The sequence below is a fragment of the Anser cygnoides genome, chromosome 30, assembly GCF_040182565.1.
Source record: "Anser cygnoides isolate HZ-2024a breed goose chromosome 30, Taihu_goose_T2T_genome, whole genome shotgun sequence".
NCBI classification, from domain to species: domain Eukaryota; kingdom Metazoa; phylum Chordata; class Aves; order Anseriformes; family Anatidae; genus Anser; species Anser cygnoides.
The window spans coordinates 2,189,979-2,260,216 of NC_089902.1; the positions used below are offsets into that span (position 1 = coordinate 2,189,979).

A 70,238-nucleotide genomic window follows, 5' to 3' on the forward strand; every position below is an offset into this window, starting at 1 on the left:
AGCTGATCAGATCCATGGCCCCTCACATCCATCTCTGAATGCCATGTGGCTGCAGAGAAGTCTCACAATTCCTGCCTTGCCCCAAGGGGCCAAGCACCTTAAGTTTAGGGTTAGGAGAGGGGCTGAAGGTAAGGAGGTTAATGCACAGGGACAGGGTCTTTATGTGTTAGATTTTCATGAATGCGATTAGGGACTAGGTCTCATATTTCTGGGTTAGAGTTTAAACGAAGATTTAGTGGGAGGGTTTGGTGTTCTGCTTGGTATGTCAGGTGTGTCGTTAGGGTATGGACAAGCCTTGTGATTTAGGGTTTTGTTTAGTTCTTCCAAGAAGTCTATGCTTAAATAGGGCATTTATATCTTGTTTTAAGGGTAGGGATCAAGGTAAGCAAGAGAGTAAGGGTAAGGGAAAGAGGCTATGGGCTGAGTTTTGGCTTCAGTGCATACTTTGAGGTCAGGCATAAGAGTAGTGGATTCCTGTCAGGGTGTGGAGTATCATTTAAATTTAGGAATTAAGTTTACTGGTTGAAGCCGGTGAAGGGCTTCGTGTGACTGTTTTAAGTCACAGTTATGGCAGCATCAGCATAACCTGAACCTTCTGACCTCTACAAAATCCTTAATTTCTGCTGGCCAAGCCCCTGTTCCCTCCTCCAAATCTCACATCTCTCCTGCCCTGGGTTTCTCCTGACCTCCCCATATCAGTCATCTTCTTAGGGGCATGTTAATGATGGCTTTCATGATCTCAGAGTATCCATCACACCTCTGCTGGCTCCTCTATTTTTGAGAAAAGTGGCACTTAAGACCCGATGGAAAAGGACACAAAAGTCCATCAGAGCACCCTGTACAATGTGCCCAGCAGCTCTGCACCTCCAGAAATGTGCTGTTCCTGCCTACAAGTTTTCTTTCCAGAATGGCTCCTATGGATCCAGGGTAACTTTTCCCAGGCCCTCACTTCCCCAGGCCACACCACTCTTGCCCACAGGCCCCACGTGTCTCTCCAACCCTCCCCTCTTCCCCTGCAGTAGTGGCACCTCGCCGCAGCAGGTTGGTGCATCTCCAGGCTCAGGGGTGTTTCCTGAGGGCCTGCTCCGTGTGGGGAGTGGCGGGGAGGAAGAGAGCAAGGTCAGCTCCTGGGGCATGGCTGAGCACAGCCCAGCCATCCCGCACCGCGGGCAGGCCCCTTCTCCCAGTCTGAGGCACACTCGCAAGGTGGACACTTCTCCATCAGCCCAGCTTCGCGCAGGGCCCTTTCAGCCCTGCCCCTGTCCCAGGACTCACCAATTCCTCCTCCTCCACCCACAGACATACATTGCTTTCCATCTGGGGACTCAGGCAGCACTTTAAGGATCTGCTAAAGCCCTGAATTTCCTCGTTTGTCACAGCCTTCACACAAGTTGTTCTCCTGGCCCTCACCACTGCCCAGCACTGCCTCTCAGGTGGCACTCAGTGACCCTTCAGAAGGGCCTTAGGGCTTCCTCAATTGTCCTGGTGTTTATGAGGACTTCCTGGCTCCTTCCAAATCTCAGAAGGAGCCTTCTTGTCCAGTGTGGGGCCCTCTATTTTCTCTGGCTGGGACAGAGTTACTCTTTGCAGAGCAGCTCCTGTGGTGCTGTGTTTTCTATAGGTGACCAGAGCAGTGTTGGTTAGCCATGGCTGTGGTCGCTGTTCCTGAGCAGTGCTTGCACAGCATCAAGGCTTTCTCTGCTTCTCACTCTGCCCCAGGGGTGAGTTGGCTGCAGGTGGGCAAGAGGCCGGGAGTGGAACCTGCTGTGACAGCTGACCCAGCCTGACCAATCTGAGCAGCCCATGCACTCCTCAGATTCACCTTGTTTGTTACCAGACACTACCTTGCACGGTCATTTTATGAAGTTCTAGTCACTACCCACTGAGCTCCTTGTCCCCAGAGATCCCCTGACATCTCCTGCCAGCTCCAGATTCCTCTCCAGGCTGGAATCTGCCATCAGCCCCACTGAGGGGGCACAGTCCCATGCAGATGAGTTTAGGATCAGTTGTCATCTCCTTAAGCAAGTACTGCCACAAAGGGAGCTCTTAGTCCTGCCCTTGGTCCCTCACAGACCGCCCTGGGACTTTCAGCCTGTGTCCTTCCCTCCATGAAGAAGCCCAGAAAACAGAAGAGCAGGGAGCAACCCCTTGGCTCTATTCCTGATAGCACAGTTGGAAGAGGTGCCCAGGCTTCTGGGTTTGCCCTGAGCAGCCCCTCTTGTTACTGTGGTGCTAGCAGGGAGGCCAGTTGTGACCCAGGGCTGCACAGTGCCTGCTGCTGCCTGCAGCCACAGGGATGTCACTGCAGAGACAACAGGACTGTCACCAAGGTACATGAGACCTCAAGACTAACACAGATACAAGAGCACAAGAAAACAATGAGGAACCAAAAAGAGAGCAGCAGTGGAAAGGCCACGTCCTGCTGCTGGCCATGGCCATGGCTCCAGGGAAGCAGCAGCCCCGACCCGAAGGCAGCAGAGAGGCAGAGCCCAGCGGGCAGTGAGGGGCAGCCGCGAGGGCCGGCGGGGCTGCTCCTCCCTGTGGCAGCTGGGCTCTGGGCCTTGAGCCCTTCCTGCGTGCTGGGGCTGCTCCCCCACCTCCAGAAGAAGAAAAGAGATAGGACTTGGAAACAGTGAAATTCTTTTGGATTCTTTTATTGTATTTAAGTACCCATGATGCCCGGTTACACAGCTACGTGATAGTATTGGATCAAAGTAAATGTAATAATCAATAGATTAGAGGATACCTATAAAATATTTAAATAAATATATTTTCATACTTGTAAGAAAGTAATAATACAGAAGAAAAACAAAAGATTGTCATAATATTTTTTGAGAGTTCTCTTAAGGTAATTGTCCCTTTATCAACATTGGATAACCATGTATCCAAAGACACAGTCACATTCCTCCTTCTTGGGCAGGAGATCCTGAGGCTGAGCTGACCTCTCTCTAGCCCCCTCAGTACCTGTTTTTCACTTTCTGTGTTAAAGATTAAGCAAAGTTTTAGTGGGAGTGTTTGGTGTTCTGCTTGTGGTGTCAGGTCTGTGGTTAAGGTATGGACAAGCTCTGTAGTTTAGGGGTGTTTTAGGTCTGCCAAGAAGTCTAGTTTTAAGTAGAGCATTTTAATGCTAGTGTTAAGAAAAGGGATCAGGGCGAACAAGAGAGAAAATGGATTCCTTTCAGAGTGTTGGAGTAGCATTTAGGTTTAGGGATTAAAATTCCTGGTTCAAGTAAGGTAAGGGCCATACGTGACTGCTTTAAGTCAACGTTACTGCAGCATCAACATTACATGACCACTCTTACCTCTACGAAATCATTAATTCCTGCTGGCCAAGGTCTTCTTCCCACCCCAAAATCTCACATCTCTCTGGTCCAGGCTGATCCTGACCTCCCCATATCTTATTGGGATCAGCTTTCTGATGACATTCATGATCCCAGAATATCTGTCTCACCTCTGCTGGCTACTCTAGTCTTGAGAAGGAAGTGGCATTGTAGTCAGGAGGGAAAAGGGCACAAGGTCTTTAGGAGCATCCCTCACAATGTGCCCATCAGCTCTGCACCTCCACAAAACTGCGCTTCCTACCTACAAGTTTTGTTTCTCGAATGGCTTCTCTGGTGCAGGGTTCCTTTTTCCAGGCCCTCACACATGGTTTTGTTTTGGATGTGCACGGAGGGGTAAGGAAAGCCAAGGCACGGATGGAACTGAGCTTATCAAGTGAAGCAAAGAATAACAGGAAGAGATTCTACAGATACATTGCTCAGAAAAGGAAGGCCAAGGAGAGTGTACCCCCTCTGATGGATGAGAAGGGTGAACTGGTAATGACAGACATGGAAAAGGCTGAGGAACCCAACAACGTCTTCTCCTCAGTCTTCCCTGCCAGTCAGGCTTCCCAAGTCTTTCATTTCCCTGAACCCAGAGAAGGAGGCTGGGGTCAAAGTCCCACCTGCTGGAAGTGAAGAGCAGGTTCCAGACCACCTGATGAAACTAAACATGCACAGGTCTATGGGACCTGATGACTTGCACCACAGGTCCTGAGGGAACTGGCTGATGTAGTCGCCAAGCCTCTCTCCATCATATTTGAAGAGTCCTGGTAGTCAGGTGAAGTCCCTGGTGACTGGGAAAAGGGAAACATTACTCCACTTTTGATGAAGGGTAGAAATTAAGACCCAGGGAACTACAGAACGGTGAGCCTCACCTCTGTGCCTGGCAAGATCATGGAAAAGATCCTCTGGAATCAATGTCAAGGCACATGGAAGACAAAAAAGTGATCCGAAACAGCCAGCATGGCTTCAGCAAAGGGTAAATTGTTTTGGGCCAATTGGATGGCTTTCTACAATGGAGTGACCACATCAGACAACAAGGGAAGACCGACTGATGTCATCTACTTGGAATTGTGTTGTCACAGTCAGCCATGATAATCTGGTCACCAAATTGTAGAGATACACATTTGATGGGTGGACCATTGAGTGGATAAGGAGTGGGCTTGAAGGTCACACCCAGAGAGCGATGGTCAACGGCTCTATGTCCAAGTGGAGGCTGGTGGTGAGTGGTGTCCCTCAGGGTCTATCCTGAGATCGGTACTGTTTTATATCTTTATCAATGACAGGGACAGTGGGGTAGAGTGCACCCTCAGCAAGTGTGCAGATGACACCAAGCTGAGGGGTGTAGTGGATGCAACAGAGGAAGGGATGCCATCCAAAGGGTCCTGGACAAGCTTGAAATTTGGGTCCATGTTAACTTAAGGAGGGTCAACAAGTGCAAGTGCAAGGTGCTGCACGTGGGCCGGGGAAATCCCAGACATGGGGATAGGCTGGGAGAAGAACTCATTGAGAGCAGCCCTGCAGAGAAGGACTTGGGGGTTCTGCTGCATGAAACGCTTGACATGAACCAGCAGTGTGTGCTTGTAGCCCAGAAGGCCAACTGCATCCTGGGCTGCATCAAGAGAGGGGTGGGCAGCAGTTAGAGGCAGGTGATTGTCCCTCTCTGCTCTGCCCTTGTGAGGCCCCACTTGGAATCCTGCATCCAGGTCTGGGGCCCCCAGCACAAGAAGGATCTGGGCTGTTAGAGTGGGTCCAGAGGGAGGCCACAAAGATGATCAAGGGGCTGGAGCACCTCTCCTATGAAGAAAGGCTGAGAATGTTGGGGCTGTTCAGCCTGGAGAAGAGAAGGCTCTGGGGTGATGTCATCGCAGACTTTGAATACTTAAAGGGGCCTTATAAAAGGGACGGAGAAGGACTCCTTACTCAGGTAGATAATTACAGGACAAGGGGAAGTTGTTTTAAATTAAAAGAAGGGAGATTGCGATTAGAGGTTAGAAGGAAATTTTTCACTCAGAGGATAGTGAGGCACTGGAACAGGTTTTTCCACAGAGGTATTGGATGCCCCATCCCTGCAGGTCTTCAAGAGCAAGTTAGATGAAGTCCTGAGCAGCCATGATCTCCTGGGGGGTGTCACTGCCTTTGGTAGGGGAGTTGGAACTAGATGATCTTTGAGGTCCTTTCCAGCCCAGGCCATTCTGTGATTCCATGACTCTATGACTGGTTAAAAATATTTTTAAAACTTGTTACGCAGAAGGATAAGAATAACATTATTTCTATCAATATAAAATGTTGTTAAAATATTAATAAAAATACTTGAGGAAATCATTCTCTCAGTTTCCCAAATAACCAGGTAGTCCTGTTAGGATTATTTCTAATATTACATTTTGATAATAAGTATAATGACAAAAATGGTATGATAATAATTACAATAATGCAGTCATTATTGATGATGAAGAAGCATGTATAGAAATATTTTCCTCACTGCATCTTTGATCTCCTGGTTCCTCATGCTGTAGATGAGGGGGTTCAGTGCTGGTGGCACCACTGAGTACAGAAAAGAGAGCACCAGGTCCAGGGATTGGGAGGTGATGGAGGGAGGCTTCAGGTAGGCAAACAAGCCAGTGCTAACAGCCATAGAGACCACGGCCAGGTGAGGGAGGCACGTGGAAAAGGCTTTGTGCCGGCCCTGCTCAGAGGGGATCCTTAGCACAGCCCTGAAGATGTGCACATAGGACAGCACAATGAAAAGAAAACAAAAAAATACTAAAGAAAGAGTAAAGACAAGTGCCCCAACTTCCCTGAGGTAGGTGTCTGAGCAGGAGAGCTTGAGGATCTGGGGGATTTCACAGAAGAACTGGTCCACAGCATTGCCTTGGCAGAGGGTCAGGGAAAATGTGGTGGCTGTGTGCAGGACAGCATTGAGAAAGCCACTGCCCCAGGCAGCTGCTGCCATCTGGGCACAAGCTCTGCTGCCCACGAGGCTCCTGTAGTGCAGGGGCTTGCAGATGGCAACGTAGCGGTCGTAGGCCATGACGGTGAGAAGGGAATACTCTGTTCCAATGAAGAAGACAAAAAAGAAGACCTGTGCGACACATCCTTGATAGGAGATGGCCCTGGTGTCCCAGAGGGCATTGGCCATGGCTTTGGGGAGAGTGGTGGAGATGCAGCCCAGGTCGAGGAGGGCGAGGTTGAGGAGGAAGAAGTACATGGGGGTGTGGAGGCGGTGGTCGCAGGCTACGGCGGTGAGGAAGAGGCCGTTGCCCAGGAGGGCAGCCAGGTAGATGCCCAGGAAGAGCCCGAAGTGCAGGAGCTGCAGCTCCCGCGTGTCTGCGAATGCCAGCAGGAGGAACTCGCTCACAGAGCTGCTGTTGGCCATTTACTGGCTTTGGTCATGGACACTGCCAAATGAGAAAGAAAAAAAAATATATATAGAGAGAGTGTTATGCGTAAAGTCTCTGAGAAAAGTTCAGTTAATTCCCAGTTTAAGCCTCATGTTCCCTTTTTCCAAGAGGACCTCTGTCTGTCTCCGTGTGTGGAGCCCTGCTCTGTGCTTGCTGAGTGTCCTGTACACTGCAGCTGCCTCTGCCCAGCTGCTCCCAATGAGCCTGCTCTGCTCCATTGGAGGTCCCAAGAGGGCAGGTTCCTGGGAAGGGGCTCCCTCGGTTGAGTGAGGGGTGTTTGGCTGTGTGACTCCGTGTGCATCTTCCCTGTCCAGTACCCAGGAGACAAAAGCAGCAGGTGGATCGTGCGTGCCTGGCCGGAGAGAGCAGGGAGCATCTCCTCCTGCCTCACCCTCCGTGCACAGCACTCCCTGTCAGAATCAGGCACCAGCAGCTGCCACGCTGGGCAAGGGAGAGAAGCAGGCATGGGCAGGCAGGGCGCACCCAACGCGGTGCCGAGGCTGCGGTGTCGGTGAGGTAGAGCCTGTCCTCACAGCCCTGTGCCATCTGCCCGGCACAGCCAGCAGAGGGAAAAGAGCTCTGGAGTGTAAGAAGCGTTTGGAATGTGCTCCTTGTCCTATGGTAGGAATTGGGGGGTAAGTTTAATTGTCTCGGTTCAGTGCAAGAGGAATTTCCATCATCTGTGCAATCCCTACAACTCTGTTAACACAGCCTGCCCAAGAATTAGAGCAGGAAAAGGCAGGCAGAGACTCCAGAAAGTGCCTTCTCTTTGCAGGCAGCCCCTGCCCTCCCCTTCCTCTGCCAAAGGCTGCCCTGCAGCACCTTCTCCTCCACACTGCACAAGCCACGAGAGACATCCTGGCAGCTCCTGGCCAGGCAGAGATGTCCCGGACCCAGGAGCCCCTTCCAGGAACCTCCCCTGCACTGTCCTGCAGCCAGAGACTTACCGTGTGCAGGGCTGTGAAGGTTTCTCCTGCACTCAGCTCTCCTCTGCCCGCACCCTGCAGGCTGCCTGGAATCCCTTTCTGCCTGGGTGCCTGCGGTCAGAGCCCCCAGCCCTGCTGCGCTGTGCACAGGAGCTGCTCCTGGGCAGAGCTGTCTCTCTGCACCACGGCCCTCTTGCCACGAGCTCTCTCTGTCCCAGGAGCCCGGCCCAGCTCAGCACCAGACGCCCAGCCCAAGGCATTGGAATCCCCCCTTGGGGGGCTTTGCTGAGGAGCCCATGAACCTCAGGCACTGAGAGACAATTGAAGACATCTCTCAACAAGTCCAAGTCAGAGGCAAGTTTCCTGCAGTGTCCCCCTGAGGGCCAGCACTGACACAGCCTCCCTTGGAGCTCGTTAGAGCAGAGCATTGGAGGCAATGAGGACAAGGAGACAAAGGCACTGTGAAGGTGACACTGATGTGTAGAAAAGCTGGATGTGTGTCACAAAGACCAAGGGCCAGGCCTTGACCCCTGGCACCAAGGAAGGGAGATCCTTTCCCTTCACACACTGCTCAGGGCTCTTCGTGGGGCAGGAGGAGATGGGGATGTGCATGGGCAAGTGCAGGAGAATGGTACGAGCCCTGCCTGGTTCATGGGTGGGGGCGAGGAGGCAATGAGGCCCTGGTGCTTTACCGATAAGCTGTCTCCTCCTAGGCCTCAGTGACAGAGACAACAGCCAAAGCCATGGACACAAAGCCCTGGGTCCTGTTGGGACTCTCAGCCTTGTCACAGCCCTTGCTCCTCTCCACACCAGGCTGTCCTAGGGACTCCCAGGCCTGCACATCTTTCTCTGCTGGCTACACAGTCTTGTCCCTGTGGTGTCACACGGGATCTGAGCTGAGTCTGGTAACTCAGATATTCTTGGTGGCCATGCTCCTCATAAGGCAGCTCTGTAGGAAGCTGGCCTGGTTCCTGGGGAGCAGCACCACTGCTCGTATGGCATCCCTCGTGGTGCCCAGGCCCTCCTCCTCCTGGGCACTGCTCACTCAGCAGGGTCCCAGTCTGCCCTGATATATGGGGTTCCTCTTCCTCCATTGGACGACCTCACTCTTCCTGTGACTGTCAAGAGGTTTTTGAAGGCAAATTCATGCAGTTTCTCAATTTGCCCCTAGACAGATGCTCCATTCTGTCAGCTGTTAATGTCTGTATGCAGATGACTCACCGTAATTGTGCTATCTCTGACAAGACAGCGGCATCAGGAGCTGCAGGAAAGTTTGGATAACACAGGAGTAACCACCTGAATGGAACTGCAGCACAGAGTCACAGAAGGGTAGGGGACGGAAGGCTGCCAGGTTCCACCTCTTCTGTGCTTCCTTCTTGCGCGTGCTCTCATTTTGCCTGGAGCGGTGTCCTAAATGTTGTGAGGCTGTGCAAGGCAAAGTTAGAAGGGCTAAAGCTCTAGTCTAGCTCAGAAGGGCTAAAGCTCTAGTCTAGCTCAGTCTGGCTACTAGTTTCTAAGACAGTAAAAAAGTTTTTATTAATAAATAAGAAATTGAAAAGGAAGATTAAGAAGTGTCTTCAACCTTTATTGGACGTGGGAGGAAGCCTACTGAGAAGTGATGAGGAAAAGGCTGAGTTACTTAATGACTTCTTTGCCTCAGTCTTTATCAGCTGGACCATTTGTTCCCCTGGTACTCAGCCCCCAGAGCTGGTAGATAAGGACACCGAGAGGGCAATGGGGGGACACTTTTGCCCACTTCTTCACTCTCCCTTTCTCCTTCATCTCCTCCTTCTCCTCCAGGATACTTACACTAGTTCTTCAAAGCTTTGAACATCCTTGGGATGGTCAAACCAGCATGTTCCTATTGTGATGCCTCCTGAATGTGTTTCAGGCTTTGTTTAACATTAACCAACTTATTAATAATGCCCTCCAGAGATCTGACCCTAGGCAGGAGAGCTAAGAGTTGCAGGGATTGTGGGAGGATATGAGCAGGCACCTTGATCAGTGGGCAACTCCAGTGCTTTGGAACTTCACTCCTGAACAAGTGCAGAATTCTAGAAAAAATGGTGAAGTGCTTGAAAAAGGGTTGTCATCAGCCTGGCAATTCCAAAGAGACACAAATCACTGCAATGTGCAACTTGGCCTGTGCTTACTGAGCTGCAGTCAGCGCCACTCCAACCCTTGTGAGAGGCCCCACAGCCGCTGCAACTCCTCTTAATGGCCTTGCAGCCACAGCAACTCCTACAATGGGCCGTGCAACCACTCCAAACCCCTGCAACAGGCCATGCAGCCTGAACAAGTCCTGTGATGGGCCCTGCAGCCCCAGCAACTCCTGCAACAGGCCCTGCAGCCACTCCAACGGCTGTGATGGGCTTCAGGGCTGGGCCAGAGAACCAACCTGTGCCACTATTGATTGCTCCTATATGCGAGAGAAAACAATGTATGTGAAAGTCAGGGTTTTTAAAAAGGAAAGAAACTCCTACCCAGACAAGAAAGGAGGAAGAAGACGTGGAATGTTACAGTAAAGTTGGGCCATCGTGGAAGCAGGAGGGCAAAGAGGAAGAGATCATAACAACATCACTAACCACACCATCTCTATTCCAGGGTGAGCTAGGAGATTTATGGAAAGATTCAGCCACCATCTAAGTGAGCACATTGCCACCTGGCTGCTGGGAGAAAGGGGCCAATAGCCTGGAATTAGAGGGCAGGGATGCAAAGCAGCTGGGATCCCCCTGTAGGGAAGGGGTGACTGACAAACAATTGGAAAATGGGCAGAAGGAACATACTCCTGTCAGGTGTGAAGGAAAGGTAACCCCTGAAGGAAGATCTTGTATGTCAACCAGGCAAGCGGATGACAATGGAGTTGGGTATCTGGTGCCCGATGGAATTAGTCATGCTGGAGGTGATATATAAAAACCTAGCCAACGAACAACTATCCAAAGATCCTGATGAAGTAAAGTGTACATGACTCATGTGGTGGAAGTTTGTATAGAGTGCACCATCCTCATATGCCAACTCATTGACAGAAATGACTTGGAAAGGCCAAGAGAAACCCAGAGTGGATGAATCAGCTAGCCAACTCTGGCAGTATGAAGGAAGTCTCTCTTCTTCCTTATGGGCCTGCATTTTAGCTGTGGATAAACTTTTTCAAGAGGTCCAGGAAGAACAAGAGAATTCATCTTTCTCCCTACCTGTAGAAACCAATATGTAAGCTGCCAGGTGTACGTAAAAGAAAGTTGCTCAAGAAAGAGAAATGAGTGGGTACACACCATGTGCCAACATGTGGTTCTGCCATGGAGAGGACATGAGAAAATGGGATGGAAAATCTACCTCCATCCTAGAGGCACGGATCCATGAATTGCAAGGAAATGCAATCACAAAAAGGGGTTCTTCTGAGAAAATTGCTGCTCCAGTTTCTATCAGGCAGTCCTCCAGACAGAGTAGTCATAGAACCATAGAATGGTTTGTGTTGGAAGGGACCTCAAAGATCTTCTAATTTCAAACCCCCTGTCATAGGCAGGGTCACCACCCACTGGATCCAGTTGCTCAGGGCCTCATCTAACCTGATGAATGAATACTATGAGCAGGACTAGAGGCACCTGGCCTCCAGCCACGGGGAGGGTAGGGACAATCGGGTTTATTGGACTTTGAGGATTCCATGGCCTGGCACATGAGACCCAGCATCCTGGGCTGTATAAGAAGCAGTGTGGCCAGCAGGTCTAGGGAAGTGATTGTGCCCCTGTACTCGGCTCTGGTGAGGCCGCACCTCGAGTACTCTGTTCAGTTTTGGGCCCCTCGCTACAGGAAGGACATGGACGTGCTCGAGCGAGTCCAGAGAAGGGCGACCAAGCTGGTGAGGGGTCTGGAGAACAAGTCTTACGAGGAGCGGCTGAGGGAGCTGGGCTTGTTCAGCCTGGAGAAGAGGAGGCTCAGGGGCGACCTTATCGCTCTCTAAAGTTACCTTAAAGGAGGCTGTAGAGAGGTGGGGGTTGGTCTGTTCTCCTACGTGCCTGGTGACAGGACGAGGGGGAATGGGCGAAAGTTGCGACAGGGGAGTTTTAGGTTGGATGTTAGGAAGTACTTCTTTACCGAAAGGGTTATTAAGCATTGGAACGGGCTGCCCAGGGAGGTGGTGGAGTCACCATCCCTGGAGGTCTTTAAAAGACGTTTAGATGTAGAGCTTAGCGATATGGTTTAGTGGAGTACTTAGTGTTAGGTCGAAGGTTGGACTCGATGATCTTGAGGTCTCTTCCAACCTAGAAATCTGTGATACTGTGATACTGTGATACCCACAGAAGATATAAGGCTCCAGCGGACACCGGTGCACAGCATACCCTAAAAACCTGCTCCACTGTGGTACACCATAGGCTGTCGGCCTGCTTCACCATGGACCTCACCACGGGCTGCAGGGGACTTCTGCTCCAGCTCCTGGAGCACCTCTCCCCCCTCCTTCTTCACTGACCTTGGTGTCTGCAAGGCTCTTTCTCACTCCTCTCTCTCTCCCAGATGCTATTCCACAGCAGTTTTTCCCCTTTCTTAAATATGCTCTCACAGAGGCGCAAACAACATCACTTATTGGCTCAGGTCTGGCCAGCGTCGGGGCCCTTATCTGACATGGGGCAGCTTCTGGATTCTTCTCGTAGAAGCCACGCCTATGGCTCCCCCGCTACCAAAACCTTGCCACGTAAACCCACTACAGGCCCAGAACAATGACAATCCTTTGAACAAATTCAATGGAAGATAGTTCCTGCCGTAGCTCTGGGGCCAGTCGGAGCAGGACAGGATGTAAAACTTGTGCTCTACACGGCACCTCAGGAGAATCGCCCTGCCTGGAGCCTCTGGCAGAAAGTACCAGGGGAGATGCGAGGTTGACCCCTAGGGTTGTGGAGTCAGGGATAGTGAGGATGCAAGGCCCACTATACTTTGCCTGAAAAGTGATGTTGGCAGCATATGAAGGGGTTGGGGCTGCTATGGAATTGGTTCATACTGAAGCACAGCTCCTCTAGGCACCACAGTTCCTCTTGGCACCCTTTTGACGGCTGGCACTGGGTTGGAAGTTCCAAGGGAGGGTCCCTTCTACACATCATGCACCTTATGCTCCACAGAGTGAGCGGGTTGCACTGATTACACAGCAGGCTCCGACAGGAAACCCCAGTCTTGGAGTCTTGGAAGTGATCACGGACTGTCCAGAGGACAGGGACTTGGAAATGTCGCCAGAGGAGGAGGTGACTAATGTTGAAGAGGCCTCTCTGATAAACTCCCAGAAGATGAGAAGGACAATATCCTGCTCACTGATGGCTCTGCTCAAATAGTGGAAAAGCCATCCCTCTAAAATGTCTGTTGAGTTCAGTCAGTCCATGAATTTGGGCTCCATCTGTCATCACAGTCCTTCACAGCAACAGAGGTGGTGTGTGGTGTTGCATTGTTGTATGCTGAGGCCAGCTCTGGTTCCATCACTGCTGCGCTTCTCGGGTGCTGTCACCACTGCCACTTACCTGGTTTTCCTTATCTGGGCCCTTCTGCTTGGTGAAACACATCCGGTTTTCCTACACATAACTGTCACACTCACATTTCCTTTGTCTCCTTGTCCTCACTGCCTCCAGTGTTCTGCTCTAACGAGCTCCAACAAAGGCTATGTCAGTGCTGGCCCAGGAGGAGGAGGGCCTGGACACCATGGGGGATGCCATATGAGCAGTGGTGCCTGCTCACCAGGAACCAGGCCAGCTTCCTACAGAGCTGCCATACAAGGAGCATGGCCACCAAGACAATCTGAGTTATCAGACTCAGCTCAGATCCGGTGAGATACCACACGGACAAGGGTCTACAACCAGCAGGAAAAGAGGTACAGGTGTGGGAGTCCTTAGGACAGTCTGCTGTGGAGAGGATCAAGTCCTCTACCAAGGCTGCAAGTCCCAACAGGACCCAGGGCTTTGTGTCCATGGCTCTGGCTGTTGTCTCTGCCACTGAGGCCTACGAGGAGACAGCTTATCGGTAAAGCACCAGGGCCTCATTGCCTCCTCGCCCCCACCCATGAACCAGGCAGTGCTTGTACAATTCTCCTGCACTTGCCCATGCACATCCCCATCTCCTCCTGCCCCACGAAGAGCCCTGAGCAAGGTGAAGGGAAAGGATCTCCCTTTCCAGGGACGGGGGGTCAAGGCCTGGCCCTTCTGCTTGGTGAAACACATCCAGTTTGGAAAAGTGACATCAGCGTCACCTTCACATTGTCTTTCTGTAGTTGTCCTCACTGCCTCCAATGCTCTGTTCTAACGAGCTCCAAGGGAGGCTGTGTCAGGGCTGGCCCTCAGGGGGACACTGCAGGAAACTTGCCTCTGACTTGGACTTGTTGAGAGATGTCTTCAATTGTCTCTCAGTGCCTGAGGTTCGTGGGCTCCTCCCCAAAGCCCCCCGAGGGGGGATTCCAATGCCTTGGGCTGGGCGTCTGGTGCTGAGCTGGGCCGGGCTCGTGGGACAGAGAGAGCTCGTGGCAAGAGGGCCGTGGTGCAGAGAGATAGCTCTGCCCAGGAGCAGCTCCTGTGCACAGCACAGCAGGGCTGGGGGCTCTGACCGCAGGTGGCATGGGGAGAGGAGAGAAGGAGAGAGGGCTTGGAGGCAGTTGGCAGTGGGAGGATGCTGAGAGCTGCCTGCAGGAGAAATCTGCACAGCCCTTGACAAGGTACGTCTCTGGCTGCAGGGCCATGCAGCTGCACGTCCTGGAAGGGTCTCCTGCTGGGTCTTGTTTGTGGGAGGGCAGTGGGCAGTGCAGTAGGCTTTGGGAGTCCTGCTGTGTTGCACGGCGAGGTGAGGAAGTCTGGCAGAAGCCCCTTGGAATGTCATAACCCAGCTGCTCCTGGTGAACCAAGAGTGGGATGGCCAAGCCTCCTCCAGAAATTGCAGGGGATGGAAACTGGATATTGGTACACCCCAGCTTGCAAATATCTATCTCTGTCTGTGGGGCATCTTCCTGGTCTTCAGGCTTCTCTCCAGCAGGATGCAGCTCTCTCGTGGCATCCTTCTGTTATCCAGGTGCCCCAAGGAGGAGGCACCTCTGTGCTAAGGCCATGTCCGTGCTGCTGGATGGCTGCCTGTGGGCAGCTGGAGTGAGGCCTCTGCAGCCCTGTCTAGGAGGGAAAAGCTGAGATCCTGCTCAGGCACCAAGAGACAAGGTGAGGATTCTGTCCAGATGCACTTGGTCTGAGGCTCTGTTCTCAGCTGTCTGTAGTTTCTTCTAAGGGAAACACCGAGTAGATTGTTCCTCCTAAACATTACAGGCGTAGCTACCAGAAAATAAAGCAAATAAATGCCTCTTGTTCTACACAGTGGTTGGATACATTCTTTGAAGCAACACTGCAAAGCTCGTGGTCTGACCAGTGGACTGAACTTGAGTTTCCCCCATGTTCCTGCTTCCCTCCTGCTGCACTGCAGGAAGGACTCCTCTGGAGCACACAGCAGCCCCTGCTCCCAGTGCCACTCTCAGAGAGCACCAGCCGCAGCTCAAACAGGAGAGCTGCAGAAAGGTTCTCCTGCAAAGAGACAGGATTGGGCTGGAGGTGCTCTAAGGCTTGCAATAGTTTTTCTTCAGAGAAGCCTCTTCTAACATTGTTCTGCCTTCTTTCTTCAACAGAGAACTGTCTCAAAAGACAGCAAATGGCCAACAGCAGCTCTGTGAGCGAGTTCCTCCTGCTGGCATTCACAGACACGCGCGAGCTGCAGCTCCTGCACTTCGGGCTCTTCCTGGGCATCTACCTGGCTGCCCTCCTGGGCAACGGCCTCATCCTCACCGCCGTAGCCTGCGACCACCGCCTCCACACCCCCATGGACTTCTTCCTCCTCAACCTCGCCCTCCTCGACCTGGGCTGCATCTCCACCACTCTGCCCAAAGCCATGGCCAATGCCCTCTGGGACACCAGGGTCATCTCCTATGAAGGATGTGCTGCCCAAATCTTTTTCATTGCTTTCTTGCTTGGAGCAGAGTATTCCCTTCTCACTGTCATGTCCTACGACCGCTACGTTGCCATCTGCAAGCCCCTGCACTACAGGAGCCTCGTGGGCAGCAGAGCTTGTGCCCAGATGGCAGCAGCTGCCTGGGGCAGTGGCTTTCTCCATGCTGTCCTGCACACGGCCACTACATTTTCCCTGCCCCTCTGCCAAGGCAATGTTGTGGACCAGTTCTTCTGTGAAATCCCCCAGATCCTCAAGCTCTCCTGCTCAGATGCCTACCTCAGGGAACATGGGGCACTTGTGTGTAGTGTTTCTTTAGCTTTTGGCTGTTTTGTTTTCATTGTTTTCTCCTATATTCAGATCTTCATGGCTGTGCTGAGGATGCCCTCTGAGCAGGGCCAGCACAAAGCCTTTTCCATGTGCCTCCCTCACTTGGCTGTGGTCTCCCTCTTTCTCAGCACTGCCATGTTTGCCTACCTGAAGCCCCCCTCCATCTCCTCTCCGTCCCTGGACCTGGTGGTGGCAGTTCTGTACTCAGTGGTGCCTCCAGCCTTGAACCCCCTCATCTACAGCATGAGGAACCGGGAGCTCAAGCATGCGTTGTGGAAATTGATGACTAGATGTGTTTCGGAAGCAATGAATTTCCATTCTACCTCTGGAGATGACTAATAATGTCAATGACTACAAGAACAACTAATATTATATATATAATTATTTTTCTGTGTGTTTGTGTATTTAGGAGTGTTTTCATTACTGGACTTTCTTAGTTTTAATGCGGCTAAAATTGCCCATTAAAATGATACGATTCATCTCAGTTCTTCTACAGTATGTACCTTTCGAGTATAGCTCAGAGGTTCTGGATATGAGGAGCCAGGCCCTCTGTGAATTGAAATAAAAGAAAGGAGCCTGCACTGCCTTCCTTGTGTGACGTCCTTCATGTGAGAGCTGCTCTGGCTCTGCAGGGGCAGTGCCATGTGCAGGGCTGCAGAGGAAAAGAGTCCCATCCCAGCAGCACGGCCAGGGAGCACCAGCGCTTGGGGCATGCCGAGCTGCTCTCTTGCCACTGCCCCCCTCTGGTGCTGAGCCCTGCTGGTGGGGTCAGGCCCGGCTGCTCCTGTAGCTTGGTGCCAGTGCTGCTGTGGGGCTGTGCTGGGACTGCAGGCAGGGACAGGCAGTAGGCACGGCAGTGGCACAGCCGGCCTGCGCTGCAGCACTTCCCTCCTAAGGGGGGATCTCCTCCAAGGTGGACTCACCACAGCTCAAGGGCTCAATCTGCTGTGAGCAGGCAGAGGAGAGCTCTGCAGCCCCAGGGCACGCAGCAGCCCCAGCCAAGGAGTCTGGCGAGTGATTTGACTGCAAGGTCCCTCCTGCCCTAGCACCTCCCAGAACTGGCACAGCACTGGCTCCTGTGTGTCAGAGAGGCTGGGAGCCCAGGAGCTGTGCCATGGGCTGGAAGGATCACAACCAGATCTCTTCTACCTGGGCAGATTCTGGGCCAAAAAGGGGGTGTTTTGTAGGTGTGCTATTATGAGCTCAGTGGTGCCTCAGAAGCTCCAAGTCCAGGAGGAAGCTAATGGCTGTTAAGTGGCCTGTGAGGTGACTTCTTTCTGAAGCAGCTGACAGGTCATCCCTTGACTCCTGGCTGGGATCTGTGCCTTTAGGCTCACATCTGCTGGTCTCCATGACAGGCCACCAGATGCATCTGCTCTGCACACAGTTTGTGAGATCCTCTCTTCCTAAGTAGCTGGTAGACCCCATAGAGGAAGGGGTCTTGAATAGAGGTTGTCATGTCAAAGGTTTCAGCTTTTGCCTGAAATCATCCTTCAGGGCTGCTTTTGTGGTGGTGCAGAGCTGCTGGGCACATTGTGCAGGGTGCTCCTACAGCCTTTGTGTCCTTCTCCGTGCTGGCTTGGGAGCTGCTTCTTTCTCAGGAGCAGAGTAGCCAACCGAGGTGAGACAGATACTCTGAGTTCATGAAAGCCATCAGAAAGCTGCCCCTAAGAAGATGACTGATATGGGGAAGTCAGGAGAAGCCTGACCAGGAGAGATGTGAGATTTGGGGGAGGGAAGAAGAGCTTGGACAGCAGAAGCTAATGATTTTGGAGAGGTAAGAATGCTCAGGTAATGTCGATCCCACCATAACGCAGACTTAAAGCAGTCGTGTGAGGCCCTTGCCCTATTTTAACCTGTAACATTAATACCGAAATCTAAATGCCACTCCACACCCTGGCAGGAATCCACTGCTCTAATTTTTGACCACAATATCCCTTGAGGCCAAAATTAGTCCATAACACCATTTCCATTACCTTTACTCTATTGCTCACCCTGATCCCTGCCCTTAACTTTAGCATTAACATTCTCTATTTAACCCAACTCTTCTTGCAGACCTAAACAAAAGGCTAAACCAAAGAGCTTGCCCATACCCTAACCACAGACCTGACACCCCAAGCACAACACCAAACCCTCCCACTCAATAGTTGCTTAAGTTCTCACCCAGAAATATTCGCCATATTCCCTAATGCCATACATGAACAACTAACATCCAAACCCTGTCCTCTTGTGCATTAACCTCCTCAACTTCAGCCCCTCTCCTAACCCTTAATGTTAGGTTCTTGGCCCTTTGGGGGCAGGGCAGGAACCGTGAGGTGGTGGTGCAGTCACACGGCATTCAGAGATGGATGTGAGGGGCCATGGATCTGATCAGCTTGTGGGCCACAAGGAGGAGATGGGTGGGAATGCTCTGCTGAGCTCAGCTGTGCCTCAAGATCTCCTGCCCCAGCAGGAGGAATGTGACTGCGGCAGTGACTGCAGAGACGTCTCACAATTCCTGACTTGCCCCAAGGGAACAAGAACCTAACTTTAAGTTTTAGGAGAGGGGCTGAAGGTGAGGAGGTTAATGCACAAGAGGACAGGGTTTGGATGTTAGTTGTTCATATGTGGCATTAGGGACTATGGCGAACCTTTCTGGGTTTGAGATTAAGCAAAGGCTTAATGGGAAGGTTTTGGTATTCCTCTGTGGGTATCATGGCTGTGGTTAGGGAATGGACAAGCTTTGTGGTTTAGAGTTTTGTTTAGGTCTGTCAAGCAGTTGTGTAGGGTTAAATAGAGCCTTTTAATGCTAGTGTTAAGGGCCGGGATCAGAGTGATTAAGAGAGTAAGAGCAAAGGGAAGGGGCTATGGGCTGAGTTTTGGATTCAAAGGGTGCTTTGAGGTCAGGCATAAGAGTAGTGGATTCCTGTCTTGGTGTGGAGTAGCATTTAGGTTCAAGGATTAATGTCACTGGTAAAAATAGGGCAAGGGCTTCACATGACTCTTTTAAGTCAGTGTTGCAGCAGAATCAACATTTCCTGAACCTTCTAACCTCACAGAAATCAATAATTTCTGCTGGCCAAGCTCCTCTTCCCTCCCCCAAATCTCACATCTCTCCTGGCCAGGCTTCTCCTGACTTCCCCATATCAGTCATCTTCTTAGGGGCAGCTTTCTGATGGCTTTCATGAACTCAGAGTATCTGTCTCACGTCGGCTGGCTACTCTGCTCCTGAGAAAGAAGCAGCTCCCAAGCCAGCACGGAGAAGGACACAAAGGCTGTAGGAGCACCCTGCACAATGTGCCCAGCAGCTCTGCACCACCCGAAAATTGTGCTTCCTGCCTCCAGCTTTTGGATCTAGAATGGCTCCTATGGACCCAGGGTAACTTCTCCCAGGCCCTCATGCATGCTTCAGTTTGCCCCTGGCATCTTGGAGGCAGTGGCCACTTCTTTGTAGAGACCTGAAAGCAGTCCTGAAGGATGACTTTAGGCAAAAGCCAACACCTCTGACGTGACGATCCCTGTCCAAGACCTCTTCCTCTACGGGGCCTACCCAAGACTTAGGAAGAGAGGATCTCACAAACTGTGTGCAAAGCAGGTGCCTTCTGCTGGCCTATCATGGACCCTGGCAGATGTGAGCCTAAAGGCACTGATCCCAGCCAGAAGTCAAGGGATCACCTGTCGGCTGCTTCAGAAAGAGCTCAACTCACAATCCGCTTTACAGATACTCACATGGGACTAGATTAGGAATTTTTTGAGGCACCTCTGAGCTCCTAATACCACACCTACAAAACACACCCTTTTTGGCCCGGGACCTGCCCAGGGAGATGTGAGCAAGTTGTGATCGTTCAAGCCCATGGCACTGCTGCTGGACTCCCAGCCTCTCAGAGACACAGGAGCCAGTTACTTGCAGTCCTGGGAGGTGCTGTCAGCCATCAGCCCCATCGTGTGCCGTAGACCCCCAGTGTCTAGGAATTGGGAACATTCGTCAACTCAAGGGCACTGGCAACTAACAGGGAACCTCTGAACCAGCCCCAAATCCCTGAAAGTCCATGTTGGGTCTGTGCTCTCACCACACCGAGACCCCGTGGAAAGAAGCAAAGCATCGTGCCCCTTTGGAGCCTCTTCCTGGGACTCGATCTTGACAGCAGCTTTGCAGGAAGGCCTCAGACTTCAGGCATTGCCCGGAGGAGATCCCCCCTTAGGAGGGACCTGCAGAGCCAGACCAGGTCTCACAGGTGGGACATCAGACAAGGAAGGCAGTGCAGCCTCCTATATTTTGTATATGTTCACAGAGAGACGGGCTCCTTGTATACAGAATCTCTGAGCTGCAAACACAACACAAACAGACAGAAATAGAAAAGGGACAAATAAAGATATATCACCGGTCAACATGGGTTAATTAAGAAAATCCTGGAATATTAACTAACATCAACACCAACAAAAATTTACAGATTTCTTGTTTCTGTTACAGTTGATATTATGTGTTACATGCAAAAGGAGAGGGGCAATTTATTGATTCTTAAACACATCTAGTCATAAGTTTCACCAAGGCATCCTTGAGCTCCTGGTTCCTCATGCTGTAGATGAGGGGGTTCACTGCTGGAGGCACCACCGAGTACAGAAATGAAACCACCAGGTCCAGGGATGGAGAGGAGATGGAGGGGTGCTTCAGGTAGGCAAACACGGCAGCGCTGAGATAGAGTGAGACCATGGCCAGGTGAGGGAGGCACGTGGAAAAGGCTTTGTGCCGGCCCTGCTCAGAGGGCATCCTCAGCACGGCCCTCAAGATCTGCACATAGGACAGCACAATGAAAAGAAAACAACCAAAGACTAAAGAAACGCTAAACACATGTGTCCCAACTTCCCTGAGATAGGTATCTGAGCAGGAGAGCTTGAGGATCTGGGAAATTTCACAGAAGAACTGGTCCACAGCATTGCCTTGGCAGAGGGGCAGGGAAAAGGTAGTGGCCGTGTGCAGGACAGCATGGAGAAAGCCACTGCCCCAGGCAGCTGCTGCCATCTGGGCACAAGCTCTGCTGCCCACGAGGCTCCCGTAGTGCAGGGGCTTGCAGATGGCAGCGTAGTGGTCGTAGGACATGACAGTAAGAGTATAATATTCTGCTGATATGAAGAAGAGAAAGAAAAAGACCTGTGCAGCACACTCTTGATAGGAGATGACCCTGGTGTCCCAGAGGGCATTGGCCATGGCTTTGGGCAGAGTGGTGGAGATGCAGCCCAGGTCGAGGAGGGCGAGGTTGAGGAGGAAGAAGTCCATGGGGGTGTGGAGGCGGTGGTCGCAGGCTACGGCGGTGAGGATGAGGCCGTTGCCCAGGAGGGCAGCCAGGTAGATGCCCAGGAAGAGCCCGAAGTGCAGGAGCTGCAGCTCCCGCGTGTCTGCAAATGCCAGCACGAGGAACTCGCTCACAGAGCTGCTGTTGGGCATTTTCTGTCTTTACACATGCTTTTCTGTTAAAGAGGAAAAGACAGAAGAAAGTTGAAACAGATTTCTCTGAGGAAAACCTATTCTGTCTCTTAGAGGATCCCCCAGCCTGAGCCTCTCTCCTTGCAGGAGAACCTTTCTGCAGCTCTCCTCCTTGAGCTGCGGCTGGTGCTGGCTGAGAGTGGCACTGGGAGCAGGGGCTGCTGTGGGCTCCAGAGGAGTCCTTCCTGCTGTGCAGCAGGAGGGAGGCAGGAACATGGGGGAAACTCAAGTTCAGTCCACTGGTCATACCAGGAGATTTGCAGTGTTGCTTCAAGGAAAGTATCCAACGACTGTGTAGAACAAGGAACATTTATTTGCTTCATTTTCTGGTAGCTACGCCTGTAATGTTTAGGAAGAACCATCTATTCGGTGTTCCCAGGAGAAGAAACTACCGACAGCTGAGAGCAGAGAAGCCCCAGACCAAGTGCATCTGGACAGGATCCTCACCTTGTCTTGCATGAGCAGGATCTCAGCTTTTCCCTCTTCACCAGGGCTGCAGAGGCTTCACTGCAGAGGCCTCTGGTCCTCACTGCAGAGGCCCACAGACAGCCATCCAGCAGCATGGACATGGCCTTAGCACGGAGGTGTCTTGTCCTTGGGGCACCTGGATAACACAAGGATGGCACAAGAGAGCTGCATCGTACTGGAGAGCAGCCTCCAGCCCAGAAGAATGCCCCACAGACAGACATGAATATCTGCAAGCCGGGCTGTTCCACTATCCCATCTGCATCCCCTGCAGTGTCTGGAGGAGGATTGGCCACTCCAATCTTGGCTGACCAGGGGCAGCTGGTTTATGACACTCCAAGGGTCTTCTGCCAGACTGCCTCGGCTCGCAGTGCTATCCAGCAGGACTCTCAAAGCCTACTGCATTGCCCACTGCCCTCCCAGAAACAAGACCCAGCAGGAGACCCTTCCAGGACGTGCAGCTACATGGCCCTGCAGCCAGAGACGTACCTTGTCAAGGGCTGTGCAGATTTCTCCCGCAGGCAGCTCTCAGCATCCTCCCACTGCCAACTGCCTCCAAGCCCTCTCTCCTTCTCTCCTCTCCCCGTGCCACCTGCGGTCAGAGCCCCCAGCCCTGCTGCGCTGTGCAGAGGAGCTGCTCCTGGGCACAGCTGTCTCTCTGCACCAGGGCCCTCTTGCCACGAGCTCTCTCTGTCCCACGAGCCCGGCCCAGCTCAGCACCAGACGCCCAGCCCAAGGCATTGGAATCCCCCCTCGGGGGGCTTTGGGGAGGAGCCCACGAACCTCAGGCACTGAGAGACAATTGAAGACATCTCTCAACAAGTCCAAGTCAGAGGCAAGTTTCCTGCAGTGTCCCCCTGAGGGCCAGCACTGACACAGCCTCCCTTGGAGCTCGTTAGAGCAGAGCATTGGAGGAAGTGAGGACAAGGAGACAAAGGCAATGTGAAGGTGACACTGATGTGTAGGAAATCTGGATGTGTGTCACCAAGCACAAGGGCCAGGCCTTGACCCCCAGCCCCTGGGAAGGGAGATCCTTTCCCTTCACACACTGCTCAGGGCTCTTCCTGGGGCAGGAGGAGATGGGGATGTGCATGGGCAAGTGCAGGAGAATGGTACGAGCCCTGCCTGGTTCATGGGTGGGGGCGAGGAGGCAATGAGGCCCTGGTGCTTTACCGAGAAGCTGTCTCCTCCTAGGCCTCAGTGGCAGAGACAACAGCCAGAGCCATGGACACAAAGACCCGGGTTCTGTTGGGACTCTCAGCCTTGTCACAGCCCTTGCTGCTCTCCACAACAGGCTGTCCTAGGCACTCTCAAAGCTGCACATCTTTCCCTGATGGATGTAGGCATTTGTCCGTCTGGTGTCGCACCAGATCTGAGCTGAGTCTGATAACTCAGATCTTCTTGGTGGCCATGCTCCTCGTAAGGCAGCTCTGTAGGAAGCTGGCCAGGTTCCTGGGGAGCAGCACCACTGCTCGTATGGCATCCCTCGTGGTGCCCAGGCCCTCCTCCTCCTGGGCACTGCTCACTCAGCAGGGTCCCAGTCTGCCCTGATATGTGGGGTTCCTCTTCCTCCATTGCACAACCTCATTCTTCCTGCGACTCTCAAGAGGTTTCTCTAGGCAAATTCATGCAGTTTCTCAATTTGCCCCTAGACAGATGCTCCATTCTGTCAGCTGTTAATGTCTGTATGCAGATGACTCACCGTAATTGTGTTATCTCTGACAAGACAGCGGCATGAGGAGCTGCAGGGAAGTTTGGATAATACAGGAGTAACCACCTGAATGGAACTGCAGCACAGAGTCACAGAAGGGTAGGGGACGGAAGGCTGCCAGGTTCCACCTCTTCTGTGCTTCCTTCTCATGCATGCTCTCATTTTGCCTGGAGCGGTGTCGTAAATGTTGTGAGGCTGTGCAAGGCAAAGTTAGAAGGGCTATAGCTCTACTCTAGCTCAGTCTGGCTATTAGTTTCTAAGACAATAAAAAAGCTTTTATTAATAAATAAGAAATTGAAAAGGAAGATTAAGAAGTGTCTTCAACCTCTATTGGATGTGGGAGGAAGCCTAGTGAGAAGTGATGAGGAAAAGGCTGAGTTACTTAACGACTTCTTTGCCTCAGTCTTTATCAGCTGGACCATTTGTTCCCCTGGTACTCAGCCCCCAGAGCTGGTAGATAAGGACACCGAGAGGGCAATGGGGGGACACTTTTGCCCACTTCTTCACTCTCCCTTTCTCCTTCATCTCCTCCTTCTCCTCCAGGATACTTACACTAACTCTTCAAAGCTTTGAATACCTCTGTGGTGGTCAAACCAGCATGTTCCCATTGTGATGTCTCCTGAATGTGTTTCAGGCTTTGTTTAACATTAACCAACTTATTAATAATGCCCTCCAGAGATCTGCCCCAAGGCAGGAGAGCTAGGAGTGGCAGGGATTGTGGGAGGATATGAGCAGGCACCTTGATCAGTGGGCACCTCCAGTGCTTTGGAACTTCACTCCTGAACAAGTGCAGAATTCTAGAAAAAATGGTGAAATGCTTGAAAAAGGGTTGTCATCAGCCTGGCAATTCCAAAGAGACACAAATCACTGCAATGTGCAACTTGGCCTGTGCTTACTGAGCTGCAGTCAGCGCCACTCCAACCCTTGTGAGAGGCCCCACAGCCGCTGCAACTCCTCTTAATGGCCTTGCAGCCACAGCAACTCCTACAATGGGCCGTGCAACCACTCCAAACCCCTGCAACAGGCCATGCAGCCTGAACAAGTTCTGTGATGGGCCCTGCAGCCCCAGCAACTCCTGCAACAGGCCCTGCAGCCACTCCAACGGCTGTGATGGGCTTCAGGGCTGGGCCAGAGAACCAACCTGTGCCACTATTGATTGCTCCTATATGCAAGAGAAAACAATGAATGTGAAAGTCAGGGTTTTTAAAAAGGAAAGAAACTCCTACCCAGACAAGAAAGGAGGAAGAAGACGTGGAATGTTACAGTAAAGTTGGGCCATCGTGGAAGCAGGAGGGCAAAGAGGAAGAGATCATAACAACATCAGTAACCACACCATCTCTATTCCAGGGTGAGCTAGGAGATTTGTGGAAAGATTTCAGCCACCATCTAAGTGAGCACATTGCCACCTGGCTGCTGGGAGAAAGGGGCCAATAGCCTGGAATTAGAGGGCAGGGATACAAAGCAGCTGGGATCCCCCTGTAGGGAAGGGGTGACTGACAAACAATTGGAAAATGGGCAGAAGGAACATACTCCTGTCAGGTGTGAAGGAAAGGTAACCCCTGAAGGAAGATCTTGTATGTCAACCAGGCAAGCGGATGACAATGGAGTTGGGTATCTGGTGCCCGATGGAATTAGTCATGCTGGAGGTGATATATAAAAACCTAGCCAATGAACAACTATCCAAAGATCCTGATGAAGTAAAGTGTACATGACTCATGTGGTGGAAGTTTGTATAGAGTGCACCATCCTCATATGCCAACTCATTGGCAGAAATGACCTGGAAAGGCGAAGAGAAACCCAGAGTGGATGAATCAGCTAGCCAACTCTGGCAGTATGAAGGAAGTCTCTCTTCTTCCTTATGGGCCTGCATTTTAGCTGTGGATAAACTTTTTCAAGAGGTCCAGGAAGAACAAGAGAATTCATCTTTCTCCCTACCTGTAGAAACCAATATGTAAGCTGCCAGGTGTACGTAAAAGAAAGTTGCTCAAGAAAGAGAAATGAGTGGGTACACACCATGTGCCAACATGTGGTTCTGCCATGGAGAAGACATGAGAAAATGGGATGGAAAATCTACCTCCATCCTAGAGGCACGGATCCATGAATTGCAAGGAAATGCAATCACAAAAAGGGGTTCTTCTGAGAAAATTGCTGCTCCAGTTTCTATCAGGCAGTCCACCAGACAGAGTAGTCATAAAATCATAGAATGGTTTGTGTTGGAAGGGACCTCAAAGATCTTCAAGTTTCAAACCCCCTGTCATAGGCAGGGTCACCACCCACTAGATCCGGTTGCTCAGGGCCTCATCTAACCTAATGAATGAATACTATGAGCAGGACTAGAGGCACCTGGCCTCCAGCCACAGGGAGGGTAGGGACAATCGGGCTTATTGGACTTTGAGGATTCCATGGCCTGGCACATAAGACCCACAGAAGATATAAGGCTCTAGTGGACACCGGTGCACAGCATACCCGCTCCACTGTGGTACACCATAGGCTGTCGGCCTGCTTCATCATGGACCTCTCCACAGGCCGCAGGGAACTTCTGCTCTGGCTCCTGGAGCACCTCTCCCCCTCCTTCTTCACTGGCCTTGGTGTCTGCAAGGCTGTTTCTCACTCCTCTCTCTCTCCCAGATGCTATTCCCCAGCACTTTTTCCCCTTTCTTAAATATGCTCTCACAGAGGCGCAAACAACATCACTTATTGGCTCAGGTCTGGCCAGCGTCGGGGCCCTTATCTGACATGGGGCAGCTTCTGGATTCTTCTCGTAGAAGCCACGCCTATGGCTCCCCCGCTACCAAAACCTTGCCACGTAAACCCACTACAGGCCCAGAACAATGACAATCCTTTGAACAAATTCAATGGAAGATAGTTCCTGCCGTAGCTCTGGGGCCAGTCGGAGCAGGACAGGATGTAAAACTTGTGCTCTACACGGCACCTCAGGAGAATCGCCCTGCCTGGAGCCTCTGGCAGAAAGTACCAGGGGAGATGCGAGGTCGACCCCTAGGGTTGTGGAGTCAGGGACAGTGAGGATCCAAGGCTCACTATACTTTGCCTGAAAAGTGATGTTGGCAACATATGAAGGGGTTGGGGCTGCTATGGAATTGGTTCATACTGAAGCACAGCTCCTCTTGGCACCCTGACGGCTGGCACTGGGTTGGAAGTTCCAAGGGAGAGTCCCTTCTACACATCATGCACCTTATGCTCCACAGAGTGAGCGGGTTGCACTGATTACACAGCAGGCTCCGACAGGAAACCCCAGTCTTGGAGTCTTGGAAGTGATCATGGACTGTCCAGAGGACAGGGACTTGGAAATGTCGCCAGAGGAGGAGGTGACTAATGTTGAAGAGGCCTCTCTGTCTGACCCTCCCAGAAGATTAGAAGGACAATATCATGCTCAATGTTGGGTCTGCTCAAATAGTGGAAAAGCCATCCCTCTAAAATGTCTGTTGAGTTCAGTCAGTCCATGAATTTGGGCTCCATCTGTCATCACAGTCCTTCACAGCAACAGAGGTGGTGTGTGGTGTTGCATTGTTGTATGCTGAGGCCAGCTCTGGTTCCATCACTGCTGCGCTTCTCGGGTGCTGTCACCACTGCCCCTTACCTGGTTTTCCTTCTCTGGGCCCTTCTGCTTGGTGAAACACATCCGGTTTTCCTACACATGACTGTCACATTCACATTTCCTTTGTCTCCTTGTCTTCACTGCCTCCAGTGTTCTGCTCTAACGAGCTCCAACAAAGGTTATCTCAGTGCTAGCCCTAGTAGGGCCTGGGCACCATGAGGGATGCCATACGAGCAGTGGTGCTGCTCACTAGGAACCAGGCCAGCTTCCTACAGAGCTGCTTTATGAGGAGCATGGCCACCAAGAAGATCTGAGTTATCAGACTCAGATCAGATCTTGGCCTTTCCAGGTCATTTCACTTCAGACAGAAGTGACCTCCCAGTCACTGCCCCAGTCACATTCCTCCTGCTGGGGCAGGAGATCCTGAGGCAGAGCTGACCTCTCTCTAGCCCCCTCGGTACCTGTTTTTCACTTTCTGGCTTAGAGATTAAGCAAAGATATAGTGGGAGTGTTTGCTGTTCTGCTTGTGGTGTCAGGTCTGTGGTAAAGGTATGGACAAGCTCTGTGGTTTAGGATTTTTTAGGTCTGCCAAGAAGTCTAGGGTTGAATAGAGCATTTTAATTTTAGTGTTAAGGGAAGGGATTAGGGTTAGCAAGAGAGAAAATGGACTCCGTTAAGAGTGTTGCAGTAGCATTTAGGTTTAGGGATTGAAATTCCTGGTTCAAGCAATGTAAGGGCCATACGTGACTGTTTTAAGTCAGTGTTACCGCAGCATCTACATTACATGAACCGTCTTAGCTCTATGAAATCATTAATTTCTGCTGGCCAAGCTCTTCTTCCCACCCTGAAATCTCACATCTCTCTGGTCCAGGCTGATCCTGACCTCCCCATATCTTATTGGGATCAGCTCTCTGATTACATTTTTGATCCCAGAATATCTGTCTCGCCTCTGTTGGCTACTCTAGTCTTGAGACAGAAGTGGCATTGTTGTCAGGAAGGAAAAGGGCACAAAGATCTCTAGGAGCATCCTGCACAATGTGCCCATCAGCTCTGCACCTCCACAAATCTGTGCTTCCTACCTACAAGTTTTGTTTCCAGATTGGCTTCTATGGTCCAGGGTTCCTTTTCCCAGGCCCTCACGCATGGTTTTGTTTCAGATGTGCAGGGATGGAATAAGGAAATCCAAGACACGGATGGAACTGAGCTTCAGAGGGGATGAAAATAATAATGGAAGAGATTCTACAGATACATTGCTCAGAAAAGAAAGGGCAAGGAGAGTATACCCCCTCTGATGGATGAGAAGGGTGAACTGGTAATGACAGACATGGAGAAGGCTGAGGGACTCAGCAACGTCTTCTCCTCAGTCTTCACCGCCAGTCAGGCTTCCCAAGTCTTTCATTTCCCTGAACCCACAGATGGAGGCTGGGGGTCAAAGTCCCACCCTCTGTAAGTGAAGAGCAGGTTTGGGACCACCTGATGAACCTAAACACGCACAAGTCTATGGGGCATGATGACTTGCACCCCAGGTCCTGAGGGAACTGGCTGATGTAGTTGCCAAGCCTCTCTCCATCATATTTGAAGAGTCCTGGCAGTTGGGTGAAGTCCCTGGTGACTGGGAAAAGGGAAACGTCACTCCCCTTTTGATTAAGGGTAGAAAGGAGGACCCAGGGAACCATAGAACGGTGAACCTCACCTCAGTGCCTGGCAAGACCATGGAAAAGATCCTCCTGGAATCAGTGTCAGGCACATGCAAGAGAAAGAGGTGATCCGAGACAAACAGCATGGCTTCACCAAAGGGTAAATTGTGCTGGCCCAATCTGATGGCTTTCTACAATGGAGTGACCACATCACACAGCAAGGGAAGATCGACTGATGTCATCTACTTGGACTTCAGATTATCTATACGATCTTTAATGTCCCTTCCAGCATGGGCCATTCTGTGATTCAATGGTCTCACAAACTATATCTCAAGCATGACTCCCATCCCATCAGCCTTCCTGTGGTCTCTCACCTGATCAGAACAGAAGGTGCCTCGCCATCATCTTCAGTGCCATGTGCATGCCTCTGCCCTTTACAGTCCCTGTCTGGGCCACATTCCTGCTGCTGGTCCGTCAGCTCCAGAGACAGAAGTGACCTCCCAGCCTCCTTCCCAGCCACGTGCTTCCTGCAGGCCTAGCAGATCCTGAGGCACACCTGATCCCATCACAGCATTCCCAGCCAGCTCTTCCTCGTGGCCTCTGCTCTGATCACATACCTGTCACCTCACATGCCTCTTCCAATGCCATGTGACTGCTGCAGGACCTCACAGCCCCTGTGTTCTGGTTCCAGATAGGACAGAGTTAATTTTTCCTCATAGTAGCTGGTAGGGTGCTATGTTTTGGATTAGGATGAGAAGAGCGCTGATAACATGCTGATGTTTTAATTGTTGCAGAGCAGTGTTTACACCAGGCCAAGGACTTTTCGGCTTCTCGCTCTGTCCTGCCAGCGAGCAGGCTGGGGGTGCAGCAGGAGCTGGGAGGGGACAGACCCAGGACAGCTGACCCCAACTGGCCACAAGGGTATTCCATACCATCTGGCGTCATGCTAAACAATATATAGGGGTGGCTGGCCGGGGTGGGGGGCCGGCTGCTCGGGGATAGGCTGGGCATCGGTCAGCGGGTGGTGAGCAATTGCATTGTGCATCACTTGTTTCTTACACATTATTATGATTAATACTATTATCATTATCACTATTATTATTATTATTGTTATTATTATATTCCTGTCTTAATAAACTGTCTTTATCTCAAGTCACAGGCTTCACTTTCCCGTTTCTCTCCCCCATCCCAAAGAGGGAGGGGGGAGGGTGAGCGAACGGCTGTGTGGTGTTTAGCTGCCAGCCGGGTTAAACCACAACACCCTGCCCTGCCCCAAGGGGACAAAGAGCTGAAGTTAGGGGTAGGAGTGGGGTTGAATATGAGATGTGCTGTGTGCATGGTGGAGGGCTTTGGGGGTTAGGTGTTCAGGACAAAGATTAGGGATTAAAGGCCACCCTCCGGGGTTAAGGGAATGGCAAGGGCTTTAAGGGAGGGATTGGTGTCCTGCTCAAGGATCCTGCTCAAGGTTTAGGATAGGGGCAAGCTTTGAGTCTTATAGTTTAGTTCTTGGTTGAGGGCTAGGGTTAAGGCTGGGATTAAGCTGGTTAGACTTTATCATCCTTCTGCTTGCTCTTCTAATAGAAAATGGGTTTAATATCTGCCTTTTCCAAGTCCCGGGAAATGTCTTTGATCAATCCATCCTCTCCAAGGTCTTTGAGATAGGTCTTATGACGATTTTTTTTTTTTCCTCCCAGTTCTCTCCTCCATCCCAGTGGATGAGTAGATTTGTAGTGCTGAGCTGCCTGCCGGGTCAAACCACAGCAAGTCTTCTTGGTTCCTTGTGTGGAGCACAAAGGTTGAGATGACAGATCTGACCAGAGCGTTTTAAAAGTAAGTTGTTCTAAGCATTAGATCAGTTTAACAGTTGCTGATCACAATGTCGATCTTTTTGATCTGGGGTCTGTTGTGTTTGTTTTCAGAATTGTGTTGTATAGCACATTGCTAACTGTCTGTCTTCCATGTCATGCTGTTCATCAATTCTGGGGACAGGTTTAAGGTTAATCTTTTGCTGTATTGGATAACACTGACTTCTGATAGGATAAAATTATTGCCCGCTCTGTACCTCCGGAACCATCTCTTCATCTCTTAGAAACTCTTAATAATTACACTCTTTTACACTTTTTCCCTTTTCTCCTCAAGGGGTAAATCTATGCGGTGTGGGGCAGGAGGTGGGGGGGTGGAACTGGTATGGACAGTGGGGGAGGCCTTTCCCCACTGGTTCACTCTCCCTTTCTCCTTCACCTCCCCCTTCTCCTACAGGCTAATTACAATAGCTCTCCAAAGCTTTGAATATCCTTGGGATGGTCAAACCAGCATGTTCCTATTGTTACATTTCCTGCATGTGTTCCATCTTTTGTTTATGTTTAAGCAACTACTTAAACATGCCATCCAGAGATGTGTCCAGAGGCAGGAGAGTGAGGAGTGGCAGGGAGTGTGGGAGGATCTGGGCATGCACCTAGAGCAGGGGGCACCTCCAAAGCTTTGGAAATTCACCCCAGAGCAAGTGCAGAATCCTAAAAAACTGGTTAAATGCTTGGAAAAGTGGTGTTATCACCCTGGCATTTCCAAAGAGACACATACCACTGCAGTGCGCTGGGTCTCGGCCTATGCTTACAGAGCCACAATCAATGCCACTCCAACCTCTGTGACAAGCCCTGCAGCCACTCCAACCCCTCTGACAGACCCTGCAGCCACTACAGCATCTGCAAAATGCCCTGCAGCAACTCCAGCTCCTTTTATGGGCCCTCTGTCTGGGCCAAAGAAGCAACCTGTGTCTATATCAGTTGCTCTTATATGCAAGAAAAAACAATGGATATGAAAGTCAGTTTTTTTAGAGAGAAAATAAAATCCTACCTAGCCAAGAAAGGAGGAGAAAGAAGATGAGGCAGGCTTCAGAAAAGCTGGGCCATCATGTGATTAGGAGGACCAAGAGGAAGAGGTCCTAAGAGCATCAGTAATCACTTGATTCCTATACCTATGCTGCTCTGGTGCTGGGAGAAACGGGGCCCCTCCCTGGAGTTAGAGGGCAGGAAAGGAGAGATGGTGGGTACACACGATGTGTCACCCTGTGGTTTCACCTGTGTGACCATGGAGAGGACATGAGAAAGTGGGATGGAAAATCTGCCTCAACCCTAGAGGCACGGGTATGTGAGTGGCAAGGAACAACAATCCCTAAAAGGGGTTCTTAGAGAACTGCTGCTCCACTTTCCAGCGGGCAGTCCTGCAGACACAGTAAGGAATACTATGAGCAGGACTAGAGGGGCCCTGCCTCCAGCCAGGGGGAGGAAGGGGACCATCGGCTGTATTGGACTGTGTGGATTCGATGGCCTTGCACATCAGGCCCCCAGAAGTCTCAGGCTCCAGTGGACACCACTGCACAGCGTACCCTAGTGCCATCAAGCTGTGGAGGGGTGAACCCATTTGTGTGTCTGGAGTGACAGGGGGATGCCAACACTGACCTGTACTGGAGGCTGAAGTGAGTCTAAGTGGGAAGGAGTGGCAAAAGCACCCCACTGGGACTGGCCCCGGACTCTGTGCATCCTTGGAAGAGACTGCTTCAGGAGAGGAGAGATATTTCAAGGACCCAAAAGGGTATGGGTGGGCTTTTGGCACAGCTGCCTTGGAGACGGAGGACATGATGCTGTTGTCTGCCTTCTGGTGCCAATCACTGCCACAGCGGTGCACGTGAGTCAGTAGAGCACCAACCGAGTCCGCTGACAGAGGATTGTCGTGGCCTGAAGGAAGTCATGCAGTGCTGAGTGCTGCCATGCCGGACACGGTAGAGCTTCCATGCAAACTGGGATCAAAGGCACCCAAGCGTTTTGCCACAACTGATGTCGCTAAGGCATTTTTCTCCATCCATTTGCCAGCAGATTGAAGGCCACAGCTTGCTTTCAACCTGGCATCGACTGCCCCAGGGCAGGAAACTCAGCCCTACCATTTGCCGTGGACTGATCCAGAGTGCCCTGGAAGAGGAGGAAGCTCCTGAACACCTGCAGTACATCGATGGCATCATTGCGTGGGGTGACACAGCAGAGGAAGTGTTTGAGAAAGGGAAGAAAATACTCCAAATTCCTCTGAAAGCTGATTTTGCACTGAAAGAAATGAAGGTCAAGGGACGTGCACAAGAGATCCTGCTGCAGGCTGGCCAGGGTCAGGGGGACCAATGCTCAGGGACAGGTTGAGCATCGGTGAGGGGCTTCTCAGCAAGTGCACGGTGCATCACTTGCTTTGTACATATTAATACTATTATTGTTGTTGTTATTGTTGTTATTATTACTACTTTATCTTCCTTTTCTGTCTTTTCAAATTTTAAATCATTCATTATTGTCTGGGCCTTTGTGCTTAGTGAAACAAATACACTTTGTCTACACATCAGTGTCACATTCACATTGCCTTTGTCTTCTTGTCCTCACTGCCTCCAATGCTCTGCTCTAATGAGCTCCGAGGGAGGCTGTGTCAGTGCTGGCCCTCAGGGGGACACTGCAGGAAACTTGCCTCTGACTTAGACTTCTTGGGAGATGTCTTCAATTGTCTCTCAGTGCCTGAGGTTCGTGGGCTCCTCCCCAAAGCCCCCCGAGGGGGGATTCCAATGCCTTGGGCTGGGCGTGTGGTGCTGAGCTGGGCCGGGCTCGTGGGACAGAGAGAGCTCGTGGCAAGAGGGCCCTGGTGCAGAGAGACAGCTGTGCCCAGGAGCAGCTCCTGTGCACAGCGCAGCAGGGCTGGGGGCTCTGACCGCAGGCACCCAGGCAGAAAGGGATTCCAGGCAGCCTGCAGGGTGCGGGCAGAGGAGAGCTGAGTGCAGGAGAAACCTTCACAGCCCTGCACACGGTAAGTCTCTGGCTGCAGGACAGTGCAGGGGAGGTTCCTGGAAGGGGCTCCTGGGTCCGGGACGTCTCTGCCTGGCCAGGAGCTGCCAGGATGTCTCTCATGGCTTGTGCGGTGTGGAGGAGAAGGTGCTGCAGGGCAGCCTTGTGCAGAGGAAGGGGAGGGCAGGGGCTGCCTGCAAAGAGAAGGCACTTTCTGCAGTCTCTGCCTGCCTTTTCCTGCTCTAATTCTGGGGCAGGCTCTGTGTTAACAGAGTTGTAGGGATTGCACAGGTGATGGAACTTCCTCTTGCATTGAACAGAGACAAAAACGGGTTAGTGAGGAACCTGAGAATATCCCTTCCCTTCTCCCTGCTTACAGACTGCACCAGGGCTTTTCTGAGCTGGTCTTTAGGACCTGCAGATAGGGAGATGTCCCCAAAGCTGTCCCCATCCTCGGGAGGTGTCTGCAAGGCAGAGCTGGGCACACAGCAGGTGGGACGGGGTCTGTGAGCATGGACGGGAGGAGACGTGGGGACAGAGAAAGAGCTGCTGGCAGGGACAGCTGCAGGCAGCAGGGACATGGGCAGGCAGTGAGAGGGAGCTGCTGCAGAGCATACGTTAGAGTCTTTGTTATACGCAGGGTCCCTTGATCTCTCCCTGTGAATCAGCATCCTTGCCATGTACTTGTCCTTGAATTTTGCACAGCTGGGCTGAAAGGGAGGCATTTCCACCTGCACTTGGAGCTGGTGCCCTCTACTCCCAGCACAGCCCAGGTGATTTTTCAGCACAACCTCTGAGAGCCATCCCCCAGCTGAGTGCTGCAAGCAGCCAGCAGCTGGGCACCAGGGGATGGACAGAGCAGCCCTCCTGGATGTGACCTCTGGCTGAGTCTTGCAAACTCAACAACAGGTAGCACTGCAGTGGAGAAGAGGTGGCCCATGGGGAGCTGAAGGGCAGAGGTGGCTGCTGTGTACAGGACACTCAGCAAGCACACAGCAGGGCTTCAGCCTGGGAAAGAGACAAAGGTCACGTGGAAAGAAAGGTAATATGGAGGCTTTTATGAGGACTGATATGAGTATTGCTCAAAGAAATTTCCCCTACAGTCTATATTTTTTCTTCTTTTCAGTCTCCCTGATGAAGGGCAGGAAATGGCCAACAGCAGCTCTGTGAGCGAGTTCCTCCTGCTGGCATTCGCAGACACGCGGGAGCTGCAGCTCCTGCACTTCGGGCTCTTCCTGGGCATCTACCTGGCTGCCCTCCTGGGCAACGGCCTCATCCTCACCGCCGTCGCCTGCGACCACCGCCTCCACACCCCCATGTACTTCTTCCTCCTCAACCTCGCCCTCCTCGACCTGGGCTGCATCTCCACCACTCTGCCCAAAGCCATGGCCAATGCCCTCTGGGACACCAGGGCCATCTCCTTCAAGGGTGTGCTGCATAGGTCTTTTTCTTTCTCTTCTTTATAGCAGCAGAATATTCTGTTCTTACTCTCATGTCCTATGACCGCTACGCTGCCATCTGCAAGCCCCTGCACTACAGGAGCCTCGTGGGCAGCAGAGCTTGTGTCCAGATGGCAGCAGCTGCCTGGGGCAGTGGCTTTCTCACTGCTGTCCTGCACACGGCCACTACGTTCTCCCTGCCCCTCTGCCAAGGTAATGAGCTTGATCAGTTCTTCTGTGAGCTTCCTCAGATCCTCAAGCTCTCCTGCTCAGACTCATTCCTCAGGGAGGTTGGGCTTATTGTAGTTGGTGTTTGTTTAGTATTTGCTTGTTTTGTTTTCATTGCGGTGTCCTACGTACAGATCTTCAGGGCAGTGCTGAAGGTCCCCTCTGAGCAGGGCCGGCACAAAGCCTTTTCCACGTGCCTCCCTCACCTGGCCATGGTCTCCCTATTTATCAGTACTGGCATGTTTGCCTACCTGAAGCCCCCCTCCATCTCCTCCCCATCCCTGGACCTGGTTGTGGCAGTTCTGTACTCTTTGGTTCCTGCTGCCATGAACCCCCTCATCTACAGCATGAGAAACAAGGAGCTCAAGGATGCATTGAGGAAACTCTTTGGATACATGCACTTAATAAAGTCCTAACAGGGCACTTTTGTTTATCTTTTTTTTCTGAATAAGTGTTAGAACAGTCTTACTTTACTTTTATACTATTTTCTGAGCCTTGTGATTTTCATTGAGAAATGATCTACTTAGTATCCTATGTGTTTATCATTCTATTTTAGTTTTGAACCAACTATCACATGTACTTCTGTAAGTGGGCTTCCCGTTTAGATATAGACAAAAAAGAGTCGAGCAGAAATTCATTGGTCCCAGCTTCCATCCCTTCCCATCTTTTCTGGAGGTGGGGGAGCAGCCCCAGCATGCAGGAGGGGCTCAGGGCCAAGAGCCCAGCTGCCACAGGGAGGAGCACCCCCGCTGGCCCTCGCGGCTGCCCCTCACTGCCCGCTGGGCTCTGCCTCTCTGCTGCCTTTGGGTCGGGGCTGCTGCTTCCCTGGAGCCATGGTCATGGCCAGCAGCAGGACGTGGCCTCTTCACCGCTGCTCTCTTCTGGCTTCCACATTGTGCTTCTTGTATTTGGATAAGCCCTGAGATCTCATGTATGTTGGTGACAGTCCTGTTATCCCTACATTGGCATCTCTTCAATGTCTCTGCACGCCTCTTGCAAACCTGGTTTCAGGAATACACCCAAGGAGCTGCTTCCTGAACAGACCTCTTGCTTTTCTGGGCCTCACAATGGATCAGAACCCCAGCGTGATCGGTGAAGGACCAAGGGCTGGACCGGGAGCTGCCTTCTTGCTTGCCTATGGCCCAGCAAACAACAACTGGCCTTTGAATTATCTGCCTGGGACTGTCCCAGTGGTACTGGGTCTGATGGCAAATGGCATCCTGGAGAGGAATCTGGAGCTGCTCTGTGATTGGGCCAGGCCTCATGTGCTGGCCTGGGGAGCGGGACTGGCCCTGCGGGGCACAGGCACTCTGTGCTGGGGATGTCCCAGGCAGGAGAGCAGGGCTCCTGCAGCTTCACGGCCCTCCACCTCCTGAGCCGTGGCTGGCCCCAGCGTGGGGGCTGCTGGGGAGGCCCAGAGCCGCCTTTGTGCCAGCAGCTGCGGTGCCTTGCGAGGGGCTGGGGCTGTGCTGGCCGTGCCCAGAGCCCTGCAGCAGCCTGCGGTGGGCACTGGCCTGGGGCCAGCCCAGCCTGCGCTGCTGGGCTGGGGAGAGGTCCGGGAGCTGGGGAGAGGTGGGCAGGGGCTGGGCTGGGCTGGGCAGTGCCCGGCAGAGGGCACCAGCAGCGTCAGGGAGCGGTGGCAGCATGCAGGGGAGGGCTCCCAGCAGGGCTTGGTGCTGCAGAGCCAGGGCTGGGGAAGGGAGCCCAGAGCTGCAGGGGACACGAGGCCGCTCGGGGCCCTTGCTGGCCTGGGCAGAGCAGGAAGGGGGCCCAGGGCATTCGTCCCCTCACCGCAGCCTGCCACGACCTGCACGGCGCTCACGGAGTGTCCAGGGCCAGGCTCTGCCCCGTGGTGCGCAGGGAGAAGGCAAAGCCTCTCTGAAGAAGAGGCTGAAACTGAAAAAGGTCCCTCCGCTGCCCTGTGGTGTGACAGGGCCAGGGTGGGACAGCTTACCTTTATTTGATGTAGTTCTTGTGTACTTTGCATTGGTGATGGCACAAAAAGACAGTTCCTTCACCAGTGATGTACATCCTTCTTCATGTTGGGACACAACGTCCTTCACTCTACTTTATCTCGCAGATGAACTGGATTAGGTCTCCTTGGTTACTCTGAGGCACAGTGCAGTGCTTTTTGCCTTCTGACACTCCAGCACAATATGTGTGACTTTCCCTTACTCGTATTGATCTGATGGGTCATTTCACATTTTTCACTTTCATATCCCTAGTTGGAAGGGGATGATTCCCCAAAGTGGGGCAAGCTGATGGGTTCCTTCTCAGCCATTTGAAGTGTCCTGCTCTTGAGTCTTTCAGCCTCAGTTTGCCACAGATGACCTAGGATGGTAAATGGATGTTTAGGTGTCTCCTCGGAAGGAGGGAGAGTGACTTGGGATCCCAAAGGCCATTTCAAATTTAGGTCTATCCCAAGAAACGGCTGAAGAAGGAATTTGCCGTGAAGGGGTTTCCTGTGCTGCACTGGGCTGCAGTTACAGGGACAATGACCACAGCGGGCAGTGGAGGTGCCCCGGGAAACATCACCTGTCTCCACCTTATCCACCAACGGGCTATGGCCTCCTGCAGGTCCTTTCAGACAGCTTCCATTCCAGGGAATTACTCTAAATGCACCAGAGCCTCTGGAGGCCTAATGATTTCATTGAAAGCAGAACCAGGAAATGGGATTTCAAGGAAATATTTCAAATGTCAGTAAACTACTCTGAAGACTTTCGCACTGGTTGCTTATGGTCAGACAGCAAAGCTCTGCTTCAGTACCCAGTATTTTCTTCAGTACCTAAGTCATAAAGCAACGACTTATTCCCTCCATTGACTAAATCCCTTCCGTAAAATGTCACAGAGTGTAGTTTCTCTCATGAAGAAATAGGCATTTTCCGGATATATTTTCATCACAGAAAAAGAAAAACTGGTGTTCACCTGTACTTGCATTGTCATCGCTTTGTCTATCATGGTGTGCTCCCTCATCTTCCAGGTACATCCACCTGTCTTGATTAAACAGTCCGTGTTGAATGTCCCCTTTCCAGCTGCCTGTCTGGACCTATGCACTTCCCATGGTTCTCCTGGCTTGCCCTCCCCTTCCTCCTGGATCACTCAGACCGCCCTCACCAACCCAGGTGCTGCTTTGAGCTTCAGGGAGTTGAAGCTTGCCCAGCTATCTGCAGTCTGCCTAACTGTGTCCTTAGAAAGCTCATCATCATTTATCATTGAATTAATATCATATGGATTAGTTCTAATCTTAACTAATAATTTCAGGTCTATCAGTATAGAAGACTTCTTGTCCAGTCATCCTTTTGGGAACATAAACCTCACAGGAGGCACACAGGATGAGGAGCTTGCTTTGCTTTTGGAAGATTTCTGCATGTTTTCCTGTTGTTTGGTTTGAAATCAGGAGAAACCCTTCTGCGCCTGTGTGCATCCAGGTCTCTAAGGCAAGCAGGAGGGAGCTGGTGCAAAGGAGTTGTAACACCCAGCTGCAGACTTCTGGGCCGAAGTCTGGTGGAAGGAGAAGTGATGCAAGCACCAAAGAGAGAAATGTCAGGGCTGGGGTGCTGAGGAGCAAGGTTCTCCATGCAGTGTCAGACCCCAAGAGTCTGCTTTTCCTCCCTACGCAGGTCTCCAAAGGAGACACCCTGGATCAATATCAGTTAGAGAATAATGCTCCAAACTGAAATTCAACTAAACGCATCCTTTAAGATGAGAAAAGATTTTTTTCAGGTGCTTCTTGAAATCTTCCTCCTTAACTACACCATGAAAGCTCTCCAATTAGCTGAACAAGTCTTGAAGAAAATTATGGGAGAGATATGGCTGCTTAGGACATTTTGCATTTTAATGAGTTCCATGGTGTATTTTGGTGCTCAGTCTATGAAGCTCAGGTACTGAGAGGAGAATGATGTAACCGCTTGAGAAGGTAAAGTCAGAAGGAAAAGCTGAAGTTACTTAGAGTATTAATGGGCCCCACTGAGGGCTCTTACTAACAAAGCCTCCCCAGGGACCTGTTAGGGCACATAATTGGAGGCCATGATTGCAGACAGGCAAAGCGCTGTGCTGAGAAAAGTCTTGGTTGGTTTTGGTGAAGCAGAAGGGCCAAGGCCTGACCCCAGCCACTGGGAGGGGAGATCCTGCACCCCCCCGTCTGGCTCAGGGCTCTTCTTGGGGTCTGTGTGATGTGGTGGGCAGTGTGATGCCACGAGAAGAACTTCATTAGGACACCTCCCCACCCCTGAACAGGGTATCAAGGAAGCAAAGAGGCCCCATTGCAATGACTGTATCTTGTCTCCTCAGAAGCTCTAGCCAAAGGGACAAAAACGTCAGAGCTGTTGGGGCCTTCCCTTCTTACCAGCACCCTCTGCCTTCTCCTCTGCAGGCTTTCCTATGCTGTTCCACACTTTGCCCTATTTCCTTGAAGTCTGCAGACACCCATCTCTGTCCACAACCTTTCTCTCATCCCAGCATTTCCATCATTTCACCCATGTTTCATCAACCCTCACCAGCTGTTCCCTGAAAAACAAAGCTAGGGTCTAAACTTTGAGTGACCTCTGTCACCACAGCACGACTCTTTGAGGGACATCTCTTCCTCCTTGTGGCCAATGCCACCCTTCCAAGGTGCACTTTGTGGCAGTTTTTCTCTCCTGCTCTTTCCTACCACCAAAGAAAGCTCCATCAGGGTGGAAACCACTCCTGAAGTAGGCATCCCAACCCATCAGGCTCCTTGTGGCCTGTCAGCCAAGCAGACAGAAGTCACCTCTCCAGCATCTTCCAAGGCCTGGGCCTGCTGCTGGCCTTGCAGCTTCTTGGCAAGACACAGCCAAGCCTTGTGCCTCCTGCTGTGCAGTCCTGGCCTCAAGCAGAAGGGACAGGACAACCCCTGTGCGGGCCTTCTTTGTGTCTGGGTCGTCCTGGGGATGGAGGCAGAGGGGATCCCACAGGCAGCATGCCAAGCAGGGGCCTTCTGCTGGCCTAGCAGGGCCCCTGGCAGAAGTCAGCCCCAAAGTGCACATCCCAGGGAGAAGCCAAGGGTGACCTGCCACCTCCAGACACAAGGGACCTTACAGTCCCTTTGCGTGACACGTTCCTGCTGCTGCCCTATCAGCTGCAGAGACTGAAGTGACCTCCCAGTCACTGCCGCAGTCCCATTCCTCCTGCTGGGGCAGGAGATCCTGAGGCAGAGCTGACCTCTCTCTAGTCCCCTCGGTACTTGTTTTTCACTTTCTGGGTTAGAGATTAAACAAAGCTTTAGTGGGAGTGTTTGGTGTTCTGTTGTTTGTGTCAGGTCTGTGGCTAAGGTATGGACAAGCTCTATGGTTTAGGGTATTTTAGGTCTACCAAGGAGTCTAGGGTTAAGTAGAGCATTTTAATGCTAGTATTAAGAAAAGGGATCAGGGTGAAAAAGAGAGAAAATGGATTCCTTTCAGAGTGTTGGAGTAGCACTTAGGTTGAGGGATTAAAATTCCTGGTTCAAGTAAGGTAAGGGCCATACGTGACTGTTTTAAGTCAGTGTTACCACAGCATCTACTTTACATGAACCCTCTTACCTCTATGAAATCATAAGTTTCTGCTGGGCAAGCTCTTCTTCCCACCCTGAAATCTCACATCTCTCTTGTCCAGGCTGCTCCTGGCCTCCCCATATCTTATCGGGATCAGCTTTCTGATGACATTCTTGATCCCAGAGTATCTGTCTCACCTCTTGTTGTGGCTTAACCCGGCTGGCAGCTAAACACCACACAGCCGTTCGCTCACCCTCCCCCCTCCCTCTCTGGGATGGGGGAGAGAAACGGGAAAGTGAAGCCGGTGAGTTGAGATAAAGACAGTTTATTAAGACAGGAATATAATAATAACAATAATAATAATAATAATAGTGATAATGATAATAGTATTAATAATAATAATGTGTAAGAAAACAAGTGATGCACAACGCAATTGCTCACCACCCGCTGACCGATGCCCAGCCTATCCCCGAGCAGCCGGCCCCCCACCCCGGCCAGCCACCCCTATATATTGTTTAGCATGACGTCAGATGGTATGGAATACCCCTGTGGCCAGTTTGGGTCAGCTGTCCTGGGTCTGTCCCCTCCCAGCTCCTGCTGCACCCCCAGCCTGCTCGCTGGCAGGACAGAGCGAGAAGCCGTAAAGTCCTTGGCCTGGTGTAAGCACTGCTCTGCAACAATTAAAACATCAGCATGTTATCAGTGCTCTTCTCATCCTAATCCAAAACATAGCACCCTACCAGCTACTAGGAGGGAAAATTAACTCTGTCCTAACTGGAACCAGGACAGATATCCACCCCTTATTCCATACCATTTATGTCATGCTCAGGTTACACTCTTTCCAATACATTCTAATTAATCACCATTTTCATCTATGATATATAGCAATCATGGTAGTGATGACATACAGTATTATATAATAATTAACATACTACAATTCAACTCATGGGCTATTCTCACCCAGTATCAAATCCCCTTGAGGTACACACCGGACCTCCCCATTCTTTTGCATTACCCACCATGTGCATCCAGGTCCCTGAGCAAAAGCAATTCCACGAATGGGTTTGCCTTTTCCTGAGGCAGGAGTAGCCCAGACTGTTTTACCCAGCATGTTTCTTACGTGCACTACAGGAACTTTATCCCCTTCTACAGTGCGTAACAGGTTTGATTGGGCAGGGCCAGCTCGGTTGGCAGCTCCCCTAGTATTGACTAACCAGGTGGCCTTTGCCAAATGTGTATCCCAATTTTTGAATGTCCCAGCACCCATTGCTTTCAGTGTAGTCTTCAACAGTCCATTGTGTCGTTCAACTTTTCCAGAGGCTGGTGCATCTTGCCGAGGCGACCGGCTCCGGGGCAGACGCGTGCTGCAGCGGAGCGCGGGATCGGGACAGGCAGGGCTATTTTTCGGGCATCGAGCCTACGTGAGGGAGCCGCCAGGCACCGGCAGCCCTCGTGAGGGAGGCTGACGAGGCGCAGGTGGAGCCAGCAGCGTCAGCGACAGCTCCTCCCCCCGGCCGTTCAAAGGCAGCCCTTAGGGAGCGCGAGCGACCAGGAGCGCGGCGAACAGGGCCGGCAAACAGGGAGTGACGCGGGGGAGAGACGCGGCAGTTAGCGAGGCAGTTAGCGCAGGCAGGAAGGGCGGGCAGGAAGGGCGGGGATCCATCGTCGCTCTGTTGCAGCTACCTCTCCCCTCCGTGCTTGTAACCTGCTTGCGTAGAACCTGACCATGGTATCAACCAGGCAGAAAACCGTGGTCTCCGCATCTCGTGCGGCATCTCCAGCCACGGTCACCACGGTGGCTACTCAGACGGAGGGATCCGGGAAACACGCAGCCGTCCAGGTCCTGGGCTGCAGAGTGTGCCCCAGCCTTCTGTTGGTCTCCGACAGCAGTGGTGGGTATGCCTGTGGGAGGTGTGCCCAGGTTGAAGAACTGCTCAGCCAGGTAGCGGTGCTCCGGGAGGAGGTGAACAGGCTCAGAAGCATCAGGGAATCGGAGATGGAAATTGACTGGTGGAGGTGCACTCTACCCTCTCTGAGGCAGGCTCATGAGCCTGCCACAGCACAGGCGTCTCCTGTTATGCAGAAAACGGAGGTTCCCTCCTCCTGCCAGGCAGCGGGAGGAGACCTAGATCAAGGGGAGGAATGGAGGCAGGTGCCTATTGGGGTGGTAGGCGAGCCCTCTCTCTGCCCACCTCACCTTCTCATCTACCCTTAAATAATCGATATGAAGGACTAGAACAAGACAATCTGAATGACAAAATAGATAAAAACCCGTCCCAGCTGGAGGGGGCGCCTAAGACAAGGCGACCTACACATCGCATTGCCACATCATCCTTCAAAAAAGAAAGAAGGGCTATTGTTATGGGGGGCTCCCTTCTGAAAGGGACAGAGGGACCGATATGCCGACCAGACCCAACCCGCAGAGAAGTCTTTTGCCTCCCTGGGGCTCGGGTGAGAGACTTCGCCAAGAAAGTCCAGCGCCTGGTACGGCCCACTGACTACTACCCGCTACTGGTCTTTCAGGCTGGTAGCGATGAAGTAGCAATGAGAAGTCCGAAGGCGATCAAAAGAGACTTTAGGGATTTGGGGCGACTACTTAGAGGATCAGGGGCGCAGGTTGTGTTTGCCTCTGTCCTTCCGATAGGGGGGATCGAAGCTGAAAGGCGTGCTGTTCACATAAACTCGTGGCTTCGAGACTGGTGTGACCGGCAGAACTTTGGGTTCTTTGATCACGGGAAGGTCTATGCTACACAGGGCCTGATGGCACCTGATGGGATGTGCCTCTCTTGGAGAGGGGTAAGGATCTTTGGTCAGGAGTTGGCAGGGCTGATAGATAGGGCTTTAAACTAGAGTCGAAGGGGGAAGGGGCTAAAACCAGGCACGCCGGTGAAGACCTAAGGGAAGGTACGCTAGAATCAGAGGGGCTGGGTGCCAGTGAGGTCCTTCGGGCAGATCCACAAGGTGCTGAGTGTAAGGAGACGCACCTGAAGTGCTTCTACACGAACGCACGCAGTATGAGGAATAAAATGGATGAGCTAGAAGTCCTGGCCCAGTCCTGCAACTACGATATCATCGGCATAAGCGAAACCTGGTGGGATGAGTCCTGTGACTGGGGTGTTGCGATAGATGGTTACAGGCTCTTCAGGAGGGACAGGCAGGGTAGGCGAGGTGGTGGGGTGGCGATATATGTGAAGCAGGGGCTGGACTGTGTGGAACTTCAGGTCGGCGATGGCAAAGTTGAGAGCCTCTGGGTAAGGATCAAGGGACGAACGAATAAAGGGGATGTCGTTGTGGGAGTCTATTACAGACCGCCTGGCCAGGACGATAGTGCCGATAAATTATTCTTTACAGAACTAAGAGAGGCCTCGAGATTAACTCCCCTTGTCCTTATGGGGGACTTCAACTTGCCAGACGTTAACTGGGAGTGCCACACGGCTGACACGAGCAAGTCCAGGAGGTTCATGAAGCACCTAGATGATAACTTCTTGGTGCAGGTGCTAACGGAGCCAACTAGGAAAGGTGCCCTCCTCGACCTGTTGCTAGAAAACAGAGAGGGTCTGGTGGGAGATGTGGTGATTGGTGGCCGCCTTGGTCAAAGCGACCATGAAGTGGTTGAGTTCAAAATTTACGGTGACAGAAGGAAAAGTGCCACCAAAACCTCATCCCTAGATATGGGGAAAGCGGACTTCAGGCTGCTCAGGGAACTAGTCAGCAAGGTCCCCTGGGAAACTGCTCTTGAAGGCCTCGATGTCCACCAGTGCTGGTCATTCTTTAAACGATGCCTCCTAGAAGCACAAGATCAAGCAATTCCTAAATATCGCAAGTCAGGCAGGCGGGGCAGGAGGCCGGCGTGGCTGACCAGGAACATTCTAATGGAGATTAGGCGGAAAAAGAGAGTGTTTCGCTACTGGAAGGAGGGCCAGGTGTCATGGAAAGAATGCAGGGATGCTGTTCGTGTTTGTAGGCAGAAAATTCGTGTGGCCAAAGCACACCTAGAGTTGAAGCTGGCTGTGTCTGTGAGAGAAAATAAAAAGGGCTTTTTCAGATATGTGAATGGAAAAAGGAGAACTAAAGAATACATAGGGCCGCTCCTTGATAGGGAAGGTCTCCTCACAGACAATGACATAGGCAAAGCAGAGACGCTTAACGCCTTCTTCGCCTCTGTCTTCAATGCCGATGATGGGCTTCGGGACCCAGGGTGCCCTGAGCTAGAGGACCGGGACGGTGGGGATGACAAACTCCCAACCGACCCTGAACGTGTGCGGGATTTGCTACTCCACCTGGATCCCTACAAGTCCATGGGTCCGGACGGGATTCATCCCCGGGTGCTGAAAGAGCTGGCGGACGTCATCGCGGAACCTCTCTCAATTATTTTTCAACGATCCTGGGAATTTGGAGAGGTCCCGGTAGACTGGAAGCTGGCAAACGTTGTGCCGATTTACAAGAAGGGTCAGAAAGAAGACCCTAGCAATTACAGGCCTGTCAGTCTCACGTCAGTGCCTGGTAAAATCATGGAGAAGATGGTTCTCGAACTTATTGAGGCTCACCTGGGGGACAAAGCAGTCATTGGTCCCAGCCAGCATGGGTTTGTGAAGGGCAGGTCCTGCCTAACTAACCTGATTTCCTTTTATGATAAGATCACCCGTATGATGGACCAAGGGAAACCAGCTGATGTGATTTTTTTGGACTTCAGCAAGGCTTTTGACACGGTTTCCCATAGGATCCTACTGGACAAAATGTCCACCATACAGCTAAATAAAAACATCATACGATGGGTGAGCAATTGGCTAACGGGCAGGGCCCAAAGGGTTATGGTAAATGGGGCTGCGTCAGGCTGGCAGGCGGTCACCAGTGGGGTCCCTCAAGGCTCCATTTTAGGGCCGGTACTTTTCAATATTTTTATAAACGATCTGGATGTAGGAATAGAAGGTATTTTGAGCAAGTTTGCTGATGACACCAAACTTGGAGGAGTTGTGGACTCGAATGAGGGTGGAAAGGCCTTGCAGAGGGATCTGGATAGGTTGGAGAGCTGGGCGATCACCAACCGCATGAAGTTCAATAAGAGCAAGTGCCGGGTCCTGCACCTGGGACGGGGAAACCCTGGCTGCACATACAGACTGGGCGATGAGACGCTGGAGAGCAGCCTAGATCTGGGGGTCGTGGTGGACAGCAAGTTGAATATGAGCCAGCAGTGTGCCCTGGCGGCCAGGAGGGCCAACCGTGTCCTGGGGTGCATCAAGCACGGCATCGCTAGTAGGTCAAGGGAGGTGATTGTCCCGCTCTACTCTGCGCTGGTGCGGCCTCACCTCGAGTACTGTGTGCAGTTCTGGGCACCACAGTACAAAAAGGACATTAAACTGTTGGAGAGTGTACAGAGGAGGGCTACGAAGATGGTGAAAGGCCTGGAGGGGAAGACATATGAGGAACGGCTGAGGTCACTGGGCCTGTTCAGCCTGGAGAAGAGGAGGCTGAGGGGAGACCTCATCACAGTCTACAACTTCCTCGTAAGGGGGTGTCGAGAGGCAGGAGACCTTTTCTCCATTAACACCAGTGACAGGACCCGCGGGAACGGGGTTAAGCTGAGGCAGGGGAAATTTAGGCTCAACATCAGGAGAGGGTTCTTCACAGAGAGGGTGGTTGCACACTGGAACAGGCTCCCCAGGGAAGTGGTCACTGCACCGAGCCTGTCTGAATTTAAGAAGAGATTGGACTGTGCACTTAGTCACATGGTCTGAACTTTTGGGTAGACCTGTGCAGTATCAAGAGTTGGACTTGATGATCCTTAAGGGTCCCTTCCAACTCAGGATATTCTATGATTCTATGATTCTATGATAGGGGATGTGATACACCCACTCAATACCATGTTCTTTGGCCCAAGTGTCTATAAGGTTGTTTCGGAAATGAGTCCCGTTGTCTGACTCAATTCTCTCTGGGGTGCCATGTCGCCATAGGACTTGCTTTTCAAGGCCCAGGAGAGTGTTCCGGGCGGTGGCATGGGGCACAGGATATGTTTCCAGCCATCCGGTGGTTGCTTCCACCATTGTAAGTACGTGGCGCTTGCCGTTGCGGGTTTGAGGGAGTGTGATGTAATCAATCTGCCAGGCCTCTCCATATTTATATTTCAGCCATCGTCCTCCATACCAAAGAGGTTTTGACCGTTTGGCTTGCTTGATTGCAGCACATGTTTCACAGTCATGAATAACCTGTGCTATAGTGTCCATGGTCAGGTCCACCCCTCGATCACGAGCCCATCTGTAGGTTGCATCTCTACCTTGATGGCCTGAGGTGTCATGGGCCCATCGGGCTATAAATAATCCACCTTTATGTTGCCAGTCCAGGTCCACCTGAGCCACTTCAATCTTAGAAGCCTGATCCACCTGCTGGTTGTTTTGATGTTCTTCAGTAGCCCGATTCTTGGGCACATGAGCATCTACATGGCGTACCTTTACAACCAGGTTCTCTACCCGGGCAGCAATATCTTGCCACAATGCCGCAGCCCAGATGGGCTTGCCCCTGCGCTGCCAGTTGTTCTGCTTCCATTGCTGTAACCACCCCCACAGGGCATTTGCTACCATCCATGAATCAGTATAGAGATAGAGAACTGGCCACTTTTCTCGTTCTGCAATATCTAAAGCCAGCTGAATGGCTTTCACTTCTGCAAACTGACTCGATTCACCTTCTCCCTCAGCAGCTTCTGCAACTCGTCGTGTAGGACTCCATACAGCAGCTTTCCATCTCCGATGCTTTCCCACAATACGACAGGACCCATCAGTGAACAAGGCATATTTCTTCTCTTTTTCCGGTAGCTTGTTGTACAGTGGGGCTTCTTCAGCACGGACCACCTCCTCCTCTGATGATATCCGAAAACATTTGCCTTCTGGCCAGTCCATAATCACCTCCAAGATTCCTGGGCGACTGGGGTTTCCTATTCAAGCCCGCTGAGTAATCAGTGCAACCCACTTGCTCCATGTAGCATCAGTTGCATGATGTGTAGAGGGGACCGTTCCTTTGAACATCCAGCCTAGTACCGGCAGTCGGGGTGCCAGGAGGAGCTGCGCTTCAGTACCGACCACTTCCGAAGCAGATCGAACTCCTTCATATGCTGCCAATATCTCCTTTTCAGTTGGAGTATAGCAGGCCTCAGATGCTCTGTATCCCCGACTCCAAAACCCCAGGGGTCGACCTCGAGTTTCCCCAGGTTCTTTCTGCCAGAGGCTCCAGGTGGGACCATTCTCCCCGGCTGCGGTGTAGAGCACATTCTTTACATCTGGTCCTGTTCGGACTGGCCCGAGGGCTACTGCATGAACTATTTCCTGCTTAATTTGTTCAAAGGCTTGTCGTTGCTCAGGGCCCCATTCAAAAGCATTCTTCTTACGGGTTACTTGGTAGAGCGGGTTTACAATCAGACTGTAATTTGGAATATGCATTCTCCAAAACCCCACGACACCTAGGAAAGTTTGTGTTTCTTTTTTGCTAGTTGGTGGAGACATAGCTGTTATTTTGTTGATCACATCCATTGGGATTTGACGACGTCCATCTTGCCATTTTATTCCTAAAAACTGGATCTCTCGTGCAGGTCCTTTAACTTTATTCGGTTTTATGGCAAAACTGGCCTTCAGAAGGATTTGGACTATTTTCTTCCCTTTCTCGAAAACTTCCTCTGCAGTGTCACCCCACACAATGATGTCATCGATGTACTGCAGGTGTTCAGGAGCTTCCCCCTGCTCCAGCGCAGACTGGATCAGTCCATGGCAAATGGTAGGGCTGTGTTTCCACCCCTGAGGCAGCCGATTCCTAGTATATTGGACTCCCCTCCAAGTGAAAGCAAACTGTGGCCTGCACTGTGCTGCTAGAGGGATGGAGAAAAATGCATTAGCGATATCAATTGTGACATACCACTTGGCTGCCTTTGATTCCAGTTCATACTGGAGTTCTAGCATGTCCGGCACTGCAGCACTCAGTGGTGGCGTGACTTCGTTCAGGCCACGATAGTCCACTGTTAGTCTCCACTCACCATTAGACTTTCGCACTGGCCATATGGGACTATTAAAAGGTGAATGAGCCTTGCTGATCACTCCTTGGCTCTCCAGTTGATGAATTAGCTTATGGATGGGACTCAGGGAGTCCCGGTTGGTGCGATATTGCCGCCGGTGCAGAGTTGTGGTAGCAATCGGCACTTGCTGTTCTTCAACCCTCAGCAACCCCACAACAGAAGGGTCCTCTGAGAGACCGGGAGAGGTAGACAACTGTTTAATGTCCTCTGTCTCTAAGGCAGCTATGCCAAAAGCCCAGCGGAACCCTTTTGGGTCCTTGAAATATCCTCTTCTAAGATAGTCTATGCCAAGGATGCACAGAGCATCTGGGCCAGTCACAATACGGTGCTTTTGCCACTCATTGCCGGTTAGACTCACTTCAGCCTCCAATACCGTTAGCTGCTGGGATTCCCCCCGTCACACCATAAATGCAGATGGGCTCTGGCCCTTTATAGCTTGATGGCATTAGAGTACATTGTGCACCGGTGTCTACCAAAGCCTTATACTTCTGTGCGTCTGACGTGCCAGGCCATCGAATCCAAACAGTCCAATAAACTCGATTGTCCCTTTCCTCCCCCTGGCCGGAGGCAGGGCCCCTCTAGTCCTGGTCAGAATCTTCATTTCTGTGTTTAAAGGACTGCCTGCTGGAAGTTGGAGCAGCAAACTTTTCAGAGAACCCCTTTTTCCCAATTGTTTTCGTTTGCAATTCACGTACCCGTGCCTCTAGGGTCGCAGTAGATTTTCCATCCCATTTTCTCATGTCCTCTCCATGGTCACGTAGGTAAAACCACAGGGTGGCGCGGTGTGTGTGCCCACCATATTGTCTTCCTTGCATAGATGAACGTTTACCCCTAATAGCTGAGACACTGGTTTGTACAGGTGGGGAGGAAAATAAACTCTCTTCAAGTTGGTGGACCTTTTCAGAAAGTTTCTCCAAAGTATTCTCTTTTAGCTGGTGGACACTGGTTCATTCAGGTGGAGGGGAAGATAAATTCTCTTTAAGTTGGTGGACCTCTTCAGAGAGTTTCTCCACAGGCCTGTAGGGAAGAGGAGAGATTTCCTTCGTACTGCCGGAGTATTTTAGCCACTTCATTCACTGGGGGATTCTCCTCCTCTTTCCAGGTTAGTATTGTCAATGAGCTGTCATATGATGATGGTGCACTCCGTACAAACTTCCGCCACATGGGTGTTGTACACCGGACTTCATCTGGATCTGCGGATGTTTGTGCGTCATCTAGGTCCTTATAAATTACTTCCCGTACGGCCAATTCCCTCAGGTACTGAATTCCCTTCTCCATGGTGGTCCATTTGCCTGGTAGACATACATGTTCTTCCTTGAAGGGATACTTTTCCTGCACAGCTGACAGGAGACGCCTCCAGAGACTGCGAGATCGTGCTCCATCTCCAATTGCTTTGTCAATGCCTGCGTCCCTAGCAAGGGATCCCAGCCGCCTGGCTTCCTTGCCCTCTAATTCCACACAATTGGCTCCGGTGTCCCAGCACCGGAGCAGCCAGGTGACAAGCTGCTCACCTATACAGCGACCAAAATCTTTTCGCACATCTCGTAGCTCACGCTGGTATAGAGTCCGGGTAGTTAATGTTGATTTTTCGACATCCTCATCCTCATCTTCATCCTCCTGCACCTTTGATGGCCCAGCCTCGTCTTCACTATGCCCAGACTTAGCAGAAGACTGTCTGCGTTCTAAACGACCTGAGCTTCTATACCATTTTTTCACCTTGTCTACAGGGGCAACTTGCACTGCTACAGCTCGTTTCTCTGACCCAGACACAGGGTCTGCCACAGGGGTTGGAATACCCTCTGCGGGGTCAACTTGCACTGCTACAGCTCGTTTCTCTGACCCAGACACAGGAGTGGGAGCAGCTGCAGGAGCCGGAGCTGCTGCAGGGGCTGGAGCCGGAGCGGCTGCAGGAGCTGGAGCTGGAGCGGCTGCAGGAGCTGGAGCGGCTGCAGGAGCTGGAGCGGCTGCAGGAGCAGGAGCGGCTGCAGGAGCTGGGGCGGCTGCAGGAGCTGGAGCTGGAGTGGCTGCAGGAGCTGGAGCGGCTGCAGGAGCTGGAACTGGAGCGGCTGCAGGAGCTGGAGCTAGGTTGCTAGTAGCATCAATTGCAGCTCGATAGGAACAAGCCAGACCCCAGCACGCTACAGTGATTTGTGTCACTTTGGAACTGCCAGAGTCATGACACCTTTTTTTCAAGCATTCTGCCAGCTTTTTAGGATTTTGCAGTTGTTCAGGGGTGAATGTCCAAAACACTGGAGGTGCCCACTGCTCTAGAAACCTGCCCATATCCTCCCACACTCCCTGCCACTCGCAACTATCCCGCCTCAAGACAGATCTCCGGATGAGATTCCTAAGTAGTTGTTTAAACCTCAACAAAACCTGAAGCGCATTCAGGAGACATAACAACAAGAGCAGGCTGGTCTGAGTATCCCAAGGATATTCAACATCTCGGAGAACCACCGTAACTAGCTCGGGGGATAAGAGGGTGGTGGTGAAGGAGAAAGGGAGAGTGAACAGGTAGGGAAATGTCTTCCCCTGTCCCCTTCACAGATTGGCTCCCTAACGAAAACAGGCAATAGGTGTAATTGCTAATAGTTTCCGAGATATGGGTTCCAAAGTATAGAGTCGACGTCAGTGCTGAGTACAAATACCAGGTTAAAGTCGTGACCAGATATTTCATCATTTCATAAGCCATTGTTACACCGCACAGTACCATAACAATCTTAAACCAGGGCCCGGAAAGGATAAACAGCATGACAGGGAGCACATACAGAAAGTAACGCACCATAAAACTCAATTTGGAAAACAGGTACAGCAGACCGGAGATTAAGGCAATCAACATCGTGACTAGCAACTATTAAGCAGGTCCAATACTTATACCAATTCTAGTTTAAAACACTCTGGACAAATTGGTCGATATCTCAACCCTTCGGGCCCCACGTTGGGCGCCAAAAGGACTGTTGTGGTTTAACCCGGCTGGCAGCTAAACACCACACAGCCGTTCGCTCGCCCTCCCCCCTCCCTCTCTGGGATGGGGGAGAGAAACGGGAAAGTGAAGCCGGTGAGTTGAGATAAAGACAGTTTATTAAGACAGGAATATAATAATATAAGGAATATAAGGAATATAATAATAACAATAATAATAATAGTGATAATGATAATAGTATTAACAATAATAATGTGTAAGAAAACAAGTGATGCACAATGCAATTGCTCACCACCCGCTGACCGATGCCCAGCCTATCCCCGAGCAGCCGGCCCCCCACCCCGGCCAGCCACCCCTATATATTGTTTGGCATGACGTCAGAGGGTATGGAATACCCCTTTGGCCAGTTTGGGTCAGCTGTCCTGGGTCTGTCCCCTCCCAGCTCCTGCTGCACCCCCAGCCTGTTTGCTGGCAGGACAGAGCGAGAAGCCGAAAAGTCCTTGGCCTGGTGTAAACACTGCTCTGCAACAATTAAAACATCAGCATGTTATCAGCGCTCTTCTCATCCTAATCCAAAACATAGCACCCTACCAGCTACTATGAGCTACTTAACTCTGTCCTAACTGGAACCAGGACACAAGGTCAAAGATTGCCTGAAATTAACTTGAATAAAACTAGAAAAGTGAGATAGCCAAATCATTGCTAAGTAAATATTACCACTAGAATCAGTTTCTTCAGTGTGGCTTTCAGGTCCTGGTTCCTCATGCTGTAGATGAGCGGGTTCACTGCAGGAGGTACCACCACATATAAAACTGCCACCACCAGGTCCAGGGATGGTGAGGAGACAGAGGGGGGCTTCAGGTAGGCAACCATGGCAGTGCTGACAAACAGGGAGACCACAGCCAGGTGAGGGAGGCACGTGGAGAAGGCTTTGTGCCGGCCCTGCTCAGAGGGCATCCTCAGCACCGCTCTGAAGATCTGCACATAGGACAGCACAATGAAGACAAAACAAGCAAAGACTAAACAAACGCTAAACACAAGTGCCACAACTTCCCTGAGGTTGGCGTCTGAGCAGGAGAGCTTGAGGATCTGGGGGATTTCACAGAAGAACTGGTCCACAGCATTGCCTTGGCAGAGGGGCAGGGAAATGTAGTGGCCGTGTGCAGGACAGCATTGAGAAAGCCACTGCCCCAGGCAGCTGCTGCCATCTGGGCACAAGCTCTGCTGCTCACGAGGCTCCCGTAGTGCAGGGGCTTGCAAATGAACACTTAGCGGTCATAGGACATCAGGGTGAGAAGGGAAAACTCTGCTACAACCAAATAGACAGAAAAAAACCTGTGCGGCACACCCTTGATAGGAGATGACCCTGGTGTCCCAGAGGGCATTGGCCATGGCTTTGGGGAGAGTGGTGGAGATGGATCCCAGGTCGAGGAGGGCGAGGTTGAGGAGGAAGAAGTCCATGGGGGTGTGGAGGCGGTGGTGGCAGGCTACGGCGGTGAGGATGAGGCCGTTGCCCAGGAGGGCAGCCAGGTAGATGCCCAGGAAGAGCCCGAAGTGCAGGAGCTGCAGCTCGCACGTGTCTGCGAATGCCAGCAGGAGGAACTCGCTCACAGAGCTGCTGTTGGCCATTTGCTGCTTCTGGGATGGGGTCCTGCCCATGGAGCAAAAGCACAGTAAGATAGTACAGAATTACCTGATAATAACTAATTCCATTTTGTCCTCTCAAGCAGACATTGGTCAGGTCCCTTTCATGAGTTTTAACTGACACTGACTGAGGGTGTCCCTGGAATAAGGGGACTTTGCTGTGGTCAATGTAGTAATCAGTCCTCACTTATAACAATAAGGAAAGGGGAACATGTGGTAATCCCTGATTAAATTCACTCCTGATATCAAGTGATTATCCACATTGCTGTTCCAAATTCACCCAACTGCATAGCAGGGCTGTTAGAATTTCTGTTTCTTTTTTCTTTTATATTTTCGTTCCTTCTGTACTCCAAGTGAAACCTTGTCGATCCTCACATAAAAAGGGACTGTCCCTTTAGTGCAGACTGCCCTTCCGAGTGGACAGCCAGTCTGTCAAGAAAGGCTGGTCTCTTCTGCTGGCATGTCTATGAGCGGCGGGATAACTACATGTTCACCTGAAAAGAACTAGGACACTGCTGAATCAGGGCTCAACGTGCCCATCTCCAGACCCCTCACCCTGTCCCCGTACTCCCGTTCCCCAAAGCACACCGAGGGCTCACTCTATGCTCTATGGGCATGTGAAACCCCCATCCCCAGGCAGCCTGGGAACAAGACCAGCAGCAGCATGGCCAGGTGGAGAAGCCAGGAGGAATGGCAGACTCTACTTCATGTTGAAGAAAGAGAGAGATCTATCCTGTCAGATGCTATCAGGAATCGGATGTGCCAGCTGTAGAAGACCCCTCTGGCAACTGCAGCTGCATGGCCCTGCTGCCAGAGACTCACGGTGCCAAGAGCCTGCAGATCTGTCCTGCCACACGCCGCCCTCTGTTGCTGCGCTCCTCACTGCCTCCAAGCCCTCTCTCCTTCTCTCCTGCCCCGTGCCAGCTGCGGTCAGAGCCCCCAGCCCTGCTGCGCTGTGCACAGGAGCTGCTCCTGGGCACAGCTGTCTCTCTGCACCAGGGCCCTCTTGCCACGAGCTCTCTCTCTCCCACGAGCCCGGCCCAGCTCAGCACCACACGCCCAGCCCAAGGCATTGGAATCCCCCCTCGGGGGGCTTTGGAGAGGACCCCCCAAGAACCTCAGGCACTGAGAGACAATTGAAGACATCTCTCAACAAGTCCAAGTCAGAGGCAAGTTTCCTGCAGTGTCCCCCTGAGGGCCAGCCCTGACACAGCCTCCCTCGGAGCTTGTTAGAGCAGAACATTGGAGGCAGGGAGGACAAGCAGACAAAGGCAATATGAAGATGACACTGATGTGTAGGAAAATTGGATGTGTTTCACCATATAGAAGAAGGGCCAGGCCTTGACCCCCAGCCCCTGGGAAGGGAGATCCTTTCCCTTCACACACTGCTCAGGGCTCTTCCTGGGACAGGAGGAGATGGGGATGTGCATGGCCAAGTGCAGGAGAATGGTACGAGCCCTGCCTAGTTCATGGCTGGGGGCGAGGAGGCAATGAGGCCCTGGTGCTTTCACGATAAGCTGTCTCCTCCTAGGCCTCAGTGGCAGAGACAACAGCCAGAGCCATGGACACAAAGACCTGGGTTCTGTTGGGACTCTCAGCCTTGCTACAGCCATTGCTCCTCTCCACACCAGGCTGTCCTAGGGAGTCCCAGAACTTCACCTCTTTTCCTGCTGGCTCTAGACCCTTGTCCGTGTGGTATCTCACAGGATCTGAGCTGAGTCTGATAACTCAGATCTTCTTGGTGGCCATGCTCCTCGTAAGGCAGCTCTGTAGGAAGCTGGCCTGGTTCCTGGTGAGCAGCACCACTGCTCGTATGGCATCCCTCATGCGGGATGGTCATGACTCTATGGAGCTAGATGGGATCCCCCTCTTGGTACTGAGGGAGCTGGCAGAAGTGCTCACCAAGCCGCTTTCCATCATTTATCAGCAGTCCTGGCCATCAGGGGTGTTCCCAGTCAACTGGTGACAAGGAAATATGATGCCCACCTACAAAATGGCTGGAAGGAGGATCTGGGGAACTACAGGCCTGTCAGTCTGACCAGTGACGGGGAAGTTCATGGAGCACATTATCTTGAGTACCATCATGCAACTCTCAGAAGACAACCAGGTGATCAGGCGCAGTCAGGAGGGCTTTATCAAAGTCAGGTCCTACTTGACAAATCTAAACTCCTTCTATGTCAAAGTGATGCACTCAGTGGATGACGTAGTGGCTGTGGATGTGGTTTATCTAGACCTCAGTAAAGATTCTGAAACTGTTTCCTACAGCGTTCTCCCAGAGAAAATGGCTGCTCGAGGCTTGGACGGGTATATGCTTCCTTGGATTAAAAACTGTATGGGTGGCTGGGCCCAAAGAGTTGTGGGACATGGAGCTAAATGGAGTTGGAGGCCGTTCTCTAGTGGTGACCCCCAGGGTTCAGTTCTGGGGCCAGTTTCCTGGAATATTTTCATCAATAATCTGGACAAGGGGCTTAAGTGAACCCTCAGTGTTTGCAGACAACACCAGGTTAGAAACGAGTGTTGGTGTGCTCGACGGTAGGTGGGCTCTGCAGAGGATCCTAGATAGGCTGGACTCATGGGCCAAGGTCAAATCTATGAAGTTCAACAAGGCCAAGTGCTAGGTCCTGCACTTGGGGCACGACAACCCCATGTAATTCTGGGGAATGGCGGGTGGAATGCTGCCCATCGGAAAGGGACTTGGGGTTTTGGTGGAGAGTCGGCTGAATAGGAGCCAGCAGGGTGCTCAGGTGGCCAAGCAGGCCAACAGCATCTGGGCTTGTACCAGGAATGCTGTGGTCAGCAGGAGTAGGGAAGTGATTGTGCCTCTCTACTCAGCCCTGGTGAGGCCACACGTCAGGTATTGTGTTTAGCTGTGGGGCCCCCAGCATAAGAAGGACACGGATCTATTTGAATGAATCCAGAGGAGGGCCACGAGGATGATCAAGGGGCTGGAGCACCTCTCCTCCGAAGACAGGCTGTGGGATTTGGTGTTGTTCAGCCTAGAGAAAAGAAGGCTCTGGCGAGACCTTATGGCGGCCTTCTACTACCTAAAGGGGGCTGTAGGAAAGCTGGGGAGGGACTCTTCATCAACTAGCGTAGTGATAGGACTAGGGGAAATGGTTTTACATTGAAAGAGGGTAGGTTTAGATTAGATATTCGAAAGAAGTTCTTTCCTCAGAGGGTGGTGAGGCACTGGAACAGGCTGCCCAGAGATGTTGTGGATCCCCCCTCACTGGAAGTTTTGAAGGCCAGCTTCGATGGGGCCTTCAGCAACCTGGTCTAGTGGAAGGTGTCTCTGCCCACGGCAGAGGGGTTGGAATTTTAGGATCTTTAAGGTCCTTTCCTACCCAAACTACTCTGTGATTTGCTAATTCTGTACATCCAAAACACAGCACCACACCAGCTCCTAGGAAGAAAAATTCAGTCTATCCCAGCTAAAACTCGGACTATATCCACCCCTGACTCCATACCATTGCTCCTATGTCATACTCAGGTCTGACACTTTCTAAATAACTATCACCACTTTTCCTCTCTTTTGATATACGCACAGAGATATCTTGCCCTTAGGCTATTTGTGTCCTCGTTTTGGATAGGATTCAGTTAATTTTCATCCTAGTATCATAGAATCATAGAATGGCTTGGGTTGGAAGGACCTTAAAGATCATCTAAGTGAACTCCCCCCAGATTCCACCCACTAGATCAGGTTGGCCAAGGCCTCATCCAGCCTGGCCTTGAACACCTCCAGGGATGGGGCATCCACAACTTCTCTGGGCAACCTGTTCCAGTACCCCACTACCCTTACAGAGAAGATTTTCCTCCTGATGTGTAGTGTAGGTCTCCCCTCTTTTAGTTTAAGACAAATCCCACATCCTCCTGTCATTACCTACCCGAGTAAAGAGTCCTTCTCCATTGTTTTTAAAAGACCCCTTTAAGGATTGAAAAGCTGCAAGGAGGTCTCCCTGGAGCCTTCTCTTCTCCAGGCTGAACAAACCTAACTCCTTCAGCCTGTCTTCACAGGTGAGGTGCTCCAGCCCCTTGATCATCTTTGTAGCCCTCCTCTAGATTTGCTGTAGGAGGTCCACATCCTTCTTGTGCTGGTGGCCCCAAACCTGGACACAGTACTCCAGGTGAGGCCTCACAAGGGCAGAGCAGAGAGGGACAATCACCAGCCTCTATCTGCTTGCCGCCCTTCTCTTGATGCAGCCTAGGATACAGTTGGCCTTCTGGGCTACAGTCACGCACTGCTGGCTCATGTTGAGCATTTCATGCAGCAGAACCCCCCAGTCCTTCTCTGCAGGGCTGCTCTCAATGAGCTCTTCTCCCAGCCTATCCCCATGCCTGGGTTTTCCCCGGCCCAGGTGCAGCACCATGCACTAGGACTTGTTGACCCTCCTTAGGTTAACATGGACCCAAATTTCAAGCTTGTCCAGGACCCTTTGGATGGCATCCCTTCCTCTGTTGCATCAACTACACCCCTCAGCTTGGTGTCATCTGCACACTTGCTGAGGGTGCACTCTACCCCACTGTCCCTGTCATTGATAAAGATATTAAACAGTACCGGTCTCAGGATAGACCCTGAGGGACACCACTCATCACCAGCCTCCACTTGGATATAGAGCCACTGACCATCACTCTCTGGGTGTGACCTTCAAGCCAAATCCTTATTCCCTCAATGGTCCAAACATCTAATGCGTATCCCTCCAATTTGGAGACCAGGATGTTGGGTGGGACCGTGTCAAAGGTCTTACAGAAGTCCAAGTAGATGACATCGGTCGGTCTTCCCTTGTCATCTGATTTTGTCACTCCATTGTAGAATGCCACCAAGCTGGTCCGGCACAACCTACCCTTTGGTGAAGCCATGCTGGCTGTCTCAGATCACCTCTTTCTCTTGCATGTGCCTTGACATTGATTCCAGGAGGATCTTTTCCATGATCTTGCCAGGCACAGAGGTGAGGTTCACCGTTCTGGAGTTCCTTGGGTCATCCTTTCTACCCTTTTTAGAAATGGGAGCGATGTTTCCCTTTTTCCGGTCACCAGGGACTTCACCCGACTGCCAGGACTCTTCAAATATGATGGAGAGAGGCTTGGCAACTACATCAGCCAGTTCCCTCAGGACCTGGGGTGCAAGTCATCAGGCCCCATAGACTTGTACTTGTTGAGTTTCATCTGGTGTTCCCAAACTTGCTCTTCACTTACAGCAGGTGGGACTTTGACCCCAGGCCTCCATCTCTGGGTTCAGGGAAATGAAAGACTTGGGAAGCCTGACTGGCAGGGAAGACTGAGGAGAAGGAAGACTGAGGGAAGACTGAGGAGAAGACGTTGCTGAGTCCCTCAGCATTCTCCATCTCTGTCATTACCAGTTCACCCTTCTCATCCATCGGAGGGGGAACACTCTCCTTGGCCTTTCTTTTCTGAGCAAAGCATCTATAGAATCCCTTCCTGTTATTCCTTGCTTCACTTGATAAGCACAGTTCCATCCGTGCCTTGGCTTTCCTTATTCCATCTCTGCACATGTAAAACTGAAACATGCATGAGGGCCTGGGAAAAGGAACCCTGGATCCATAGAAGCCATTTGGGAAACAAAAGTTATAGGTAGGAAGTGTGATTCTGTGGAGGTGCAGAGCTGATGGGCACATTCTGCATGATGCTTCTAAAGACCTTTGTGTCCTTTTCCCTCCTGACTACAACACCACTTCCTTCTCAGGAATGGAGTAGCCGACAGAGGTGAGACAGATACTCTGAGGACAGGAATGTCATCAGAAAGCTGATCCCAATAAGATATGGGGAGGTCAGGAGCATTCTGGATATGAGAGATGTGATACTTTGGGGTGGGAAGAGGAGCATGGCCACCTGAAATAAGATAATTCATGTAATGTTAAAGCTGTGGTAACACTGACTTAAAACAGCCATGTGTGGCCCTTACCTTATTTTAACCAGTACCTTTAATCCCTAAAATTAAATGCTACTCCAACACTCTGACAGGAATCCCCTACTCGAATGCTTGAACTCAAATTATTCCTTGAAGCAAAACTCACCCATAGCCCCTTTCCCTTCCTATTACTCTCTTGCTCACCCTAATCCCTTCCCTTGACACTAGCATTAAAATGCTATATTGAGGCCTAGACAAGTTCTTGGCAGACCTAAAAAGACCCTAAACCAAAGAGCTTTCCCATACGCTAACCACAGAAGAAGACCAAACCTTCCCATTAAAGCTTTGTTTACTCTCTGACCCACAAAGGTGAGCCCTATTCCCGTGGGGACGAGAAAGTGGTCAGCTCTGCCTCAGGATCTCCTGCCCCAGCAGGAGGAACATGACTGGGGCAGTGACTGGGAGGTCACTTCTGTCTCTGCAGCTGATAGGGCAGCAGCAGGAACGTGTCACGGAAAGGGACTGTGAGGTCCCTTGTGTCTGGAGGTGGCAAGTCAGCCTTGGCTTCTCCCTGGGATCGGCACGTTGGGGCTGACATCTGCCAGTGGCCCTGCTAGGCCAGCAGAAGGCCCCTCCTTGGCATGCTGCCTGTGGGATCACAGTATCACAGTATCACAGTATCACAGCTTTCTAGGTTGGAAGAGACCTCAAGGTCATCGAGTCCAACCTCCGACCTAACACTAAGTACTCCACTAAACCATATTGCTAAGCTCTACATCTAAACGTCTTTTAAAGACCTCCAGGGATGGTGACTCCACCACCTCCCTGGGCAGCCCGTTCCAATGCTTAATAACCCTTTCGGTAAAGAAGTACTTCCTAACATCCAACCTAAAACTCCCCTGTCGCAACTTTCGCCCATTCTCCCTTGTCCTGTCACCAGGCACGTGGGAGAACAGACCAACCCCCACCTCTTTACAGCCTCCTTTAAGGTAACTGTAGAGAGCGATAAGGTCGCCCCTGAGCCTCCTCTTCTCAGGGGAGAGAAGATCCCCTCAGAGATCCCCTCTGCCTCCATCCCCAGGAGGACCCAGACACAAAGAAGGCCCGCAGAGGGCTTGTCCTGTCCCTTCTGCTGTAGGCCAGGACTGGACAGCAGCAGGCCCAAGGCTTGGCTGTGTCTAGCCAAGAAGCTGCAAGGCCAGCAGCAGGCACAGGCCTTGGAAAATGCTGGTGAGGTAACTTCTGTCTGCTTGGCTGACAGGCCGCAAGGAGCCTGATGGGTCGGGATGCCTGCTTCAGGAGTGGTTTCCACCCTGATGGAGCTTTCTTTGGTAGTAGGAAAGAGCAGGAGAGAAAAACTGCCATAGGGTGCACCTTGGAAGTGTGGCACTGGCCACAAGGAGGAAGAAATGTCCCTCAAATGGTAGTGCTGTGGTGCCAGAGGTCACTCAAAGAGTGTTTGTGATCACACCATGGCTTTGTGTTCATCAAGTAACAGCTGATGAGGGTTGACGAGACATGGCTGAGATGATGGAAAGTCCTGGATGAGAGCAAGGTGGTGGACAGCGATGGGTGTCTGCAGACTTCAAGGAAATAGGGCAAAGTGTGGGACAGCAGAGGAAAGCCTACAGAGCAGAAGGCAGAGGGTGCTGGCAAGAAGGGAAGGCCCCAACAGCCCTGACCTTTTTGTCCCCTTGGCTAGAGCTTCTGAGGAGACGAGATAGAGTCATTGCAATGGGCCCTCACTGCTTCCTTGATACCCTGTGCAGGGGTGGGGAGGTGTCCTAATGAAGTTCTTCTCGTGGCATCACACTGCCCACCACATCATACAGACCCCAAGAAGAGCCCTGAGCCAGACGGGGGGGTGCAGGATCTCCCCTCCCAGGGGCTGGGGTCAGGCCTTGGCCCTTCTGCTTCACCAAAACCAACCAAGACTTTTCTCAGCACAGCGCTTTGCCTGTCTGGAATCATGGCCTCCAATTATGTGCCCTAACAAGTCCCTGGGGAGGCTTTGTTAGGAACAGCCCTCAGTGGGGCCATGAATACTCCAAGTCACTTCAACTTTTCCTTCTGACTTTACTTTCTCAAGCAGTTGCATCATTCTCCTCTCAGTACCCAAGCTTAGTAGAGTTAGCACCAAAATACACCATGGAACTCATTAAAACATAGAAAGTCCTAAGCAGCCATATCTCTCTCACAGTTCTCTTCATGTCTTCAAGACTTGTGCAGCTAATTGGAGAGCTTTCATGGTGTAGTTAAGGAGGAAGATTTCAAAGAGCATCTAATAGAAATCTTTCCTCATTTTAAAGGCTGAATTTTGTTGCATTTCAGTTTGGAGCATCATTTTCCTATAGATATTGATAGTTATTGATATAGATTTTTGCCTCCAGTGAAGTTTACCTTCCAAAAGGATGACTGTACATGATGTATTTTACAATGATTTACACTAAATTTTAAATAATAGTGGTAATATTAATCCACATCATACTAACTCAATGAGAAACGATGAGTTTCTTGCTAAGGAAACCATTAGACAGACTGGTGAGAGATGGGCGAGCTGGAACTCACTGAAACTCAAAGCAGCAACTGGGTTGGTGAGAGCGGTCTGAATGATCCAAGAGTAAGGGGAGGGCAAACCAGGAGAACCATGGGAAGTGCATAGGTCCAGACAGGCAGCTGGAAAGGTGGCATTCAGCAGGGTCTTTGTAATGAAGACGGCTTTTGAGCCTGGAAGATGAGGGAGCACACCATGATAGACAAAGTGATGACAATGCAAGTACAGGTGAACACCAGGATTTCTTCTCCTGCAATTAATATAGATCATGGAAATTAGCATTTCTTCATGATAGAAATTACACTTCACGTGAGACTTTTTATGGAAGGGGTTGAATCATTTGAGCTGATGAGTAGTTGCTTTATTAGTTAAATACTAAAAAAAAAATTACTGGGTATTGAGGCAGAATTTTGCTGTCTGACCATAAGCATAACCAGGGAAAACCTCCTGTGGTCCCGTTGTGTTTGAGGCACTTCCCTGGACCGGCAGATGTCAGAAAAGTCCTGCAGGAGACCGGAGCCCTTTGGGAAAATCCGGTGGAGCCAGGTGGAGTTCCCACGGCACCTCCACTGCCAGCAGTGGTCTTTGTCCCTGTAACTGCAGCCCATCCCAGAACAGGAAACCCCTTCAAAGACAACACCCTAGTTCAGTGGGTTCCTGGGATTGACCTAGATTTGAAATGGCCTTTGGGAACCCATGATACTTTCCCGTATTCCTACGAGACACATGAACATCCGTTTAGCTTCCTGGGTCATCTTTAGCAAACTCAGGCTTCAAAACTCAAGTATAGCGTGCTTCAAATGGCTGAGGCAGAACCCATCAGCTTGCCCCACTTTAATAATGGTCCCTGTACAACTGAGGTTTTGAAAGTGAAAAATGTGAAATGACCCGTCAGGTCAACGCACAGAGTAAGGGAATGTCATAGGCATTGTGCTGGAGTGTCAGAAGGCAAAAAGCACTGCATTGTGCCTCAGAGTAATCAAGGATACCTAATCCAGTTCATCCATGAGATAAAGCAGAGTGAAGGATGCTGAGTGGTGTCCTAACATGACGAAGGATGTACATCACTGGTGAAGGAGCTGTCTTTTTCTGCCATCACCAATGCAAATACACAAAACTGTATCAATTAAAGGTAACAAGCCCCACTCTGGCTCTGTCACCCCACAGGGCAGCAGAGAGGGAGCTGACAGCCAAGGGACGCTTTTGGGTGTGGAAGGTGGGACCCAGCAGAGACAAGAGCCAAGGCAGAAGCTGGGGGAGGCCAGGAGAAGCAGCCCAAGGGGTGGTGCTGCTTGTGAGGACACGTTTGTGCCAGCAGCCTGAGTGGGCAGCAACTGTGCACAGGCGAGGGGAGGCCAGGAAGCGCATGCCAAGAGCGCTGTGCCAGCAGAGACAAGGCCGGGGCCGAGGGCAAGGGGAGGGGCAGGCCCAGGGCAGGGGGCTGCAAGGGCCATGCTGAGCTCCCTGCCCCTGCAGCAGCCGCACTGGCCCTCAGCAGACGTGCTGGCCGGCACGCACGGGGAGGTGCTGGTGTGCATCAGAGAGCGGCAAGGAGGGCGCTGGAGAGGGCCGGGGTGAGGCGGGTGGCAGAGCCCCATGCAGGGGCTGGCTGGGGGTCCCCTCTGCTGCAGCCACCGCATGCGGCGTGGCAGGAGGAGGGCTCCCTGTGCACCACGGGGCAGAGCCTGGCCCTGGGCTCTTCCTGACGTCCCTACAGCTCCTGGCAGGCAGCGGTGAGGTGCCCCTCAGCCTTCCCCCCTGTGCTGCCAGGGCACACGGCTGCCTCCTGCCCAGCTCACTGCCCACCAAGAACGTCCGACAGGGCTGCTTCCCAAGCTGGGCCTTGCCCAGGCTCAGTCCCCTGCAGGGGCAGAAACTGGCCCTTGTCCTGGTGGCTTTTCATGGCCTTCCTCTCAGTACGTGCTCTTCTCATGCTTGATCTTTTTAACTGAATTCAGAGGCTTAGGAGAACTTTTTGGTACAGACTACTGCAGAGAAAACTTCGAGTCCCTCAGCCACATCTCTGCTTTTCCTCCACAGTGCAGCTGGGCTCTTCAATCCCACAACCTCTGCTGTACCTGAAGAGAAATCATGAGAAGGAAGAGTCACAGAAAATGACTACCTGCTGGTTCCTTTATTTCGTTAATTACCAAGAGCATATCAGCACCTGTACATCAGGTCTCTGGGTTAAAAATAAATAAATAAAAGGTAGAAGAAGTGAGATAGAAGTGAGATGAAGAAAAATACATTAATTGGAATAATATTGCGAAGAATGAAAGGCAGTTTTGAACTACATGAATAAAGGCACTTCTGCCTTGCCCGGGTATATGTGAGGAAGATGTGCAGGTACCTCATTGATGGGGAAATGCTGTATATTAGAATAACATCCTCAGTGCCTCCTGTAGCTCCTTGTTCCTCGTGCTGTAGATGAGGGTTTCACTGCTGGAGGCAATGCTGAGTACAGAAATGAAACCGCCAGGTCCAGGGATGGGGAGGTGATGGAGGGAGGCTTCAGGCAGGCAGCCATGGCAGTGATGCTACGCAGGGAGACCACTTTGACCCAAAACACAGCACATCTTTACACCTGCTGAGGGTGCACTCACTCTATTCCATCATCCAGGTCATTGACAAATGAGTTGACCAGGACTGGACTCAGTGTAGATCCCTGGGGGACACTGCTGGCTACAGGCCTCCAACTAGACTCTGCTCCACTAAGCACAACCCTCTGAACTCTGCCATCCAGCCAGCTCACAATCCACCTCACTGACCACTCATCCATCCCACACTTCCTGAGCTGGCCTGTGAGGATGTTATGGGAGACAGTGCTGAAAGCCTTGCTGAAGTCAAGGTACACAACATCCACTGCTCTCCCTCACCCACTCACCTAGTCACTCCATCATAGAAGGCTATCAAGTTGGTGAAGCACGGTTTCCCTTGGTGAACCCATGCTGACTGCTCCTGATCACCTTCTTCTCCTCCACATGCTGGAGATGACCTCCAGGATGAGCTGTTCCATCGCCTTTCCAGGGATGGAGGTGAGGCAGACCAGCCTGTAGTTGCCTGGGGCCTCCTTCTTGCCCTTTTTGAAGACCAGCATGACATGAGCTTTCTTCCAGTCTTCAGGCACCTCTCCTGTTCTCCATGACCTTTCAAAGGTGATGGAGAGTGGGCCAGCAGTAACATCCGCCAGCTCCCTCAGCACTCATGGATGTATCCCATCGGGGTCCAAGGACTTGTGGGTGTCACATTTGCCTAAGAGATCTCTGAGCTGATCCTCTTCAACCAAGGGAAAGTCCTCATTTCTCTAGAGTTCCTCCCTTGTCCCTAAGGTCAGAGATTCCAGAGGGCTGGTCTTAGCAGTGAAGGCTGAAGCAAAGGAGGCATTCAGTAATTCTGCCTTCCCTTTGTCCTTTGTCACCAGGGCACCCACCTCATTAAGCAGTGGGCCCACATTTTCCTTTGTCTTCCTTCTGCAACTGATGTGTTGGAAACAGCCCTTTTTGTTGTCCTTGACACCCCTTGCAAGATTTAACTCCAAATGGGCCTTGGACTTCCCTGTCGCTTCCCTGCATCCTCGGACAAGGTCCCTATATTCTTCCCAAGTGGCTTGTCCCCTTTTCCACATTATGTATGCTTCCTTCTTCCATTTCAGTCACCCCAGGATCTCCTTGATCTTCCAAGCAGGTCTCCTGCCCCCTTTGCCTGACCTTTTGCTCACAGGAATACACAGCTCTTGAGCTTGGAGGACTTGGAGGTCAGTGCGCTATTGCTGCCGGTGCACCGTTGTGGCAGCCATCGGCACCTGCTGTGCTTCGGCTCTCAGCAACCCCACAACAGCAGGGTCCTGTGCGAGACCACGCAAGGTAGACAACTATTTGACGTTCTCTCTATTCAAGGCAGTTATGCCAACAGCCCTCTGGTGCCCTTTTGCTTAGTTGTTTACCCTTGGAAAAAGCCAGAAACACAGTCCGGAGGCATGTCGTTAGGGTTACCCAATGACGTTCACGTTACTCACGAGCTATCATGACTGGCCCCAAAGAAAGAAGGGGAAGGTGCCCTGCCTTGTGCCCTCCACCAAGTGGATTCATGAGTGTCGTACCAGTAGCACCTCAAAAAGTATTTATTGGTGCAGATTTAGGGAAAGCATCACAAGCCCATATTTGCTTTCCTAGTGGTAACTTAGAAGTTTCTTGCAACATGTAGTTGCTTTACAGGTAGGGATTTGTAGCAATTTGTAATAAAGACGTTCATGAAGACAGAGCAACGAGGTGTCCGTGTCCCTGTGTACTATGGAATCCTACCAACCTCCTGCTGCGATCCATGGGGGGGCTGACCCTCCTAGGTCCTGAGCATTGATACTGTGATGCCCTTGGAGTGGTCCTCAGAGCTGCAGGAGCAACCACAGAGCTGGGGCTTGGTGACAGCCCTTTGCTGCAGAGAACAGACCCAGCCACAGGGGCTGGACCCTTCAGGTGCCCCAATGCCATGAAACTGGCTTTTTTTCTGCTCAGGTCTGCACACAGCCTCACACACAGCCAGGTTTGTGGCTCATCTCCCCGTGGAGGAGGAGGAGGCAAAGCGCTGCTGGTGTGCGAGTAAGGGAGAAATACTCCACCTGTGGGAGGGCAGGGCTGGCGGGGAGGTGGCACAGGACAGGCACTGGCCTCTTTCTTCTATTCCCCACCCAGGGAGCCTTGAGACCACAGGTCAGTGTCCGTACTGCCCACAGGTGCCTGCAGTCCTGTATCATCAGGATCCACCTTCTCTCCTTCTGTACGTAACATTTTTACTTTGTTTCTCACAGTTTGGGGCCAGCATTGGTGGACCTGGTACCTGGCACTGCAAGGCTGTGTCTCACACCATGTTTTTTCGTGAGTTTTTCCCATTGCAGCAGCAGAGCAGCAGCTAATTCCTTCAGGAAGACAACTGAAACAGTTTCTTCAGTGCATGCTTGAGCTCCTGGTTCCTCATGCTGTAGATGAGGGGGTTCACTGCTGGAGGCACCACCGAGTACAGAAATGACAACACCGGGTCCAGGGATGGGGAGGAGATGGAGGGGGGCTTCAGGTAGACAAACAGGACAGTGCTGACAAACAGGGAGACCACGGCCATGTGGGGGAGGCACGTGGAAAAGGCTTTGTGCAGGCCCTGCTCAGAGGGCATCCTCAACACTGCCCTGAAGATCTGCACATAGGACACCACAATGAAAACAAAGCAACCAATACCTACACAGAAGCCCACTGCGTTAAGCACAACCTCCCTGAGGTAGGCATCTGAGCAGGAGAGCTTGAGGATCTGGGGGATTTCACAGAAGAACTGGTCCACAGCATTGCCTTGGCAGAAGGGCAGGGAAAATGTAGTGGCCGTGTGCAGGACAGCATTGAGAAAGCCACTGCCCCAGGCAGCTGCTGCCATCTGGGCACAAGCTCTGCTGCCCACGAGGCTCCCGTAGTGCAGGGGCTTGCAGATGGCAACGTAGCGGTCATAAGACATGACAGTGAGAGTATAATATTCTGCTGTTATAAAGAAGAGAAAGAAAAAGACCTGTGCAGCACACCCTTGATAGGAGATGGCCCTGGAGTCCCAGAGGGCGTTGGCCATGGCTTTGGGCAGAGTGGTGGAGATGCAGCCCAGGTCGAGGAGGGCAAGGTTGAGGAGGAAGAAGTACATGGGGGTGTGGAGGCGGTGGTCGCAGGCTACGGCGGTGAGGATGAGGCCGTTGCCCAGGAGGGCAGCCAGGTAGATGCCCAGGAAGAGCCCGAAGTGCAGGAGCTGCAGCTCCCGCGTGTCTGCGAATGCCAGCAGGAGGAACTCGCTCACAGAGCTGCTGTTGGGCATTTGCTGGTTCTTGGCATGCGTTTCTGTCCCAGGGGGATAAAAAGCATTAATAAATCCAAAAACTTTTATGAGAAAATCTTTTTCTCTTTCTCAATTAATCCAATGTAATGACTGTCCTCTTTCAGGATTACAGTTGGCAGGTGCCTTTCAGGAGGTCTTACTGACTCTGCCTGAGGATATCCCACTGAATAGGGGATTCTGCTGTGAGCAACACGAGGCAGTCCTGCCCAACAACAAGAGGTTAAGAGGAACATTGGCTCACTTCACATTCAAGTCACCTGCTAATAAAGAGCTTTTTCATATTCTTGCTCACAATTCATCCATTTGCAGAGCGTGGCTGTGGGGATTTATTTTTGTATTTTTTTTTTGTCTAGCTGCCCACCCCAATCCTGAGGACTTTTTCTAAGGCAGAAATCCTGGGCGTTTCTGCTGCAATCCAAGAGAAAACCTGTGGATCATCAGAGGCAAAGGGACCGTCCCTTCAATACAGAGTGTTCTTTAGAGAGGCCAGCCAGTCTGTCCATTACAGCTGGTCACAGCTGCCCTGTACTGGCATCCACCTGAGATGCAGGACAATTGCACTCAGAGGTTCATAGAGTCATAGACTCATAGAATATCCTGACTTGGAAGGGTTCCACAAGGATCGTCAAATCCCACCCCTGAATCTGTATATAAGCACCCAAAAATTGGTCCATATGCCTGAGGGTGTTGTCCAAATATTTCTTAAATTGTGATAGCCTCAGTGCTGTGACCACTTCCCTGCGGTGTTTGCTCCTGTGCCTAAAAAACCTGGACACTTCGGGGAGCAAAAGAATCCAGGCTCCAAGTGCCCATCTCCAGACCCCTCACCCTGTCCCCGTACTCCCCTTCCCCCAGGCACCCCGAGGGCTCACTCCATGGGCACGTGAAACCCCCATCCCCAGGCAGCCTGGGAACAAGAGCAGCAGCAGCACGGCCAGGTGGAGAAGCCAGGAGGAATGGCAGCGTGCTGCTGCCAGGGGAGGCAAGGCCAGGGAGGGACAGACGAACACTCAGCACACCCTCCTGTGCTGCAGCTCTGCCTGCAGAGGAGGCAGCTCCTGCTCATTGCAAACTATCTCTGCTCCCCTCAAGCCCCCAGACACCACCCAAAGGCAGGGCACTGGGCATCGGAGGGTTTGCAGCTCCTAAAGATCAGCTAGGATAAAGCCTGAGAGGACCACAATGATGATGTTGGTGCAGTCTGTGGGCTGAGGTGTGGGAAGGGACTTTATGATAAAGTTCATTGATGGCATATTGGTCCCTCACTGCAATGCTCTAGGAGTCTCAGTCTCCTGTACAATCCTGACAAACCATTACCATGGAACCTGCCTCCCCTCCACCGCAGGATTCTTCAGGCACAGAGTGCAAAAAAGCCTTGCCTTTCTGCTAGCCCCTGCCTTGATCTTTCTCTTGAAAAATGCAATCATAAATGCCATTCACTAAAGCATTTTCTACTCCTCGCTGGAGAAACAGTGAGACCCATCCCAACAGATGCTATCAACCATCGGATGTTCCAGCTGTAGAAGACCCCTCTGGCAACCCCACCTGCACGACCCTGCTGCCACAGACTCACGGTGCCAAGAGCCTGCAGATCTGTCCTGCCACACGCTGCCCTCTGTTGCTGCGCTCCTCACTGCCTCCAAGCCCTCTCTCCTTCTCTCCTGTCCCCGTGCCACCTGCGGTCAGAGCCCCCAGCCCTGCTGCGCTGTGCACAGGAGCTGCTCCTGGGCACAGCTGTCTCTCTGCACCAGGGCCCTCTTGCCACGAGCTCCCTCTGTCCCAGGAGCCCGGCCCAGCTCAGCACCACACGCCCAGCCCAAGGCATTGGAATCCCCCCTTGGGGGGCTTTGCTGACGAGCCCACGAACCTCAGGAACTGAGAGACAATTGAAGACATCTCTCAACAAGTCCAAGTCAGAGGCAAGTTTCCTGCAGTGTCCCCCTGAGGGCCAGCACTGACACAGCCTCCCTTGGAGCTCGTTAGAGCAGAGCATTGGAGGCAGTGAGGACAAGGAGACAAAGGCAGTGTGAAGGTGACCCTGATGTTTAGGAAAACTGGATGAGTTTCACCAAGCAGAAGGGTCAGGCCTTGACCCCTGGAACCCTGGAAGAGAGACCTGTTCCTGTCACACCTTGCTCAGGGCTCTTCGTGGGGCAGGAGGAGATGGGGATGTGCATGGCCAAGTGCAGGAGAAGGGTACGAGCCCTGCCTGGTTCATGGGTGGGGGCGAGGAGGCAATGAGGCCCTGGTGCTTTACCGATAAGCTGTCTCCTCCTAGGCCTCAGTGGCAGAGACAACAGCCAGAGCCATGGACACAAAGACCTGGGTCCTGTTGGGACTCTCAGCCTTGTCACAGCCCTTGTTGCTCTCCACACTAGGCTGTCCTAGGGACTTCTAGACCTGTACCTGTTTTCTTGCTGGCTGCAGACCCTTGTCCATGTGGTATCTCAGAGGATCTGAGCTGAGTCTGATAACTCAGATATCCTTGGTGGCCATGGTCCTCGTAAGGCAGCTCTGTAGGAAGCTGGCCTGGTTCCTGGGGAGCAGCACCACTGCTCGTATGGCATCCCTCGTGGTGCCCAGGCCCTCATCCTCCTGGGCACTGCTCACTCAGCAGGGTCCCA

General features: G+C 51.8%; 3 protein-coding genes and 1 pseudogene across 3 annotated transcripts; 2 read left to right on the top strand and 2 right to left on the bottom strand.

The window, feature by feature from the left end:
• Window positions 1-15,294: 15,294 nt before the first annotated feature.
• On the top strand, window positions 15,295-16,257 carry LOC136787655 (olfactory receptor 14C36-like). The gene has a single exon (XM_066984968.1). It carries the CDS (start codon window positions 15,295-15,297, stop codon window positions 16,255-16,257), a length of 963 nt encoding a protein of 320 aa, XP_066841069.1.
• Window positions 16,258-20,416: 4,159 nt separating this feature from the next.
• Window positions 20,417-21,340, bottom strand: LOC136787764 (olfactory receptor 14J1-like). The gene has a single exon (XM_066985083.1). It carries the CDS (start codon window positions 21,338-21,340, stop codon window positions 20,417-20,419), a length of 924 nt encoding a protein of 307 aa, XP_066841184.1.
• An 11,174-nt stretch (window positions 21,341-32,514) lies between these two features.
• Window positions 32,515-35,671, top strand: LOC136787656 (olfactory receptor 14A16-like). Its single transcript, XM_066984969.1, has 3 exons — window positions 32,515-32,526; window positions 32,621-32,900; window positions 35,023-35,671. The coding sequence occupies exons 1-3, from the start codon at window positions 32,515-32,517 to the stop codon at window positions 35,637-35,639; spliced, it is 909 nt and encodes a 302-aa protein (XP_066841070.1). The 3' UTR covers window positions 35,640-35,671.
• Window positions 35,672-52,393: 16,722 nt separating this feature from the next.
• LOC136787657 (olfactory receptor 14J1-like) lies at window positions 52,394-57,375 on the bottom strand (annotated as a pseudogene).
• Between the last annotated feature and the right edge of the window lie 12,863 nt (window positions 57,376-70,238).

What these genes read in the sequence shown, in the direction of transcription:
- LOC136787655 (XM_066984968.1), top strand. Translation starts at nt 15,295, where the DNA reads ATGGCCAACAGCAGCTCTGTGAGCGAGTTCCTCCTGCTGGCATTCACA.
- LOC136787764 (XM_066985083.1), bottom strand. Translation starts at nt 21,340, where the DNA reads ATGCCCAACAGCAGCTCTGTGAGCGAGTTCCTCGTGCTGGCATTTGCA.
- LOC136787656 (XM_066984969.1), top strand. An exon ending in CCTGCTGCAGGCTGGCCAGG is followed by an intron (nt 32,901 to 35,022) that starts GTCAGGGGGACC and finishes TCTTCTTTATAG; the next exon opens with CAGCAGAATATTCTGTTCTT.